At 35.9% G+C, this 72,089-nt stretch overlaps 1 protein-coding gene across 1 annotated transcript; it reads left to right on the top strand.

Annotated features, from left to right (window-relative positions):
• Positions 1-15,150: 15,150 nt before the first annotated feature.
• Positions 15,151-43,228, top strand: LOC149161206 (putative L-gulonolactone oxidase 6). The gene is made up of 3 exons (XM_089435497.1): positions 15,151-15,866; positions 41,911-42,166; positions 42,283-43,228. Exons 1-3 carry the CDS (start codon positions 15,204-15,206, stop codon positions 43,095-43,097), a joined length of 1,734 nt encoding a protein of 577 aa, XP_089291623.1. The 5' UTR covers positions 15,151-15,203; the 3' UTR covers positions 43,098-43,228.
• Positions 43,229-72,089: the final 28,861 nt, after the last annotated feature.

Raw genomic sequence — 72,089 nt, forward strand, 5'->3', positions numbered from 1 at the left:
AACAGATGAAGCATGTGTATTCATGGTAACTCCTGCAAATTAAAAATGAAATCACTATAAGCTCATAACTAACGCGATTCAGATGTAGACATAATAGTATAATATAGCACTCCTTTGGGTAGATACTATCTTATACTTAACATAATTAAATACCAAAACATAAGAAGGTAATAAATATATTCAATCAAATAGAACTGACATCTTTGGATGATCAATATTTATTTAATCAAAATATCTATTAAACCTCATCATGTCAACTAGTTATAGAACAAGACTTTCCTTTCGGTAAGTTCTCAGGTTCTATCATTAGTGACGCCAGCTTTAATTGGTATTTTTATAACTGGCAATTTCTATCAATAATCGTTATGTCAATTATGCACTAAATGATTATTCTGATTTTGACCACTTTGGTGATTAACAAAATCATAAATCTCATGTGCATAAATGATTTATAACACATACTTGATGCGAAACAACATTCTGATTTTGACCACTTTGGTGATCATAAATCTCATGTGCATAAATAATTTATAGCACATACTTTATGCAAAACAATCAGTCATAGAGCAATTACTTTTATGCCCAAATTTCAAATTCAATCGAAACTGTAACTTTCCTACAGGAGTTCTACTCAACTCTGTACAAAAATGATTGCTTTGTTAGTCTTCTTACAGTGCACAAATTTGACTATCTACCAGGATTCAATAACTTATATTCACCGCATATTCATTCCAACATACATAGCGAACACACAATGATGCGGCAATTTTCTAGGTGACCTGGATCCATCATTATATGGCATCTCGAAAATACAAAGAGCATCGAAACCCAAGGATCACCGCGGAGCATAATTCAGAGTTCTAGTCCAAGCAAGAATTTGTGCAATGTATGGAAGCTAAAGGCTCCGACGTTATGGTTATGTGACATGCAATAGGGTTGTGACAACCGAACAATGATACAGTTCCAAGGATGAGTTTTCCTTCGAGGCGATGATTGTCGAATTAAATTGAGCGTGCTCCGGGCTTTCAAACGAATTACAATGGAGAAGCTCAAGGCAATGACCACCTTAGTGACATGATAAGAGACAGTAACACGCGCACTGATCTATTCAACAGAGCACGGTGTATGGCGACCTCTGTAGCGAACAAATGACTGGCGCAATGGCTGTTCTCAAGCTAATCCTTATTGAACTCGGATGGGAGCTCATAAACAAATACTGCAAGGACTATCCTCATCGAATGGTCATACACGCACTCGTATGCAGAAGATAACTATAAAAATTCAAGTCATTTCCTTGATGGGTGAATGTCGAAACATACATTAGCGATACGCTGTTGTTACCAGGCAAGACTCTTTGGAATCGACTTTAGCCGTTACTATGAATGGGAGAATACCGGGTGGACACAAGAAGGCGTGAATTCTCAAAGCCATTTGGAAAACAGAAATGAGGAAGCAACCAATTGATGAGAAATCCTTTCCTCAAACATGAAAATTCATAGTGTTAAAATCAAACGAAGGAAACCCATTGTTGGGAACAATCAAAAAGCCGTTTAGGGTTTGGCGTGCTCTGGTACATACAGAACAACATTGATACCATTCATGAAACCCCACAATTTCCCGAAGGCTCAATCACATGAGTAAAGCACAAAACAGATCAATTGCAATCATAGGAAATATTCAGTTATTGATTGGCTCTGATACCAAATGTAAAAGTCTTAACTTACAGCCCAAAGATCATCAATACCGAATATTTCACAAACAGAACTTTATATGAGATGACATACCTTGATCAACAACGGAAGATGTAATGGCTGCCATCTACTTTGATCTGACTCCTGACTGTTCCTCTTCTTCAGAATTCGGTTTCTCTCCTCTTGCCCTCACTTTCTTTATGTGCTTCTTGATGGAGAAGAATGCAACTCTTGTGTGTGGGAGAGAGAGGACCCAATCCTTTATATATTATTTAACTCTAATTTGGTACGTCCATCATATACCAATTCAACGCTTAAGATCTAATGCTTTAGATTAGAAACTGCTTTAGGATAAAATCTAAATGCTTTAAGATTAGATCGGGTCACATTAAGATTAGAAACTGCTTTAACGTTAAAAGCAATGAGCCTTTTGCTGTTTCTAATAGCAGTTTCTAACATTCGATGCCTGGGGCTGTGCACATTAGTAGTTGTGGAGGGAGTGGGCCAGCCTTGCGAGATGCTCAGAGTCATTGAGTACCGTACCGGATGCCTACCTTGGGGAAGATGAGGTCTAAGTCAGGCGCGAGCCTTGGGGCCAACCTTGGACTAAGATACAGACTGAGGAGGCTTATGCCTGGTTCTGAAAGTGGGAAAAAAGACAGATTCCTTGAGATTTCCCGGGTGTTGTGAAACTTTCGATGCCTGCTGGTTATATTAGTTCAGCAGAGGGTGTAGGGCAAACATAAAGTAATAAATAACTAAATAATAAAATGTTAAATAATTCAACTTAACTTCAGGACGAAGTTCCTTGAAGAGGGGGAGTATGTAATGTCCCCTAATAATAATAAAAATAAAAATAATATAATATAATATTAAAATATAAGAAAATAAATGATAAACAATAAAGAAAATATAATAATATTAGATAAATAATAAGCAATGAAGAAAATATAATAATAATAAATAAAATAGTAAATAACAGTACTGGAGTTCTAAATAAAAATAAACTATAAAAAATAGTAAAAATAAGTAAAGTTAACAAAAAGTAAAATAAAATAAAAAAGAGTTAAATTAAGAGAACTATAAAAATAGTAAAAATAAGTAAAGTTATCGAAAAGTAAAAAGGAATAAAATAAGAAAGAATTATATTAAGAGAATTACTAAACTAAGTTAAACTTAAAATAAATAAATAAAAGTTACATGTTGGCACATGGAAGTGTGCATGCGGTTCCCCTTCCAATGTTTGCTCTATTTAATAATCGGTGAGGAAGATGAGAGATCATTCCATGATTCCATCATCCATTCTCTTGAGAGAAAAGTGTTGTGAGACAAAGGATTCCCTAGCAGTAATAGGTCGATTGAGGGCTTGGGGGTGCCCAGTTGTAGCAAGATTTTTGTGCAACTAAGCCTACGGTTGGGTGGAGAGTCATCCCCAAAACTTTGTTGCGGTTAGCAGGATTCAAATAACATTCAACTCCGAAATCACAAGTAAGGAATATCATCGCCAGAGGTAAGTTGTTTCTGCTCATATTTCCAAAATTCGGGTTAAATCATTGTTAAATTATGTGTCGATTATAAATCTCATAATTAATTTAATTAGTTGCATGTTTTAATTTCGGGGTTGTTACAAAGGTCAGGAAGATGCCTTTCTTAAACTTGTTTCTATTAACAAGAACACTGCCAAGAAGAAATTGTTGGTGCTAGTAAATGTCCACCATTACATGTCCTAGTTGTATCGAGTTATTTAACCCTTCAATCGAACTTGCACTCTTGAGTGAACCCATTCCTCGTAATACAGAACACCTCATCATGCCCAAGCTCATTGACTAGGCACGTTTCTTTCCATCTAAGAGATCAGGTCAAAGATGTTGACCGAAAGCCACCTAAAGTTGCTTGTGACAAGTGTTGTTCTCTCCATGGAATAGACATGTCTAATGTGGGCTAGGGCTTTGGCTGATGAAGAATTGGCAAAGAATTTTTTCAATGACATAGGATCTACCCTTTGGTGGTCCTAGAGCACCTAGACCATAGTCCATACTTGCCACAAGTATGTGGTGTTCATGGAGAGAGAATGGGAGGCAGAAGAGCATGGGAGGAAAATTTGAGATTGACTTCACCACCCCTTCAATAAAATCAAATTACTAACTAATAGTCTTTCCAAGCTCCTATATAACAATCTAGGCTCTAAATCATTTCAAGGCCTCCCAACATTGCTTTCCATTATAGATGTCTTTCCAAGTAGGTCGAAGATCCTATGGAAATATTTCATGTGTAAAGTGTTGTCATTCTCATTGAATCTAACTAGAAAAATTTGCCTAAATGATTGAAATTTAGCGCTTCCACAAGTGTTCTAAGCATATAACAATGCAAACTTTGAAACGGGAACTGATACTGTTACTCGTTTTGTAGAGATAGCAAAAAAGTGACTCGATTTTGAAAAGGGGTGATGCAGAACACACATGCTTTTTTTAAAGCATATTTTTTGGCACTATAATTTTTTTTTATGTACATTGCGTTTTAGAATGGTAGTGATTTTGATGCTGATTTTAAAAAGTGGTAATTCTACACCATGCCCTTTTTCTAAAAGGTGGTTTTTTTTTTAATTTTCTAATGTATGAAATGTAAATAATTATTTTATAAATTTAATAATTTTTTAGGTGGTCTTCTTCTTCATATTTTCTTGTTTTTATTTTATTTTTTGTAGTGAGGTTTTTATTGTTTTGGATATTTAAAGAAGAAAGTCGATATTTTGAATTTTCGATATTCTACATATTTATACATTGTTAAGTAATTTTTCAATCTACATGAAATAATTGTCTCTAAAAAACAATATTTTTTAACAATTAACATAAAAATAACCATTTTTAGCAAAAATATAACTAAAAAACTACACGTTTTGATAATTTTTTGCTAGAAATGACATGTCAAAATCACAATTTTTATAAGAAATTTTTAACTAAAAATGGTTAAATAATAATTTTTTTTTATGAATTTCATGTCAAGAAAATAATAATGATCACATTTTTTTCAAAAAATAATGATTAACCTAAAAATTAATGCGAAAATCACATAATACAAATATTGAACGCATAACAACTTTAAATGAGTGTATATTCTTCTCATAAAATGTCAAAGTCAAAACATTACAAGTATAACTAATTAATAGTTACAAAAAATGAGCTTGATTTCCAAGCATAACTTAAATTTAATCAACAATGTCATGTAATCCAAACTCTTTGTCCTATAGAGTTTCATCATTATCTTCTTCCACAATATTTTTTGCTTCATTTTCCTCTTCTAATAGATTTTTGATGTCTGTGAATTTCTCAATGTATGCTTTCCAATCATTCCTTGTAATGGTGGTTGGGATTCCTTTGCCTTTTTTGCCACAGGTGATTCACTAAAGTCCCCTTTCTTCAACCCAATTTCTTGCTTTGCATTTAGAAGAAATTGAAGAACATTAATTCTTTGCTAAATGAAATTGCACTGTATTGGATCTTTTTCAATTGCAACACAATTTCTTCCTTTTTGAAGGCAACATGATAATGTTGTACTTAATTATCAAGCACAAAAAAAATAATCAAGTAAATTAGTACAATGACATATTAATTAAGAAATAACATATTGAAATTCAATTCCATATAATAAAACTTACCTGAGCCAGAAAATAAATCCAGAACCCAATTTTTTTCATTTGAACATATGTCTATAAGATAGTTAATCAATAACTGTGGTTGTTGATAAATGTTAACTATCTTTCCATTTGCTTCTATGTCTTCATATGTTAGTTTTCTCACAACAGCATCATAAGTCAGTGTTTGGCTATGACTCTTTCCATCTACCTGATTAAAAATCATAGACATATAGCTATCATCTTTTTTCCAACTATCAATATGGCTGAACTCACAATCATTTAAAAATAGTTGATTTTCACGGTTAAGAAGATTTGACTTTTGTCTTTAACATGAAATAGTAAAAATTCAATTAATTTATACATAAATGAATTTTTCAACATTAATCAAATATACATTTTAAACGTCATACCATGTAAGTTGCATCCTTGAATTTGTTTTCCTCTTGAAACTGGACAATAACATTGTCAATTGTGTGTTTGAATGAAATGTCACAAATCTCCATAATGGTGATGACGTGACTTCTAGAAATCCTGCAACCACTTTACTAAGAACTTGATAAGTGTAAGGGTCACTATCATAGTCAATGTTTGGAATATTGAAACCATGGGGAATATCTGTGATAACTAGGGCATAATCCATTTTAGGTATGAGTTTATCAATGTCTTCACAGTGGCCTTGTATTACTTGATATTGAAGTGTCTAGCCCATTCCAAATGAAATGAGTAAGTTGGATCAAGTTCAACATTCTTAATACGTTTCTTCTTTAGTCTTTCAATCTTTATTTTTTCAACAAATGATCTGAAACTATCCGGTTGTCCATTATCATCCTTCTTCATATTTTATAAAATAAACAAATATATGTATAAGTTATAAATTAAAAATAGTGCACAGCTAAATAAAACTGAATGTATAAATCAACATACTTTTTTAAATGCAAGATAAAAAAACTTTTAATGTTGATGTAGAACTTGAATCTGGATAGTTGCATAAAACATCATCTCAACTATCTTCATTCAACAAATTAACCATTTGCTCTTGAATTTTCATGTAAACTTTGTGACTGCATAGATAAAGTAAAAAAAGTTAATATAATGATATGTATAACAAATAATACCAAGAACAATATGTTATATTTAAAAAAAAATTATAGTCTAGAAATAAATAAAAATAATTCAACAAACTTACTTTTGAAATTCTTCAAATATTTCCTCCAATGATAATTCCCCTGACCTCACACAAGATAATATTGCTTTGACCATTTTTTCATCTTTCACTCCTTGCAATGCTCTCCAAGGTGTGATAGTCATATCTTCTAAAAGCTGCTTCATTTCAGGACTTGATTTACTGTTGCTACATATAAATGGTTTAGACTTTTTGACCTTCTGGTTATTAATGCCAATGTTTTCTCAAATGCTAAATATCTCATTTATCAACTCCCATATCTCTCCAGTGCTAAATGCCATTTGGAAAATGTTATCAACACCTATGAATAAATCATTAAATTTTCTGCATTTGCCACCTTTTGAATTGATTTTCTCTTTAATTGGATAGCCTATTTCCATACAACATTCCTTTTAGAAATCTACAATAACATTTATCCTATCCCTAACACATTTTTCTTCAAATTCACTATGAATAAATTTAACCCTTTGGATGAAAGTCATAGATATCCTATATTTATTATCTGAATTATGATCCCATGCCACTAATTTTACTTCTGTATCTGATAAACCAGCATAAATGATACTCATCGCCCCTAATCTACAAGCCCGTTTGGCTGCCGTGAACATTATCGGACCCGTTTGGCTGTTATGAGCTTTACCGGGCCCACTATGCTCACAACAGACGTAATGCATAAATTTCGCTCGCAAAAAGTTTTAATTTAAAAAAAATTCTACTGCATTAAACTTATTTAGTATTAAAATTTGCAAGGAAAAAAAAATTAACTAACCTTTCAATTGCGAGAATTCTCCGTTGAATATGTTGATAGCGATGTAGCTGCTCCACAAATTCACTTCAATTATTTCAACGAACCTTAAAAAATCTTGATGTGATGTGAGTAATAGTGATAATGGAATTTATTATATAGGTGAAATTACAGAAATATTTTACCATATGGTTAATGTGGGATTAATTTGTTTTAAAAAAAATTAACATGTTAATTTTTTTATGGCGATATAGGAAACTATCATAAAGCAAATATTATGGAATTGTTTTATAGCGGGGTGAATGTGAGATTAATTTGTTTTAGAATGTATTAAAAAAAAAAAAAAAAAAAAAAACATTCAATTGTTTAGTAAATATTATATACTTTAACTATTAAAACAATTTAGGTAAAAGTTGTAGTTTACAATTTTAACTTTAAAAATTTATTTCATAAAAAAATTCAGTTTACATTTTTCAATAAATTGTAGAATAAAATAATGAAGGGAAATAAATCTAACAAAATTTTTGGAGGGAAAATTTCATTCTCTATGCTATATAATATCTTTAGGAGACTCTGCATTTGTATCATTCAACCTCTTTTATTTGAAAGGGATGGATTCCCCTGATAGTGAAGTTTTGCTTTATACAATATCAATATCTTCATCATGTAACAACTCTATTCATATTGATGAATATAACGAGAATTCTTCCACTATGAATAGAAAGTCAATTCTTCCACTTAGTCCTAATCCTAAGGACTATGAGAGCATCACTAATGAAAGAGGGGATGGAGAATTTCAAATAAATAAAGAGTCACAGATTCCACTTAGTCCTAATTCTAAGGACTATGAGAGCAACAGTGATGAAGAGCATGATGATGAATTTCAAAAGAATGGAGTGTCATGGTGTCCACTTAGTTTTAATCCTGTGGACTATGAAAGCAGCAATGATGAAGATTATGATGATTAATTTCAAAAGAATGGAGTGTCACGGTGTCCACTGAGTCCTAATTCTAAGGACTATGAGAGCAGCAGTGATAAAGAGCGTGATGACGAATTTCATGTCACAGTGTCCACTTAGTTCTAATTCTAAGGACTATGAGAGCAGTAGTGATGAAGAGCGTGATGACGAATTTCAAAATAATGGAATGTCACGGTGTCCACTTAGTCCTAATTCTAAGAACTATGAGAGCGGTAGTGATGAAGAGCGTGATGACGAATTTCAAAAGAATGGAGTGTCACGGTATTCTCTTAGTCCTAATTCTAAGGACTATGAGAGCAGTGGTGATGAAGAGCGTGATGAAAAATTTCAAAAGAATGGAATGTCACAGTGTTCTCTTAATCTTAGTCCAATGGACTATGAGACCAGTAGTGCTAAAGAGCATGATGAAAAATTTCAAAAGAATGGAGTGTCACGATGTCCACTTAGTCCTAATTCTAAGAACTATGAGAGCAACAGTGATGAAGAGCGTGATGATGAATTTCGAAAGAATGGAGTGTCACGGTGTCCTCTTAGTCCTAATTCTAAAGACTGTGACAGCAGCAGTGATAAAGAGTGTGATGATGAATTTCAAAAGAATGGAGTGTCACGGTGTTCTCTTAGTCCTAATTCTAAGGACTATGAGAGCAGTAGTGATGAAGGACAGGATGATGCACTTAGTCCTATTTCTAATGACTATAAAGGTAGCAGTGACAAAGGACAAGATGCAGAATTTTCAGTAAGTAAACAGTCACATTTTTGACATAGCCCTAATTCTATGGACTATGAGAGCAGCACTGACAATGCACATGAGGAAGAATATCCAATAAAAATCGAGTCAAATTTTCCATTCAGTCCAAATTCTAAGGACTATGACAGTAGCACTAAAGAAGGGGAAGATGAAGAATATCCTCCAAGTCAGTGTTTGAAAAGCACAACTGATCATAATGTGGATAACATTCCTCTTAATGATGATGAAAATCCTTATACAAATGATGATCCAATGATGGAGATGTTGCCAAGAAATATTGTATCGAGGAGTAGGAGCAAAACCTTTTCGTATCAATGCAAGATGTTTTAGTTATACAAGGGGTGGTGCAGAATATCTGACAAGAAGAAGTTCTATCAGCGCTCTCATTTCTAGTGAATGTTGTCAAAAAGATTGCTTGAAACATATGGATTTCAAATTTGCATTAGAGAGCAGGAAGAGATATTTGTCAATGAATAAAAACATGCAAAATTCATATTTAGTTGGGTGCATGCAATCTACATTGTCAGGTTATGATTATCATATTGGGTCTTTATTTATTTGTAAAAAGGCTTTCAAAATGTTTCATTCAACTGGGAATTTTCGTTTCTCGAGAATTCAAGAAAATTTGGAAAAGGATCCCACATTTTATTCAGAAGTACTTCATAAAAGACAGTTTGGGCCATTATCAAATACTGCAATGTCATGGATGAAAGATTTCTTTTCAAAGCATGGAGAGTGTATGCCAAATAAAGAGACAATACATATTCCAGATAATTTCTCAAGACAAGAAATCTACAACTTATACAAAGAATATGCAAAAGGTGCTGAGGGACAGGGCCGGTTTATTACGTATCAATATTTTGCGAAGGTATGGAAGGAAGAATTCAACATTGTATGTATTCCTAAGAAGACAATGATGGGGATTTGCAGTACATGTGCTTTTCTTAAATAAAAAAAGGGACAAATGTGAAGGGTCAAAAAGAGGTAAGCAATCATAGCTTTAACTTTTAAAATTGTATAGTCATCAACTATGAAAACATATTTCTTAATGGTTTTCTTTTATGTTGTGTAGGTTCAATTGTCAAAGAACTTCAGGAGCATCGTGAAAAACAAACAAGTGAAAGGAAAAATTTGTACAAGCATCGAAAAAAGTGTTATGATAATCCAAATAAATATTTGGGTTTGATAATTGATGGTATGGACCAGAAGAAAACACTTTTACTACATTTTGTTCGCACACCCAAAAATTTACAGGAGGAAAATTTTATTTAGTATCACTTGGTCGGTTGTATGGTCTTCAATGGGAAAATGTTGCCAAGGGTGTACTTCATAGTTCCAGATATTCATAATGATGCAAATCTGACCATAACCATAATTCATGATATGCTTTTTCATTGGTCTGGTAATCTTCCTGAAGTTTTGTATCTACAATTGGACAACACTTGCCGTGAAAACAAAAATTAGGTTGTTTTTGGATATATAAACATTCTTGTTGAATTGAGATTTTTTCAGAAGGTAAAGGTTTGTTTCCTTCTTGTTGGGCACACTCATGACCATATTGATCAAATGTTCAGTGGTTTTTCAGTCACATTGAGGAGGAAGGAAGTTGGGAGCTTGCCATCATTAATTGAACCTATTAAGAAATCATACATGCCAAAGCTTACTTTTGATGTGTTGGAAGAAACAGTTGACATGCGAAGGTTTATTCTGGGATCACATGGTGAGGGGAAATGCGTTGAACAACTTAATGACATTAGCTTCCAACATCAATTTCGTATCAAAAAAATTGATGGGAAAACACTAATATGGGGCAAGAAGTATTCAACTACCTCAGAATGGGTATCGTCATCATGTTTAGATTTTTGAAGTTCATTCCAGATTATCCAATATTTGCATCAAAAATATTGTTATTACAATCAGTTCGTAAAGTTCATAATGCACACAAACAGAATATAGATATAAATTATTCTAATTGTCTAGAAGAAATTAAAATATGTATTTGATATACATATGAGTACTTTGACATCGCTGATTCAGTTTGGTGGGTGTCATTTTTCAATAATCAAAGTGATATCATTTCAACAACAACAAATGAAGATATAACTTTGAAAAATCCATTTATTTGGGCACAAAATGTGTCGAATGAACATGAGGAAATAAACATTGTTGAACAACGACAATCTCAAGGTATTATTAATTATTCACAGGCAGAGGAAAGAGAGATGTATATTGGTTCCAGAAGGTCTCGTGCACACGTGAAGCCATGGAAAACCTTTACAGGGGTTTATAATAGGATATTAAGGAGGGTTGCATGATCGCAGTGCTAGCAGATGGAGATCCCAATGGCTATCCATTCTGGGTTTCTAAAGTTATAAAGGTCTTTACAGAAAATGAGAATGTTACAGGTGTTGAGGTACATTGGCATGCCACAAATACACACCCATTCAATGGTGTGTATAAGCCAGAGATGGTAGTTGACAAAAAAATGGTGGGAAGAGAAAAAGAAAGGGTACAAATATAAATCGTCGTCGCACAAGCATATTAAAATTGGAGGATGTTGACATACTTGTTTATGACTTCAATTTAACAAAGAGAGGAACTCTTCGCTTCAAGACGATAAAGATTTAGGTTGTTACTAGAAAGAACAGTGTTGAGATGAGAGTTTGCTCAAACCAGTCGTAGATCTAGAAGAATTTTGAAACCTGAAATGGTGGGCATGCATGTGGACTTAGATGGGGCACTAGTTGATGAAAGAGAAGAATATGGAACATCTTCGTCAGCATCCAGTCACTCATCTGAAGATGTGAATTTTGATGGTGTGCAAGAAAATATGAGTGATTTTGAAATATTGTTTAAGATAGTTTATATAACTGATGTTTGCATTATATCTTGAAATGAATTTTTTGATTTCCATATGGTGTTAAATGAAAAGTTATTAGTCATTTTATGTTGTTGGATTATATGTCTTAATTATGATCATTTTTATTGTTTAGAATCTTTACAATGCAATATTAAATTAGAGATATAATGTATGTTTCATTCAATATACAAATAATGACATGAATTCATTTAGTCATGTAATTTGTTCATAATGTTATGGTTTTTTAATTTTATGGTTGAAAAAATTCCAATTTCTTTTGTATCTAGCATGTTATGGTTAAAAACATGTTGAATTTATACTTAGGAAAAAAAAACATTAGTGTGTTTTTTCCTCATAAACAACTTTTTTTGGCACATAAAAATTGGGTTTTATTAGCATTTTTAAAAAATGTTGAAAATTGACCATAAAAAAAAATCATTGTTCCAGTATCATCACTTTTTCATTTTCAAGGTGTTTTTTGCACGAAAATTTATTTTTCACTGCCATTTTTAAAACATGTTCAAAATTGACACTAAAAAAAAACATCATTCCAGTATACACACTTTTCATTTTTAACACTTTTTTTGATGTTTTTTCGGGTTTTTCACTGCCATTTTTAAAACATGTTCAAAATTGACCCAAAAAAAAAACATCGTTCCAGTATACACACTTTTCATTTTTAGCACTGTTTTTGATGTTTTTTCGGGTTTTTTTTTGCTAGAGTTCCCGTTTCAGAGTTTACATTGTTATATGCATACATTTTAGACAACACCTTTCTCAAGGCCTTCAACAACTTTAAGGTTCCAAAAATCCCTCAAAACATTTCAAGAGAAAGTTTTAGTATTTTAGAGAGCTTTAGGGGAAGTTCCTTCATCTCTTTCCGCATCGCTGGTTATTGTCTTAGGTATCTGGAATTTGCATGAATTTTTCTTCCTTTTATGTTTTTTAGGGAAATCTCTTCTCAAGTGTTTATTCTCTACAATTCCAACACATTAATGGATTTCTGGCCTATACAGCTTTATGAGGTCTCTGATTTTCGCAATTTGATATTCTTCCATATTTCAAGTGTTTGCTACATGTTGTGATAGTCCTTAACATAGGACAAGTTTCATAGCAACACCGCGTTTCGCTTTGCTTGGTCTTATTTTCTTCTATGATCTTTTTGTTTTCTTCCCAAAAGATCTTTAACTTAGCTTTTAAGCTTTTGAAGGTTTCGGTTTTATTAGGGAAGTCTTCTTCTCCTTTTTCAGGATGGGCTTGGTCCATGTTGTGTTGTACCATATGACCGCCCATTTTTTTATTCTCTACTGCAAATTATATCTTCTTCTATGTTATTACACACACCTAGTTGTTAGTTACACCAATCATATCATGTTAATCAATTACCTTGTCATTTAAGCATGTTGATCTTATGTTTTCTAGTTATAAATATAAGAAAATTTCCACCATGTGAATAATTCTAGTGAAAGATTTGATTAAATTTGATATGGCAAGGGATCGTTTTATTTACATCCATAATCACTATTCCTACAAGTTTACAACCGAGTGAATCTAATTCATGAGTGATTTATTGAACCGTAAAATAATTATATTTATATATATATAAAAAGCAATTTAAAAAAAAATATATATATATATTTTAATTAATTATATATAGATAAAACAACTTACATAATCTAAGTACAAAACAAATGAAAATTATTAAATTGAAGTGAACAAATTTTACTATTTCGTTAGAATTTAAGTAATAACACAACTACATACTTTTAACCTCCTCCATTATGTTTTGTGATAAGTCGCGAGGCCTTATTATACTGGAAACTCCTATTTCCACCACTATAGTTTCATTTATGCGCAGTTACATGCGTGGGAGATAGTCAGAAATGACTAGATAATAAAAAAAAAACGGTATGTTATAAACTCCTATCTCCTGCGCATGTAGCCGCGCATTAATGAGGCTATAGTGGTGGAAATAGGAGTTTCCTTGGGAACGGTCTACCCGAAAAAATCACCTTTCCTGGGGAGATTTACATTATCAATTTTGGCTGAGAACCTCTTATTCTCGTTCCGGCGGCGGTGTACTCATTGTTTTCAGTTTTCTAGTTTTATTCCATACATCATTGGTCCAGCGGCCCCTTCAATGGCCATCACCATTACTCTGCGGCTTCAAATTCCATCCCAGTCCAGAAGGATCTCTTGTTCGAAGTCCCGACTCTAGACTCCCAACTTTTGAGCCATCGTCATCGAACTTTCAAACGGCGGAGGGATCGATGTTGTACCTTGCGGGAAAATTTTGCCTGCACATATTCATTAATTACCTAATTCACTGAGCCGTTGCACCACATTCAATCGGATGAGGGATCATAGTTGTACGTTGCTGGAAAATTCCCCCATAGTTGTACGTTGTTGGAAATTTTTGCCTGATTACTTATTCGGCATTAAATGAATGGCAATCAATGTAGGTTTGACTTGACCTAAACTTTCTTTTTCAAATTTTGAAGGTTTGTCGATAGGTTGGGAGGAAAATGTTTATTTTCCACCCGACAGTTAATTTAATATGACTTTTATGCCCACATACATGGGTCAATAAATGCACATATTTGGGAATTTAAAAAAGTTAATTTAATATGTTTTTTTAATGCTCATATACATGTGTTCATAAATGAAAGTTAAAAAAGAAAATTCAATCTTTTAATGGTGTGTTAATAATTTGATTGATTTATTTTGGGTTTTAGATTGTTTGTATTTCACTAAATTTTTTTTAATATAAAATAATAAGTTAATAGTCTAAGATCCAGAAGACCCAGAAGTATTTTATTAGAGTGAAAACTTTTTTCCTACTAAACAGTAATTCAATGTGACTGTGGGTGAAGTTGTCCATTATATTAACATATTTCTAACTCTGTTGCCCCAAGGTACTCCGAGATTGTTTGTATTAAAATACACGACAGCCTAGGGCAAGTGTATTGTCTTTCCGTCCTCGTTTTGAGTGGGTCAAAGGTGTCAGATTCAAAGCCTTCCGCGGGCAACATCATTCATAAACAACCTCACTGACACCACACATGAGAGACGAATGGCCTAATAAAATTGCATATAATTAAAAAATAAATCGAATGTTGCCTTCACCATTTACATCCCATTTTCTTGCGTTCTTCCACTTTTTCAGATTCCACCGCACAATCTGCAACCACATATTTACACGAATTACAACTCTCACCGACCCACCAACTTCTCGCACGCGTTTCGCCGCAGAAGAGTGCAAGCCTTACCACGTATTAAGAGTCAACACTGCATAAACCGTCATTCTACATTCTGAAAATTCCTTTCTTCATTAGTCACTCAACTCTCCTATACCTAATCCGATGAGGTTTCTTGCCCTATCCATTCTCATTATATTTCTGATCCACACAGATAAGATATCATGCAATTCACCTCCTCCGCCTGTGAGATGCAGGCGTAACGATTCTACCGATTGCACTGTGACCAACGCCTATGGAATCTTCCCGGACCGGGCCACCTGCAGAGCCCGGTCGGCGGTTTTCCCTTCGTCGGAAGAAGAGGTGGTGGAGGTGGTAGCTGAGGGCAGTAAGAAGAAACAGAAGATGCGGGTGGTCACCAGATGGTCTCACTCCATACCCAAACTCGTCTGCCCAGGAGGGGACTCTGGCCTTATCATAAGCACTCGGGAGCTGAAGCGCATAGTTGGTGTGGACGAAGCGTCAATGACGATTACCGTAGAAAGTGGAGCGTCTCTGAGGGAGGTTATAGATGCTGCTGCCCAACATAATTTGGCTCTCCCTCACTCGCCCTATTGGGAGGGGATTACCATCGGAGGGCTGCTCAGCACCGGGGCACATGGCAGCTCTCTGTTCAATAATGGAAGTGCAGTTCATGAGTATGTTGTTGGCATGAGATTGGTGGTACCTTCGCCTCCGGGTTATGCGAGTGCTGTGAGCTTCGATGAATCCCATCCAGACCTGAATGCTGCTAAGGTTTCTCTCGGCCTTCTTGGAGTCATTACGCAGGTACTCTCACAGCTTGGAAACTTTTTATTTAAAGTAGTTATATCTTCTATTTAGGTTATGACCACATTTTTGTTCAACCATATGGTTCTCTACGTGCCCTCAATGATGAGAGTCTGTGAATAATGCCGGATATATAGCTGTGGTCCTGTCGTGAATAATCACTCTGCTGTAAATGATTATTTATATATAATAATCAATTAAACTCAAATCTTGCTGTAAATGATTATTTATATATAATAATCAATTAAACTCAAATCTTAACTGCACTAATTAATTTAAACTCAAATCTTAACTACACTAATTAACAAAACAGGATAGTAATGAACATGTATATTACTGGTTTAAACTTTATAATAGGTTTTATAGTATTTTTATATTATATTTCATACTGCTGGACAATCCATTAATATTTAGTTTTTAAATTGTTAGTGGGACAGTCATAGCTAGTTGCATGTAGGTTGATTTATTACTGTTGTTTAAAGATTATCATGGTATTTGTAATTACTTAGTAATCGTCGGTAAAGGTTGATTTATTACTGTTATTTAATGATTATCACGTACTTGTAATTACTTAGAAATAGTTGGTAAGGAGTAGACTGGGTTTAATCTGTCCCTTTATATCAGAAGAAAACAAATTCTTGACCAAATAAAAATAATTTTGAAACAAATTTGAGACTTTGTTGATACATTAATTTATTAATAAAAATATATGAAAGAAAAAAAAACACCTCTGTATTAATATAAAAATAACATTTCCTCCTACTGCCATATGTCTTTTCAAATGACACTTCTGTGCTTGTTATCAATTTTAGTTGGACCAAGCTCCAAAAAGTACGCCGCTGTTTTGATAAAGTCCTCTTTTACAATCAGATTTCTGTTCTAAAAAATGAGTGCATTCCTACTTTGCCACATGGCCCAAATGAGATACAGTGGGAGAAATCTATGTCTAACTTTGAACCAATTCCATAAACATCTTCTTAATAATGAAAAATGCTTAATTGGCTTGATAATATATTTTTAATATTTCTCATTAAGTGCATATCCATTTAATATAAAATAGCAAAAAGATGTGGAATTACTTCTCTATTAAATATGGATGTGACATGTAATTCTATATACATTAAAAATAGAGAAAATACCAGCTTATCGTTCAAAATAAATTTATCATATATATATATATATATAAAAAAATTTTAGTTTAATTATTAATTATTAGTTTGTTTTGAATTTTGTCATTACAACTATAGATTTTATTAATATTATATATCTATTTATCTATCTATCTATATATATATATATATATTAATCAAATAATTAATTATTAATATATATATATATATATATATATATATATATATTAATCAAATAATTAATTATTAATATTAGTATATTTTTTATTTTTAATATATAGAGATATAAATATTTGATTTTTATTATATTCAGATTTTTTTTTAAATATTTGAATAGAGATTATATTTATTGTCATAGTTATGAAACAGTAAATTTAAATAGATTAATCAAGACACTGCTTTCCAACTATAGAAAGCACTTATGTATGTAAAATGCAAAAATAAGAGGATGAAGAATATATATTATAAAATTTAAAACATTAAATTAATGTTTAAAACTTTCAAAGGAAAGAGATGTATTATAATGATATTTTAGTACTTATATTTGTAATATGCAATAATCAAATGAAATATTCAACATATAAGTTTATCAAAAGAGGTATTATATAGATAAACTGAATTTAACATAAATCTTTGTACTTGTAAAGATGCTACAATTGATTTATTGAGAATTGAATTTTGGGTTCGGGCTCTGGCGATGGAGGGAACGGCGCTAGGGTTTCGGTGAGGCCCCTGATGCACTCTGACGGCAGGGCAGGTTAGACCCCTGTCACGGCACAGACGATCGTGGGCAAGGAGGAACAAAGTGGGGGCAGGGGGACTTATACAACGGGTTACTGGCTAACTGTCTTTAATCTGAAAGGAATCCGCGGAGAACCCACGGGAGGGAGTTTTGAGCGGAAATAATGGCAACGGAAAATGGGGGGGGAGAGATCCCCTCCTACAAAGAAGTAATAACAGGAGAAGCTCGTAAGGAACGACAGAACGGGGACGGACGGAAGTACGAAGGAGAATCCTCAGCCGCGGGAGCTCAAAGAAGAACTGGCATACCAAGCAAATGTCTCCCAAGGGCGACGACCAGACCCAGGTTTGTGATTCCATCAAACTCACTAGAAGATTATAGAAGCTATATGAAAGATTATGCTTTGATTTGTAAGTTCATAGGATACTGGCCGAATGAGAGAAACCTCATAAGATGGATACAGCAGAAATGGAAACCAAAAGGACATGTAGATGTCAAGCTGGGGGCAAAAGGTTTCTTCACAGTCATCTTCTCAAATCTAGAGGACAAGAATAAGGTCTTTGAGGAGCAGCCACACTTCATGAATAATGCGGGCCTGTTCATAAGAGAGTGGGTAGAATGCTACAATCCAGATAAGGAAAAATTACTAGCGGCCCCGGTGTGGATCCGTCTTTTCGGCCTCCCGTCAGAGTTCTGGAAACCAGACATCCTTCAAGGGATTGGAAACTCCATAGGATCTTTTGTGAAAGTGGCGGAATCCACTAAGAGAGGAAAATATACCACATTCGCTAGAATCTGTGTGTATATGAATATCACTGAACCCCTGCCAGATTCAATAGAACTGGAGTACCATGATGAAATATGGAACCAAACCCTAGATTATGAACACATTCCCTTCCGGTGCAGACGATGCCATGAATATGGCCACCTGCACAGAGACTGCCCCATCACGATAGCTGAAAAGGAACGAGAAGAGGAAAATGAACGGAAGCGGAAAGGGAGAAACGAAGACAAAGAAGAAGATGCCTTCCAAACAGTCCACAGAAGGAACAGACGAGGAAACAACCAAGGACAAAGAAGAACCCCGAGAGAAGATCAAAATAATGAAACCACAAACAAGTTTAAAGTATTGCAAGAAGAAGGACAGGGAACAGAAGTAAGCGAAGAGGAAGAAGTTGAGGAAATGGAAACAGGAGAGGAACAAGCCGATAAAGAAAAAGAGAAAAAGGGAGGAAAGCAAGGAGATGATCCAGAAGAGGTAACGCAGGAAGAAATAGGGGAAATAGGGGAAATGGAGATGGATCCACCGAAGGAAATAGGGGATGAAGAGGAGCAGGTAATGGCAAAACTATTACAGGCATGGAAAAGAATTGATGAAAGATTCATACCAGAGGAACAAAAACAGAGGTACAAGGAGGCATTTCAAAGGTACAAGGAGAAAAGAAAAAGAAAAGGAGACACAGCAGAGAAAGAGAACCAACAACTCGACAAACAGGGCCTACAGATACTAGGAGTGGGAAGCTCTGGCAAGCCCGGGAAAAAGAGAGGAAGGAAAACATTGGGTGAAATACTCCAAGAAGTGGGAGAAGCACTGGTCAGCTCAGGAAAAGTGATCCCCTTATCGGATGTATTCACTACCCACACAAAATTGTTAAGATGATAATCACAACCTGGAATATAAGAGGCCTCAATAGCAGAGGCAAACAAAGATACCTGAAAGAGAGACTTAAAAACGAAAAGCCGAGTATTATGATTTTACAGGAAACAAAAATTAGTACTGAAAAAATGCAGGAAATTCTGAACCGAAATAAAATTAGATATGAGATAATGGGACAGGATGCCACTGGCTGTGCAGGAGGACTAGTTATTTTATGGAACCCAGATGAAGTTCTGATCAGTAACTGGATAAGCTTCCATCGAATACTAACAGGAAAAGTAAATATTCTAGGAACGAAAGAGGAGGTCTTCATATCAGGGGTATATGGACCTCACATCCCAAATGAAAAAGATAAGTTTCTCCAAAATTTAAAAGCACTTAGAAGCCTAATCTCAGGAAAACAATGGATTATCGGAGGAGATTTCAATCTTATCAAAGAGATAGGGGAAAAAAGAGGAGGAGTAAGAAGAATGGACAAAGAAGGAGAACAATTTAGAGATATGATAAGTGAACAAAAACTGATTGACATATCAACCAATAACGGAGTACACACATGGAACAACAGAAGAGGCGGTGAGAAACAAATCGCATCTCGCCTAGATAGATTCTTAATCTCAGAACAAATAATGATGAAGGATGTCTTCATTGAAGCAACCATTCTCCCAGTAACCGGTTCGGATCACTGGCCGATCAAATTAGAAATAGATCTGAAACAAAGACCAAATAAAAAGCCCTTCAGATTCGAGGCCTTCTGGCTAAGATGTGGAGATCTAAAGGAAAAATTAGAAGGCTGGTGGAAAGACAGCAGGGTGACAGGAAAGAACAAGACCCATAGGTTTCAACTAAAACTGAAGGAAATAAAAGCTCAGATAAAGAAGTGGAATAAAGAAGAATTTGGCAACATCATGGAAGAGAAAATCAAGCTAGAAGGAAAAATGACAGAATTGCAACAATTAGATATAACAGAAGGCATACAAGAGGAAAGATCCAAAGAAGAAGGCAGAATATTATCCCAGTTAGAGGAAAGAAGAAAACAGGAAGAAATACTCTGGAAGCAAAAGTCAAGAGTGCAATGGCTCAGGGAGGGAGAAAGGAATACGAAATTCTTCCACAGAGCAATGGTACAACACAGACAGCGGAACAGAATCTTCTCTCTGAGAAACCAGGAGGGGAACAGAATCATCCAACATGAAGATATTGAAAACGAATTGTTAAAGCATTTTAAAACAATTTTGAAAGAACCACAAGCAGATAGAACAGAAGACATAGCCAAGATACGAAGGGAAATACCGACTATGGTAACTAGAGATCAAAACTTGGCCTTAATGCGAAGGATAACTAAAGCAGAGGTGGAAGACATTGTCAAAAATATGAAAAAGAACAAAGCCCCAGGTCCGGACGGTTTTACTGTGGAGTTTTTTCATGTGGGATGGCATTTCTTAGCTGACGAAGTCGTGGAAGTGGTGGAAGAAGCCAGAATAAACCAAAAAATCTGGCCAGGGATTAATGCAACCCTTCTGACCCTTATCCCTAAAACTCATCAGACAGAGCAGGCAGAGGGCTTCCGTCCCATAGCACTCTGCAATGTCATATATAAAATCATATCCTCAGTTGTGGCTCAAAGGTTAAAATCGATACTGCCAAGCATCATCTCGCCAGAGCAAACGGGCTTTGTGGAAGGAAGGCAGATATTAGATGGGCTAGTGGTGGCCCAGGAAGTGATTCACACCATGAAGACGAAAAAAGAGAGAGGGATGCTCATCAAACTCGACCTCTCTAAAGCTTATGACAGGCTTAACTGGAAATATCTAGAAACGATCCTCAAAGCTTTCGGTTTCAGTGACAGATGGGTTAATTGGGTCATGAGTATGGTTTCATCGCCAAATTTCTCCATACTGTTGAATGGATCGCCAACACCCACTTTTAATGCCTCAAGGGGTCTGAGACAAGGAGATCCCTTATCTCCCTTCCTCTTTATCATAGCGGCTGAAGGATTAGGGCGACTCTTCAAAAAGGAACTTGAAGAGGGGAAAATTCAAGGCCTCAAGCTTTGGGGAAATCAAACGACTGTAACTCATCAGCAATTTGTTGATGATATAATGATCTACTGCAGAGCAATGTGGAAAGAGGTGAAAAGAATCAAAAAAATACTGGAAACATTTATGAAAGGCACAGGGATGGAAATCAACAACGAAAAATCTAGAACCTTCTTCTTCAACACCGCGGAACCAGTGGAAAATCACCTAACCCATGTTTTAGGCTACAGGAAAGGAGACCTCCCAACCAAGTACTTGGGAATAATGTTAGATTCATCCTCGAGGAAACTTGGGAATTGGAAACACATTCTGGAGAAAATATCAAAACGATTGGATAACTGGACCTTTCGTACCCTAAATCTGGCAGCGCGAGTGGTGCTCCTGAAAGCTACCATTCAGGCCATCCCCATATACTCGTTATCAATAATGGCAGCCCCGAAGGGAATTTGTAATAAATTGGTTGAGATATACAGAAAATTCTTATGGGGGGGACCGAAGCAACAGAGAAAATGGGCCCTGTGCTCATGGAACAGCCTTACCCAACCAAAAGAGAAAGGAGGACTGGACCTCAAGGACCCTTGGATCTTAAATCAAGTGCTGGCGGCCAAGCTTCGGTGGAGGTGGATTCAGGGCGGGCCAGATCTCTGGAAAGAAATCTGGTCGTCCAAATACAATATGCCTCGCACTCCGGAAGGAATCCTCAGAAAGCAAGAGATGCCCCGTGGCTCGGATATCTGGAATTTAACCATTCAAAACAGAGACCTAATTGACCAGTATATATTTTGGGAAATCAGAGGGGGACATGTAGCGAAATTTTGGAACGAAGCCTGGCAACAGAGGGAAAAGCTCATACACAAACAAAACCTGGGCGACATACAGAGAGACGGAGAGACAAGTAACCTTACTACAGTGAAGGATTATTGGGCTGAAGAACAAGACGATCAGGAATGGCGAAGTTGGAAATCGACAGAAGTTTGGGCAGAGAACTCCACAGAGGAACAAAGAGCGAACTTCAACAAAGAAATGGATTCGAGACGGATAAAGAGAAGAGAAGGTAGAGATATCCTCCGATGGGGCACAGAAACAAAAGGAACTTTCAATATAAAAGAAGCTTATAAAATAAAAACCTGGGTAGCGCAAGAGGAGGAAAACCTAAACTGGAAAAAGCTATGGAAAACAAAATGGTGGCCTAAAATAAAAATGTTTGCTTGGTTGATAGGGAGACAACGGATATTAACCTGGGACAGAATTCAAAAACGAGGCTTCTACGGACCCTCAAGATGCTGTCTATGTAATGAAGGAGAGGAAGATCAAGAACACCTCCTCATAAGATGCCAGACCGCCCAGCTCCAATGGGAAAACACAAGAGAGCTCTTCTCGTCTCCAGAAAGGAATCATCGGGATATCATCTCAACCCTGATTGAAAGAGGAGAAGGAAACTTCAATAGCAAAATCGTAGGCCGGGCTTGGAGCCTTGTGGCAGGGTTTAATGTATGGAATCTGTGGAAGGAGAGGAACAGCCGTATCTTCATGGACAAAGTATCTAAGCCTGAGGATATATGGGAGACAACAGTAAAACAAGTTAGGGAATCTCTCTTAGCAGAACACTGGAATGAGGAAGATTGGACAACATCAGAAACAGAGATGACAGTGTTGAGGAGACTAAACTTAGAGCAAGGGATGACCTATCAGCAAACAAAGCAACCACAAAATCACATGGCGACTCAGAGCCCTGTTCGGTTCCAAAAACCAGCGGAGGGATTTATGAAACTAAATTTCGACGGAGCTGCGAAAGGAAACCCTGGACTAGCGGGATATGGAGGCATTTTTCGTAACAGTCAGGGATCAGCAGTATGGATATACGCAGACCATGGAGGTACAATGACCAACAACGAGGCTGAGTTCATGGCAGCCTACCAAGGTATTAAAATAGCCAAAAGACTTGGTTACAGCAAGCTGGAAATTGAAGGAGACTCCTCCCTAGTGGTGGAAACGATTAAAAAACTAAATAAAGGGAAGAATTGGGATAAGGTCGCCACAAGCTGGAGAAACGCAAGTATCATCCAGGATATTGCTGAACTTCTAAAGGATATTGACTACAAACTAGTGTCGCATATCAGAAGAAATGGAAATCAACCTGCAGATTGCCTGGCGAACTGGGGATGTAAAGACAACACAGAGAGCATTGACGACAGCTGGCAGACCCAGGCAGCGCTGGCAAGATGGGATGGACTGAAGCAACTGATTGATAATGACAAGAATCATGACGATTAGAGGTAATTATACTCTTGAGTGGAAAAGAAACACGCGAGACAGGCTCGCAATGATGACAAGTCAGAAAGGTCAGGAAACAGGGGAGCGCAGTACTACATCTGGAGGAATTATGGTCTTGAAGGTATGGCAAGGACGGGGCCCAAAGCAAAAATTGATTCAACAATCAATTCATAACAGGGGAAGGCGATGTGACAAGAAAGATGGTCAGGTATCCAGACTTCCAACACCAAGAGATGAAAGAAATAAAAATCGTGGCGGAAGAGGGATAATCAGAGTAACAAAAGAAGAGCAGGGAGCGCCAGTTCGACAAAATAACAGGAGTCAGAGAGACAAAAGTGGAAAAATGAAAGAAGGGCAGGGCAACTCAGGCTTTCAGAGGGTAGATACAGCAGTAGACGGCTTAGGGAATAACGGTAGAGCAGAAATTGTAATTGAGAGCTCGGAGGAAATGACTGGTGACCAGGTAAAAGGAAATAAAAGGAAAGGCAGCGATCAAGGCCAGAGCAGCGTTAATCCCCCACAAGAAAAGGAAAATGTAACTCTGAAGAGCCGAACAAAGAGGGGTAGAGGAAGACCCAGAAAAGCGGCAGGCATGGGGGAAGGAACTAGTCGACAGGCAAGGAGGAGACGAAGACAGAGCACAATAGATACAGCTCTGAATGAAGCAGAGCAAGCATATAATTATGATTCTCACCCGCATTTTCGAAATATAGTAGAGGCTATGGAAGCTCAAATCCTCGAAGAACCGTCGGATCCAGAAATGAATGAATGGTCGGTTCAACTTCATGACCCGGGTAATACAAGAGGAAGGCTCACCTTGTATCGTCGGGCTCTTCACATCTACTGGGTGATGAAACATCTCCTTGCCAAGGCGATGGAGAAGGTGGCGACAGAAATGGTAGAAATGACCCAGGAAAATGCTGCGATGAAACAGGAGTCAGCCAAGCTAGAGGAGATAGTCAAGAAACAGAACACACAGCTAAAGGAAATAAAGGACATGCTGGAAGCAATGCAGTCCAGCAGAGCTGACAACGATGGTAAAAAGCATGCAGAAGTTTAAAGGTCTTGGTTCCTTCTCCCAAGTTGTTTTGAACTTGTTAGTCTTTTGTAAAACTTATCTTGATGACCCCTAGGATACATTACTCTAGGTTGTTATCTTTAGTACAGAGGAGAGGTAGAATATGTGGAACAATTCAGGTAGCTTCAAACTGTATAAGTCGGTTAGTAATATCTCGAACTTCTGTTTATGAGTGTGAACTTTTGGATCATAGAAGTCAACAGACCTGGTTTCCCCGCGGGGCAGGTTGAGACTCCTGAGTTTTGTACTTTTACTTTTTGGATGTAAATAATAAGAACTACCACAGCTTACAAAAAAAAAAAAAGATGCTACAATTGATTTGAGGGAAATTTTGATATTCAACTTTAACATATAACTTTGAATACTTTATAGTTACAAAGATTGTGATTTTATAAGAAATATACTTAGACAAAGCAAAATTATACATTGTAAGTAATTGAAATGACACTGATCTTAAAATATTCTCCATACATAAATATAATACCGTATTGTATTTTCAAAATTCAACCTTTCTTTAGAGTTTCTTTCATACATTTATACAAAATTATTACAATAGTTGTTTGTTGCACATTCAAAAGCTTCATGGATCAAACTTGGAAAACTTGTCCCAATTTGGGCCAATTGGATGATGAAATGTTGACACTTTTCTCTATGCTACATAGAACCTAGTATTTTTCTTGTAAGTGGAATAATTGAAAAAAGATTTTTTACTTTAAAGAGGAGGTAAAAATCATAAATCAAATTGTCCATAATAGTTTTCCTTTTGAGGGTTCCTCCTATATGTACAATAACATTTCTCCTTATTCATCTAAAGATATCAAAATCTAATTCACATCCTAATAAGATGGGAGATAGAGTTCCATCAAAGAATTAAATCTACTATTAAATGCTTCTACATCTTTTTTACTATTTTGCTTTAATCTTGGGCTTCTTAAAGTAAGCAAGTTTCTTTTGGTCAAACCTTTGTTAGTTTCCATTATAATTGAAGTTCTATTTTGAACTCCCAAAGCATGAAGTTGTTCCCAAATCCTAAATTGAGAAAGTTAACAATCTTGTTAGTTCTATGTTGTTTGTTCCCTAATTAATTTTGGGTTTTGGGATACCTTGTTTTGTAGTATAATCCAAATCTAATTCATCTCCCATCACTCTAAAATAATTCCACATGCCTCCCATATAATAAGCCTTGTTTTAGTGAAGGCTCCCGTTCCTACCAATTGATTTTGTAGCTACTTCTTTTACTATTGAAGTTTGACCGTTAAATCTTAATTAGTATTTATGGAAGCATTCTTGTTTGGCCTTTCTCATGTTGAAAGTGACATTCCTACTTGTTGTTCTTGACTGGTGGATGTTGTTGGTAGAAGTTTCCAATTGAAAGAAGGCTCGTTTGATGTTTCCACTTTTGCACATACTAGTAGTTTTGTTTCTCCTTATTCTTTTGTCTCTTTTCTTCTCTCGGATTGTTGATATATTTCTCTATCACATAAATTGTTTAGAGGCTTTTTGTATAAGCTCTTTTTATACTTTTCTCATTTGATTGAGGTGTTTCTACAAAGTGCTTGAGATGATTGGGCTTTGATGTTTCCACTTTTGCACATACTAGTAGTTTTGTTTCTCCTTATTCTTTTGTCTCTTTTCTTCTCTCGGATTGTTGATCTTATTTCTCTATCACATAAATTGTTTAGAGGCTTTTTGTATAAGCTCTTTTTATACTTTTCTCATTTGATTGAGGTGTTTCTACAAAGTGCTTGAGATGATTGCGCTTCTGCAATTTGCTCTATAATCCGAGTTGGTTCCATTACCCAAGTGTCTCTATTGGTTAATATTTCAATATTTTGTTTCGCAAGATGTATATAATTTGAAGAACCTTGTTTAATTCTTTTGTCTAATATAATCTCATAAAGATCACACGACCAAACCTCTTCTTGAGAAAGAAATCATTTTTCAAATCAATTCCTCCATATCTTGGAGAGCAATTATAGTTTTAACCAGGAATGGACCCACCTCTTTCTTTAATTTAATCATTACATGATGCTTTTTGGAAATAAAATGCAAGTGATTTGAATTTAGACTTTATTTGATGTTTTCTATAGAAAAAATATTCATGGTCAGAAAAGTTGAGAGTTGATATGGTGGAAAATCACAACCATATATTCTAATCTCTATAAAATCTTTAAATACCAATCATTAACCCTAATATCTGGGTTGATCTGAAGAATTTCTTTGTCTCAAGAAAAACTCTGGGACAAGATTCTTCAACCATCACATAATAGAGAATTGAGATAAATTTAATGTTGTAATTAGAGAATCATCAATTCTAAGGTTGTTTTAAGGCAATGAGTCGGATAACGACATTTGGGTTTCCTCCATTTCGTAGCTTTAAATGTACACTGGAAATTTTCCCAGCTTGGAAATGGAGGAACCAATAGACTAAAAAGGATTGATACCTAAATATTCTTGCTTGAGGCTTTAATGAGAAAATTGGAGATTAATGGCATTTGCAAGATACTCACTGTAGTGAAACCTAATAAAGAAGTTTTTGACAGAAGAGATAGATGCTAGGGACCCTAGGATAGTCATGATCATATCCTAGTATATAATTTGCGTGGACAATTTAGAAAAAATGTATGGGGGTGCTATGTTAGGTAAAGGAGAATTAATTGGGAAATATGACTCAAACAAAGTTACTTTGTCTTGAAGTTAATTCATTTAGTCTAGTGGTGGAGTTTGATTATGCATAACTATCCCTACCCTAAGCATTTCTTGAATTGAGACTGAGAGCATTTTCATCAACTGGTTGAGTTTGATTATGCATACCTACCCTAATCATTTCTTGAATCGATTGGGGGTTTACATAGGAAAGAATCACACCATTTTTGGAAATAACAACCTGTTTACTTGGGATGTAATTGTTAGTGCACCAAGTTACAAATTCAAGGAAATGGTAAGTTTGGGGAAGTGTAATCAGGCTAAATACGATTTCCAGACCAAAAAAATATCTTGTTATTCTGTGAGTTATTGGTAAGCCCACTCCCTTAATATATAGAAGAAAAATTCAATTCGTCTAAATTCATTGGTCATGATCCGTGTAATGCTTAGGGGTTAGATTTCTTAGTTTTCATTATAGAAAGAAACATGAGAAGATTAAGAATTACCGAGGAAATGGCTAATAAAAGATGTTAAGCCTTCCAATGATCATTGGCATAAGCATATTGATATCTTAAGTTATTTTTTGTCCTTTAATAGTTGAGAAAAACAAGCACTTTTTCCTTTCTTATGGTCTAGCCAACTTTTCTTGGACACATAACAACTTTCAATTAGGCAAAACCATGCGAGATGGGTGTTTTTACTTATTTTTCGAATCTAGATGACATTATACTTACATGGGTTATATGTAAGCATGGCAACTAACTGCCACTTAGATGCTCCGTTAACTAATGTTGAGTCCACGTATGGCATCTGATTCATTGATCTCACATCATCCCGCACTGGTTCAAGATGTTTGCTTGTTTTTTTGTGTGGTGTGGGGATCCTCTCATCAAGTTACACGTACCCCTAACACTTCGTACCGCTAGCACTTTATTGCCTCAACAACATATTCCCCAAGTTAATCTTTGTTCATGTTGGGGTTCAGAAATGATTATGGGGTGTCGATATGTGATTGTTGGTGATGTATATATTTAAGTTATTAGCTTTTTAACCATTTTATGGAAATAACAAAATTTATAGGATTTTACAATTTTATTCCATGAAAACGTTAAATTTTAAACAAGGACAAATCATAAATGTTAAAAATTCCATGCTATAATAGTTAATAAATATTTTAACTATTTACTGATTACTCACATTATTTATATTAATGATTATAAAATCAGGTTATTTATCAAATATATGATGAAAATAAAAAATATATAATAGTTACTTTAAATAAAAAATAAAATAAAATATAATGTATTTAACCACATTTGAATTCAAACGAATTATAAAAAAAATATTAATTTTGGTGAAATAATATATAACATGTCTCTTAACAATTTAAAAACATTTAAATCTAAATAAATTACACCGAATATATTAATTTTGGTTAAATTATGTACGAAGTTTGGTCCAATGATGTATGTACTAATTGTTTGATAAGATTGATAAGATTAAGCATATTAATTTTGGTTAAATTATGTCCGAAGTTTGGTCCAATGATGTATGTACAAATTGTTTGATAAGATTAAGTATATTAAATTTATTAAATATAAAGTGGGTTTTTTTTAATAATTTATTTTTAGTGAAACTATAATAATCTATTTTTAAATATAAAAATAATTTTTTTTTTTGCAAAATTGTTTAACACTTTAAATTATATAAATTTAACAATTTAAAAATAAAATTCTAAATTATATTAAACTAAATAAAATTGCAAACAAAATATTATCTTATTAATGTTATCAAACTTACATTAATATAAATGGTTTTTTTGGGAAAGTAAAAACAAATAATTTTTCTATTAGATAAAGTTTCCATAAGTATGATGTATCTAATAGAAAAAACATAAAATTGCAATCTGAAAAGGTATGCATAGTATTAACATCTCCTAAATATACAAGTATATATATACCATTGACAATGATGACACAAATTAGTGGTCTATTAAAGATGTATTAGATGTTTTTGACATCATTAAAAAAATATTAAAGATCTAACAACATTCATATTAGTAACTAAATCTGTGTTTTTTAAAGAAAGAGAAATGCTTTTTTTTTTATAAATAATATAGTAATGTTACTTTTTATATTAAAATGAAATAGCAATGTCACTTTTTAATATTAAATGAATAATAACTTTTAATCGTTGTGGTTTGTGTTAATTTTTAGAATGAATTATACTTTATTTGCATAAATTTATATCATTTTATCTTTTAAAATATTAATAAAATAGGTTTTTTTCCATTTGCATATTTATAAGAATTTAGGAATAGAACAAAACCTCTCTAATTGGTTGGAAATAGATTTGGAAAATGAGGAGTTTTCAAGATTTGAAAATTTGGGAGTTTTCAAGATTTAAAAAATTGGGAGTTTTCAAGAAAATAAGAATTGAAAACTAGTTTTTAGATATAGAAGACTTTAAATTAAAATTTTATTTTTGATATGAATAAATATTAATTTTCAATTTTATTAAATTAAAATGTAAATATTTTTAATAATAATTGAATTGAGGCTTTTGTGATTCATGTTAAGATTAAGAGAATTCTTCGACTTAAATCACATGATAGCTGAAGAATCAGATCCAGATTGCATGTTAAATAGTCAGAGCACGGCTATAATTTTTTACCAGGCAACGGCTAAATTGACTAACTAACCACTATATTAGACTAGGAAACAGCTATATTAGACTGGTTGTCCTGACGATGAGCCACACTAGTTGGTTCAAACGCCTCGACAAATATACTATCGTAGCCAAAAAATTATCTTAATTTTTAGTAATATTCAGTTATTATAATTATTTATTTTATTATAAAAAATTTATCGTATTTATTCAAAATATTATTATAAAATGAAAATTAATTATTTAATTATAGTTACGTGGATAATTGGAATATAGGAATTGGATCCTTTTCTCAACCGGAAATGTCTTTTGTTCTGTTTGATTTATTACCCAATGGAAAGTTAAAACCTGCATTGCATCTATCACCTTTTCTCAACCGGAAATCTCTCGTTATATTTAGCTTATTACCCACGCGAAAGTTAAACCCTGACATCCAGTTATCGTTGATTCAAACGGCCGAGGGATCGATGTTGTACCTTGCGGGAAAATTTCGCCAGAATTGAATAATTACCTGACTCCCGTGTCGTCGTTGTCTCACATTCAATGGGCTGAGGTATCAATGATGTACGTTTGGGAGAAAATTTTGGTGGACAATAAATGAAAAACATTATAGTCGGTGTACGTCTGACTTGGTGTCCTGAGCGTGGATGGAATTTGGGAGGTGTCATTGGGTTAGTTGTTTATCCAATATTGTTTTAAAAATTATAAAATTATGAATATTCAATATTTTTGTTGAAGTTGCGAAAACAATTATCAATGGGTAGGTTTGTTTTTAAATTCTAACTCTGGTCCTAAGTGTTATCACTTAGGAAACCTAACTTTTTTAGGTTGAAAGATGACCCTTCAATCCGGAGAGAGATCTCTCCGTTAAACTCAACTACTCTATGGCCATTGTAGTAGAAGGTTTCACAATTGAGTTTGGTAAAACTCAACTACTCTATGACCATTGTAGTAGAAGGTTTCACAATTGAGTTTGGTGGCGAGATTTAGATCATAGAATAAAATTGATTAGGTATTTTACAAAACATACCATGGGGCATGGAGTCCAGTTCTAAACCAGTAAGTTTACAAATCTAATAATGAGCAAGCTATGAAAAGCATGATGGCAACAAATCTTTTGACTGTTTGAGAAATTGGAGGAAAAGAATTGAAATGAAAGAGCGTTTATCACCGACTGAAGAAAAAAATACAAATGGCTGATAAATACAAGAATGGAGCATAAATGAAATCCAATCTTAGATAGGAAGCCTTTAGATGTTTTCTGGTGAATGAAGGATATTGAAGGCTACCAAACTAGGTCGGGGGTGAGCGGAACGAGGGTTTTGAACAGGGAGCGATGAGTGCGAGCTGGTAACCATGGAGGGGCAAGGAGGGGGGAGCTCCACTCCCTCCTATAGTCATGTAGTTGCGAACAGAAGCAAGGAGGCTGGTTCGAATCGATTCAAGAAACCAATGGAGGCAGAAACGGAGAAGATAAGCACAAAAAAGCCGGAAAGCATCAAATCTCATGAACAGGAAGAGAATCACGAGGAAGTCAGAAGAGAGAAGAGAACAGGAGACAACAGTCAGAGAACTGAGCACAAGACTGTGACAGGACTCTGTAAACCCAGGTCAACCATTAAACCCTGGGTTGTTTTAAATGATCCAGCGCTACAGGTGCACAGGGATCACATGGTGGCATACACGGTTATATGCAAATTTATGGGAATATGGCCAACGGAGAAGGCTTTGCACACATGGATAAGAAACCACTGGAAACCAAAGGGAGATATAAACCTTCATCTTGGGTCCAAGGGATTCTTCACAGTGGTGTTCACAAACCTAGAGGATAAAGACAGAGTGTTCGAAGGAGGACCATATTTCTATGCTGCTGCAGGCCTCTACATGTGACCATGGGTGATGAATTTTGTCCTGGAACGAGAAACATTCACATCGGTACCGGTATGGATAAGACTCTACTCCCTACCTTTAGATTATTGGCTGCCAGAATCCTTAAAAGCCATAGGCAATAAATTAGGTCATTTTTTAAAAATATCAGATGTGACTCTGCGAGGAAAATATACCTCCTTCGCCCGCATATGTGTAGAAATGGACCTATCGGGAGCACTTCTAGACGAAATCATTCTAGAAGTATATGATGAAGAATGGGTGCAGGCGGTGGACTATGAACATGTCCCATTCAGATGCCGTAAATGTCATGAACACGGGCACCTCTTCAGAGACTGCCCACTAAACAAACTGGAGGACAATATGAAAACCAACACAGGCAAAGATCCTGAAGGCTTTACCAAGGTGGGAGGCAAAGGGAAAGGAGGAAAAAAGTACCAAAAGAAAACTAACGAGGATAAGCAACCAAGTCATAACAGTTTCAAGATTTTAGAAGAAGAAGGTGGGAACAATGGAACGAACCAGGCACCGAAGGATAATCCTGCAGAGAAGGAAAAAGATGCTAGCATGGAGGGTAGACATGAGAACAACAAACTAAAGGAGGATCTGCCAAGCACTACGGAACTTGGCAGGGACCATGAGATGACCCCAAGTGAAGTTGGTACGGAGGACCATAGACTACAGGAGATTCTTGAGAGGGAGAATCTTGATCTAGAAAAGTTCAAGGCGCAGGGAACCACCAAAGGTGTTGATTCTCTACCATAAGAGGAGTTTGACAGAGTGCAACAACTCTTCCTATGGAGATCTTAAGCAAAGGGTTCTAGAGTCAAAAGGAACCATGATAGCCGAGAAAATAGAGGGGTAAAACCGATGGAGGTAACATCAGGACACTCTTCCAAGAACCCAGGCCGGAAAAGAGGAACGAAGAGACAGAATGAGTTGCTGACAGAGTGTGGGAAACTCATGATTAACTCAGGCAAGATGAAAGATCTTTCTAGTTACTGATTTACAAACCTTTCATAATGAAACTCACAACCCGGAACATAAGGGGTCTAGGAAGTAAAAGAAAACAAAGAAATCTCAGCAACAGAATAAAAGAAGAAAAACCAAATATGGTGTTTATACAGGAAACAAAATGTTCAATAGACAAAATCAGAGAGATACATAGCAAATGGCTCATTAAGTACGAGTATCTAGAAGTTAAAGAAAACAACATAGCAGGAGGGATTCTCACTCTTTGGAATCCCCAGAAACTTGGAATCCTGGATGTTGAAGCATCCAGGAACTACCTTTCGATGGTTATCCAACCTTTGGGTGACAAGGAACTCTATATGATCACAAATCTCTATGGTCCCCAAAAACTTGAAGACAAACTCAGACTTCTCACCTCATTAGAGGAGTTGAGAGAGAGACATCCTGTTACGCCCTGGATTATGGGAGGGGACTTTAATATGATTAGATCTCTTATAGAAAAAAAAGGCGGGACCAAAATTCTAGGCAAAGACGCCATTGCCTTCTAGAACTTCTTAAACGACATGAGGTTGGTGGATACGGAGACAATAAATGGCACTTTCACTTGGAACAATAAGAGGGGAGGGGCTTCTCAAGTTGCCTCTAAACTAGACAGATTCATAATCTCAGAGGACCTCCTTCTCACTGGCCTTGACCTGACTTCTTTAATCCTTCCTTTCGGAGGCTCGGATCACTGGCCTATCTAGCTTGAAGCTTCTTTTATAGGCACTTCGAGGAACAGACCTTTCAGGTTTGAAAATTGCGAGCTCACTCACCCTGACTTCATCACTAATATTGGAAAATGGTGGGTGGAAGACATGCTCGTTCAAGCAACGAAGATGTTCCTGTTGCAATAGAGACTGAACACATCAAACTCAGGCTTAAAGAATGGAACAAAAATGAGTTTGGCAATATTTTCAAAGCCAAAAGATAAGTTGAACAAAAGCTACAGGGAATTAACCAGATCCTCATCATAGATGGCTTTACCGAGGAAAGGAAAATGCAAGCCGACTCTTTTCAACAGGAATGGGAAAAAAGATACAAGCAAGAGGAGATCTTCTAGATACAGAAATCGAGAGTGCAATGGATTAAAGAAGGGGAAAGAAATACAAAGTTTTTTCACAAGTCAACCATGGATCACAGGGCACATAACAGGATTTCAAAACTCAGAGATACTCAAGGGAAAGAGCTAAGTACCCATAAAGAAATGGAATCTGCTCTGGTACAACATTTCCAAAGCATAGCAGAGGAGCCTCTCTTAGACAGATCACAATTTATCAACAACTTCACACAGTACATTCCAAAACTTGTAACCAGGGAAGACAATTACAATCTTAACAGGCCAGTGACTGAAGAGGAGGTCAATGAAGTCATCAAAGAGATGCAAAATGGGAAAGATCCAGGCCCGGATGGGTTCAATGTAGACTTCTTCAAAAAATGCTGGGAAATAGTCAAACAAGATATCCTTGATGTTGTGGAGGACTCGAGAAGATCTAAAACAATTTTGAGGGCACTCAACGCATCTTTCATAGCCTTAATTCCAAAGCAGGAAAAAACTATGAAACTAGATAGATTCAGACCCATAGCTTTATGCAATGTGGTGTACAAAATTATTTCTAAAGTAATTGCAAACATACTCAAGCCCCTTCTTCCAACTCTTGTGTCTGAGGAGCAAACTGGATGTGGAAGGAAGGCAAGTTCTAAATAACATCATTCAATATCACGAGGTGGTTCATTCTCTCAAGAGCAATAAGCAAGTGGGTATGATCATATAGCTTGACCTAGCGAAAGCTTGTGATAAGCTAAGCTGGTCGTACATCAGGGAAGTACTAAAAGCGTATGGCTTCGACCACAACTAGATAAGATGGGTAATGGCCCTTGTTACCACAACTAGTTTTTCAATCCTACTTAATGGCTCTCCATCGAGAACATTTAGGCCTTCAAGAGACCTCAGACAAGGAGATCCGCTCTCCCCCTTCCTCTTTATTCTCATGATGGAAGGATTAGGCAAAGCGATCAAATCAACGAATGCGGAAGGAAGAATCCAGGGTCTCAAACTAGCCCTGAATGGGGATACCTTGACTCATCAACAATTTGTGGATGACACTATGTTGTAGGGTACACCCCACGGTCAAGGAAGCTAAAGCTTTCAAACAAATCCTGAACAATTTTACTATGGCTGCTAGTACAGAGGTAAGCCTCACAAAATAAAAAAAATTCTTTTTTAATACTGATATTGCTATTCAGAGAAATATTTCTAGAATTCTCGGCTTTCAAAGAGATCAACTACCCTCCAAATATCTGGGAATACCTCTCATCGACAAACCTCTGAGTAAGGAAGTTTGGGAGCCAGTGACTAATAAACTGCAGGACAAAATCAAGAAATGGACAAGCAGATATTTGAATTTAGCAGGATGACTAGTGCTTACAAAAGCTCTCCTAGAAACCATCCCAATCTTCATGTTTTCAGCTCTCCCTGCTCCAAAAGGAGTTTTACAACACATCAGGAACATCCAAAGAGATTTTCTTTGGGGAAAAGGGGAAGAGAAAAAGAAATGGGCTCTGGTAGCTTGGGAAAAGCTCTACAAACCCAAGACCCATGGAGGTTTGGGACTTCATGACCCGGAAACCCTAAGCAAAGTTTTGGGGGCAAAACTTTGGTGGAGATGGCTAAAGGAAACAAGAACCCCTTGGGCCAAGCTCTGGAAACAGAAGTATGCAAATAACTGGAAAGAAAGGGATCATATTCGAATGACAGGGCTCATCAAGGGCTCCCACATTTGGAACAATGCTTGGGAGAATAGAGCCATTGTTCAGAAGCATAGTTTCTGGGAGATCAGAGATGGAAACCTAGCTTGGTTTTGGGAGGATAATTGGCAGCAGGAGCTTAACCTCTGTAGAGAAGAACTAGCCATTCTCAAGAATGACACTGACAATAAAGGGCTACTCAGGGTAAGTGACTTTTGGGATCAGACAAGGGACAAGGGAAAATGGAGAACATGGAAGGACCTAGTATACAGTGAAGAGACCCCTTTGAAGGCCCAGGCAGAAGCTCTTGCAGTGATCCTAGAACAGAGAAAGATTTTGACTTCAACATCGTCTGACCAACTAAGATGGGGAAGAAATAGCGAAGGCAACTTCAACCTCAAAGAAGCCAAAAGAATTGCCACTTGGCTTGACCTTCCAAACCCTGATAAGATATGGAATGACCTATGGTAGAACCCGCACTGGATGAAAATCAAACTGTTCATGTGGTTGTCGCAACAGAAAAAAATTATGACTTGGGAAAATCTTAAAAAAAGAGGTTTAGTTGGTCCATCTAGATGCCAGTTATGTGGTCTACAAGAAGAAACGATGGATCACCTACCCAACCTCTGCCTATTCACCTCTACCTTATGGAATTGGGTAGCCTCAATCTTCAGGCAAACTGATAGGGGCAAATTCAGCATTACTGGCACTTTGAAGAACTGGAGGAAAGACTTCTCAGAAAATGAAATAATCGACAAAGCCTGGACTCTGGTACCAGGTTTTTTGATCTGGGATGTATGGAAATATGCAACAATAGGATTTTCAAGAATAGAATTGGCTCAACCAAGAGCATCATAGCTCAGATTATAAGACAACTCAAAGAAACTGTGAGCACCTTTCTAAAGCAACCCTCGAGAACACTCCTCTAAACCAGGATGCTCATATACTTTTGCATTTGGATCTCCAGTTGCCTTTCCCCCAAGGCATAAGCAAGATCGTAAGACATACAACAACGGGGAAGGACTTCTGGCAACCGCCTCCTCATGGCTTTTTGAAATTTAATATAGATGGAGCCTCTAAGGGAAACCCTGAGGTTGTTGGTTATGGAGGAGGCCTAAGAGATGAGCAGGGAAACATAAAATTCATATGTCATAGTCATTTGGGGAATGCGATTAATAATATGGCGTAACTGATGGCCCTAGAGCAATGCCTAGAAATCTTGATTTAATCCAATTTGCACAATGCCATCATAGAAGCAGACTCTGAATTGATAATTAATTTGGTCAAAAAGATAGGCAACGACACAGCACCAGAAAAAGTATCAAATCACTGGCGGTTATTGCAGGTCTATCATTGTATACAATCCCACCTGAGAGCCCTAGTAACACTTAGATTTGTTCATGTGCGTAGAACAACCAACAGGTTAGCGGATCGTCTGGCGAATGAAGGAGTGTTCTATATAAGAGATAACAAAAGTTATGCTTGGGAGTCGACACCCTCAGGGAATTTGCACGACTGTCACGGACAGGCGATCACAGACAGGGAGTGTTTTCAATTTATGAAAGATAAGCAGTAAATAGACCAATGGAAAGAGTAGAAAGTGAACCAATAACAGGGAAGAAGCAAGGGGTAAACAACGGGCAGGTTGACAGGCAGCCGACCAAAGATGGCAGTGAACTCCAGCATCCTACAGATTTCGGGCAGATAGCTGCAAGAAGAATATCCCATAAAACGGACTCGAAAAACTATAGAGCGGCGGTTTAGGCCACTCATCGGGTCCGAATGGAAAAATAAAGAGTGGGCATGTTGCCGGCCTGAAATTAACTTTGGACCGTTGGATAGATGAGGGTTGGATCGCACGACAGTCGGGTCATAAAGCTAATCGAGGGCTAATCCACAAAACAGACCCGAAAAATTATAGAAAGATGGTTTTGGTTTCTCATCGGGTCAGAAAGGCAAATTAAGGAGTGGGCAAGTTGTTGACCCGAAATTAGTTAAAGATTGTCAGATCTTTGAGGGCTGGATCGTTCGGTCTTGGGGTTGCCTAGTCAACCACAGGTTAAGGCTTGTTTTATAGTCACTTACTGTTGCTTTGTGGGCCGCAAGATATTGTGGGTTGTAGGATATGTGAGCCCTCATCATCAAGGGCTGTCGGGTATTTGTTGCTCGAGACTTACGACATTTAGCGAACCCGAAAGTACCTTAGAACTTTTCAAATTTATCTTTTGGGTCAGGAAGGAAGTCAGGTTTTCCAGAGCGTAGCTTTGAGGATGAGTAGTTCATTGGTGGTTTAAGCATCAATCCTTTTGTAGTTTTGTTTGAGTAAGGTACGGGGTTGTGTCAACCCAGCTGTCTGCTGAGTGTTCACAGAGCTGGTGTTGCTGTTCTTGGCTCCGTTAAAAAAGTGTACATTATGTATTTTTTCTTGATTAATGGAAGGCTCCACTCTTACTGGATCAAAAAAAATAAAAAATCCAATCTTAGATACTAACATTTTCAGACATGAAAGAAAGTTTGTATAACAAAGAGAAAACTCACAGGGAACTATAAAACACGAGTTTCCTACAAAATGCTCATTAAACACTGTAAATATATTTACGACTGTTCAAATATACCGGAATGCAAATACTTTTTTCAATAAAAGTCCAATCCTTCTTCGTTCGCCATAAATTTTTTATGGAACTTAGATCAACTGTTTGCAAAATAATAGTCTCCATATTAATTATGATAATATGAGATATCTAAAATATCTTCAAGTTCATGCATGTAAACTATAAAACTTAAATACATTTAGTGTTTCCTAAAATAGCTACAAGAAAATATGTTGATATATATGTGAAGTAAAATATCTTGTAAAACTATCTCCCTTGGAGATAGAAACAGGTCCCTAACTGGTAGCTCAACATCCTATCTGGGAAAACAAGTCCAAAATTCCTCCAAAACTGCTTTTATATTCATCTTTCTTTCCTTCAAACCACCTGGTAAAAAACGCTCATATTGTGGCCGTCAGCTTCACTGGTTTGTTGTTCGTAGCTTTCGTTGAAAGACCTACTGTCAACATTTTCTCTTTTCCGCGTGTTTCAAAATCACTGACAATAGGAAGGTTAACATTTTCTCTTTTCTGCATGTTTCAAAATCACTGACAATAGGAAGGTTAACATTTTCGCTTTTCTGAATATCAATTACAACGGAGATGTCAATCCTTCGTGTTTGCTCCAAAATCACTGATAGTCTAACTGTCGAATTTTGTCCCTGTATCGTTTTCTATCCACCGACACACAGTTTTGCCCCAAAATAGCTAACAATGGATCGGTCAGCTATATCGCTGACAATGGGAATGTCAGATCTCTCGAGTATTCCGCTGCATATAAAAGCTATAAGGCCGACTGCGAGCGATAAAAATAAAAACCCTCTTTCATGGAATAGAAAGGAAAAATTCTAGGTTGAATCCCCCAAGCATCTTAGTTGAGGGTACTAGTTGCCTTGAGCAATACATCTGCCTTCTCCAATCTTTGTTTTTTTCTTTGCCTTGTCTCCATAGATCGGATCCCTTTTTCAAAGTTTCTTTGCATTTGCTCTTTTTAGAGCCTTTAGCCTTCTTCCTATTGATGATGAGGTCCTTTAGTGGCATGTTGTCAACATCAATCACCTCCTTGGCCAACTCTGGGTTATTTCTGCGTTTGATTTTGTATTTTAACTTGTTAGTTGGCCTTGTATGAGATATATTTCCACCCTTGAAAACTTTAAACAATGTCTCCTCTTTGTTTTCAATCTTTGCTTCTTTGCCTTTAGGAACCTCTGTTTTAGCTGTGTCTGCATGGGGAGTTTTGAAAGGTGGAGTCACAGCTTGGGAAGCGCTGATATCAACAGGTGGGTTCAAAAGGGATACATGGTCTGGTTTATGAAACCTGACACTTTTCCTCTCGTAAACTTTGGGTATCTTTGGACCATTTGATGTAGATGGAACTTCTAGGTTTTCTTCACTGGGAGGTGGCTCAATAGGGGCTTAATTTTTAGCTTTCTTTTCTTTTTTGGCAGTCTTTGGTCTGCCTCTTCTTCTCTTAAGGGGTTGAGGTTGAAAACCTTCCCAAAAAAAAATGGCTCCATGTCCTTTCTACCTTGGATATCTGGTTGTCTATTAACAATTTTATCAAGGCTTTATGGTATGCAAAATGAGAGGAGGGATTTGTCCGGGCCCTAAACAATGGTGGAAGAATTCACTCCAACCAGATTGCTGAAACAATTGATGAATTTCGAGATATATGTCCAGCATATCTGGCGCTTTTGGCTCGGACCGGTTTGCTTTGCCTCTTTTCCCCATCTCGCTATGTGGTCTTCCCGGGATTCGATCTTGAATCCCTATGAGCAAAATGGTTGCCAAGTGTGAAATATTGCCAACTAACACAAAACAAACTGTTGACGGGCAAGGTAAAACAACTTGACATGCGGATGAGATAATATAGTTGGTGAGTGAATAATCACGGGGTTTCATGGTATGATTACGAATAAAATTCATATCATATGGTAAGATCATATTAAAATACATTCACTCATTGCAACGAAGGAAAATAATTAATCGATACTTTTACCCTTTCAAAACAGATAGAGACATGTTTCAATGAAAATGCTAATGCTGGCGTGGTTAGTATAGTCGTCACTTTTTAAATTTTAAAACTGGTTTTGGCACTGGCAGTTCGCATGTCAGCGAAAATGAAAAATCTTGATACACTCATCATCATCAAATATCTTCGAAAGACCATATTGGAACACTAAAACACTAATAACCTTGTTATCAATAATTTTCCCTATTTATTACAATTAAGATGCTCACATTGAGACTCAACATTTTCTAAAATTAAAAAAATGAAACTTATTCTGATACATTAAAAATAAGAGCAAAATATTTCTTTCCATTCTACAACTAATTTAATATAATTTCTAATACCCATGATAAAAATGTGAATAGTGCACAATGTTGGTTGGAATTTATAAAAAGAAATTTCAAAATTTTCACAATCTGAATATTTCAGTTTTCAAAATACAAAAATTTCTTTATTTTATTTATTTATAATTTTTTTTTATTTTTTATTTATTTATTTTTTTTTAAATTCAAATAATTTTTTCTATTTATTCAATTATTAACTTATTCTAATTTTCTATTATGTAATTCAAATATTAAGCAAAATGTAAAAACCAAATATCAAACTTTTAATAATTATTATTATTAATAATCATTATTTAATAATTATTATTAATTAATATTAAAAAATATGACAAAATATTAAACTTTTCATAATAAAATATTAAGTATAGGTTTAAAAGCACCCAAATTCCAAATACAATTTAAATTTTTTTGAAATATTCCAATTTTAAATATAATTTGACAAATTTGAATCACACCAATCTGAAGCAGTAGACAAATTTAGAGATGCTTATTATGACCTATTTAGAGATGCTTATTATGACCTGGAAATACTTCCAAGTTCTTTTTTTGAAATTCAAGGAATAGTCACTATTGTTTGATCTATAAATTATAAACAATGATTATCTAAAATAACATTCACATTTACTAACCAGTATAAGATTTTAGTACTCAATGCAATAACATCGACATTTACCAACCAGTATAATACATTAATATTGAATGCAGATTACCAGTTAGTGCCTAGTGTCAAATTAAGTTGTTCCGGGTGGGTACGAGGTGTCAGATTTAAAATAAATGAATGCACGATCGAATGTTTCGTCCGCTACTACCATCCCATTCTTGTGTTCTTCACTTTTTCAGATTCCACTGCACAATCTGCAACAACAAACTCCCACGAATTACAACTCAACGATCCACCAACCCACCAAACTGTTAGCACGCGTTTCTCTCTATGCAGAGAATGCGAATATTCCCACGTATTAAGACTGCATTAACCGACATTCTACACACTGGAAATTCTACATACGTTATATTTCTGATCAATAAAGATAAGATATCATGTAATTCAGGTCAGCCGTTGAAATGCAGGCTTAATCATTTTAAGGCCAATAATTCCCCATCTAAAATAATTTTAAGGCCAATAATATTTCAAGGTAGCAATTAAAGGTTTTCTTCCTCCCTTTGCGTGAGGTGAAGCATATATTTATATCTCCAGAGAATCATAGTTTGGTTTTTGAGTGCAGGTAACTCTGAAGGTGCAACCCATGTTTAAGCGCTCCATCACAAACATAAAGAAAGAAGATACTTCTCTTGAGGAGATTATAGTAGACTTTGGAAGGGCACATGAATTCGCAGACTTGACATGGTTTCCCGGGCAGCGGGCATTCATCTACAGGATAGACGACCGCGTTTCGGTTGATGAAGCAGGAAACGGCATCAACGACTTCATCGGCTTCCGCTCCACCTCGACTGCGGGCTTAGCCATAGCTCGCTCAGCAGGTGCCTTTTCAGAAAACCCAACGGTTAAAATACTCGATTTCGTTCACAAATTCAAAATTGCAATAACTGATTGGCCTTTCTGATCATCTGGATTTAGCTGTCTTTTATGCTGGCAGAGGAGCTCCAAGAAGCTACAAAGGATGCAAAGGGGAAATGCAGGACAGCGAAGGTTCAGGTTGGGGCCACTTTAGGCATGGCTTCAGGTCTTAAAAATGACGGTCTATTCTTCACGAAGTATCCTGTGATAGGATTTCAGAACAATATACAGGCTTCTGGATCATGTCTGAAATCTGCAGAAAACGCCCTGGTGACAGCTTGTCCTTGGGATCCTCGCGTCGATGGCGAATTCTTCCATCAGACAACGATTGGCATTGGTCTCTCCAACATCAAAGCATTCATCACAGACATTAAGAAGCTTCGGGACCTCAGCCCCAGCAGTCTCTGTGGAATCGAGCTATACGGTGGCATTCTGATGCGTTTTGTGAAAGCTTCCAGTGCATATTTAGGTTTAGACGAGGATTCCGTGGACCTCGATATCACGTATTACCGTTCTCGAGATCCCATGACACCTAGGCTGAACGAAGATGTGTTGGAAGAGATTGAGCAGATGGGTTTGTTCAAATATGGAGGTACTCCTCACTGGGGCAAGAACCGAAATATTGCATTTCTAGGAGTCATGGGTAAGTATAGTAAAGCCCAGGATTTCTTGAAAGTCAAGGAAAAATACGATCCTGAGGGCTTAATGTCGAATGATTGGACAGATGCCATGATGGGAACAGGGCAGGAAGGGCTGGTTATAATGAAGGATGGATGTGCTTTGGAAGGGCTCTGTGTGTGCTCTGAGGACAGACACTGTGCTCCCGAAAAGGGCTTTTTCTGCAGAGTTGGAAGGGTGTATCCGGGTGCCGGGGTTTGTAGATATGAAAAATAGGAAATCATACCCATGAATCATCTGCATACCGTGACATGCAAATGGCAAATGACTGCAATTGTTTCGTTATAATATGTGTTCTACAATATTTTGAAGCTTTGTCAATTATTGTTGGTTGATAAAAAACAAAAGCACGATTAGAAATATTGTGTCATGTCACTCATGCATTTGTTTTTAAAAATAGAATTAGAAATTTAGAGTTTTCTATTTTGAAGTTTAGTCGATTATTGCTCGCTAGTTGATAAAAAACAAAAACAGAACTAAAAATATTGTTGCATGCATTTGTTTTTAAAAATAGAATTACAAATTTAGAGTTTTCTATATGTAAGAATTTTTTTTTTGAGGTTTTGCTGGATTTTTATTAAAATTTTACTAAAAATGTGGTGAAATTTTGATTTGTATTATTTATTTTTTTTATTAATATAGATTTGACATTTTCAAAAACTCAAAAAATCCTATAACATTTTGAGTAAGTTCATGTGCCAATTTATATTATAATATAACCATATAACTTTCAAAAACTCTCATTTATAAACAATGTTATTTCAAAATTATGTTACATAATTAACCATAATATGATCCAATGAATTATGCTTATGTGTCTAAAGTTAACTATATGCACGTGTTTCGAAGTTATGTGCTTGCCATTTACATAATTAACCATTTTTATGGTCTATCGAGAATGCACGTGTTTCGAAGTTATGTGCTTGCCATTTACATAATTAACCATTTTTATGGTCTATCGAGTTATGTCATATGTTTGATGCGATTTAAGGAGAGTTTGGGTGGTTTATAATTTGATAATAAGGTAACGTAAATTTTGAGAAATTTAATAATAAATTTATTTATATTTTTAATTTTTGTTGTGTATTTAATAATATTATTTTTATAAAAATTTGTAAAGGCTTATTTATTTATATATATGAATTTAACAAATTTTTATATATTAAAAATAATTTATTTTTATTATTATATTTTATTATTTTATAATTTTAATTTATAAGTAGATGTTAATTATTGTTATTGTCATTATTATTATTTTTCAATTAAAATATATATTCATAAATTATTTTATATTTAATTTAAATTAATTGTTTTTTATTTTATTTATATGTTTAATAAGTAATTTAAATAGTTTTTAATAATTTAATAATATTTGTTTTAGCTAATTTTCAGGGTGGTAGTATCATGTTATGTTAGCATAATTATATTATATTATTTATTGTGAATCTTTTAATGAGAAAGATCCAGGGTTTAAATTAATTATGAGAATTACACCATTCAATTTTATAAAAAAAAAAAAATGTAATCTCAATATAAAATGTTTTAAAAACGTGTAATTTGCATGTGTTTATTAATATAATGGAGTTGTTTTAAGTCTTATTTTTAAAGAAATTTCTGACTTTATTTTTAAATTTAATTTGTCTAAATCCCATGGACAATTTTTTAATATAATTTAAATAATAAAGTATAAGTTATATTTTAGGAAGATATTTGCAAAATATCTAAATTTAACAACAAACTTCTTATTATCTCGTTATAGTTTAACTTATCATTACAATTGACATTGTTCATATATATATATATGGAATTTATGGAATTTATCAAATGAAATTTGCTATTTTATATAGTTTCATAGAAACATGTATTATGAAAACATATAATTATACACAATTTTATGTTATAATATATTTGGAATTTACAAAAAAGAGATTTAATATTTCTTATAGATTCATCTATGGATATTATTTGAAACCTTAAATACTAATAACAAATAGTCATATTAACCAATATATAAAAATTGTATGAACCCAAAATATTAACATGATATTAAAATCATCTCACTGGAATTATGGAAATATTAAAATTAAATATATCTAAATTAAAAATCCAAGAGTGTTTTATATATCTCGTGAATTTTGCATCTCTGTAATGATATATATGATAATTTTTCTATCTTTTAGACCATTAAATCCATATTAACATTGTTTGTGAAATAAACATTTTATTTGTTCTTTGATTCAATGGGAACTTTTTCCTCAACAAATGAATTTAAGTCATCGACTTTGTTAGATGTTAAAAACTCATTATTATGTCCCTCTATAGTGGTAAGTATTGCCTTGTCTTTATCTAATGAGTGACACATGTATTTGTTAATAAATATGTCTATTGTGTATGGTACGAAACCATAGCACACAACATATTTGACTAATGCTCAAAGCTTAGGTTGATATACCTTGTGTTGTGTTAATAATGGACATATGGTCTTATGAACAATTTCTTGGGCTATCAACCACTTCCTTACTATTACCAATGACTTCCTTACTATTACCAATGATTGTACGTTTTAGTACAATCATGTAACAACCATTATATTTACAAGGTTTTATGGTTGCTTGTGGATTTACACATGGTTGATGATCTTGGGAAAATATTTTTTAGCTTGTTTCTTGAAAACAAACTCACGCAAGAAAAAAAATTTGATAGTTCACATGCACAGGATAATGTCTCCATATGTAGGGCATGCATGTTTTATTGGAATGGTTCACATGGACCACGAGAATAACAAGAAAATGTTATGGCTTATATTTTCGAGTTTGGATATAAACAAGACCATGAGAAACAATGCTTGTGTTACAAATATGTAAATGGCCATGGTATGTGTGATTTCTTGTTGCCTTGAAGATGACCCATGAATAGTATAATACTATGGATGTTGGGCTTGGACCATGGAATAGACACGTTGATGACCATATTTACTGTGTAATACTCAATATGATGGCCACATCTCACACATAAGTTAAATTTTCCTTGCATAATGGATATCTAATGATCCATAAAATTATACATGGTTCATGAGATCTAGAGGAAAAATGACAGTCTTTCGAGAATGCACATTATGTTGTTGCCCATTGTAATTTTAATATGGAAGATATATTTAGTACCTCTTTTTCTTCATGACATGATAGTTGGATTTTAGACACAGGTGCCACTTATCATACAACCTTTAGAAGAGATTTAATTGAAAAATTTAGTGATAATATTGATGGAGTAGTGTATTTTGATGATAAGTCTCAAATCAAACCATCAGGGATTGGTTCTATTTAGTTAAAAATTCCTGGACTTGCATTTTATACTTTAAATTATGTTCTTTACATTCCACAGTTCCAAAGGAATTTATTATCTCTTGTACAAATAAGACAACATGGACATTCCATTCACATATTTGATGGTAAAGTGGAAATTCGAAGAGAAACTGACAATAAAACTGTAATGACTGGTGTGGAAGAAGATAAATTATTAAAGTTGAAAGGTATGTCATCTGTTGCATTAAATTCTAATCATTTGGTTCAGCAAAATGATACTTTGTCATCAAGTTTATTGTGGCATGCTCGCTTCGGTCATATTAATTATGAAAGTATTAGAATTATGAGACAATAGGGGATTAAGGGACTTCCAATAGTTCCAAGAAAATTGACTCCATGTAATGCTTGTATATTGGGGAAGCATCACAAATAATCTTTTCAGAATTCTACTTCTAGAGCTACAAGGAAATTAAGTCTCATACACTCAGATTTATGTGGACCTATGCCTGTACCAATTGCTAATGGAAATAAATACATACTGATTTTTATTGATGATTATTCGAGGATGTGTTGGGTCTATTTGCTTAAAGAAAAATCACAAGTTTTTGATGTGTTTAAAAAATTTCATCTCTTCATTACAAATGAAGCTCAACTTAATATTGGTACTATAAGAATTGATAATGGGGGAGAATATACTTCACATGGTTTTGAAATATATTTGCAAGAGAATGGCATCAAACACCAAACCACAATATCTTATAATCCACAACAAAATGGTGTTGCAGAATGAATGAACAGAACACTGCTCAATATGGTTAGATCAATGATGTTTTTTAAGAATGTAAAATTGATGTTTTGGGGAGAAGCAGTGCTCTATGCAACTTATATTAGAAATTGATGTCCTTCCTCTGTCATCAACAATAAAACTCCATATGAAATGTGGTATAATCATCTTCTTGCTGTTCAACATTTCAGAATTTTTGGTTCTCAATGTTATGCTTTGATTCCTAAACAACAAAGAAATAAGTTGAGTGAAAGAAGTAAAAAATGTATAATCTTAGAATATTCTATGAATTCTAAGGCATATAGATTGTATGATGAAGAGAATAAGAATTTTATTTTGTCAAGAGATGTATTTTTTCTTGAATTTGATAAAGATACACTCACTGTTGATAGGAAACTTAATTAGTTAGAGAAGTTTGTGCCTAAGAGTTTTATTATGAATCAGATAATATTCTTCCACATCCTGAAGGGGGGATTCCCATCTTAGATCAGTCTGTGGATTTTCCTTCTCTCAATGATGATAATAATTCTGTTTCTAAAGAGAAATTGGTTGATGCAAGTGTTTCTATAGGGACAACAAGGACATAGACAACAAAATATGAGAATATGATAGAAAGTAATGAAGAGTCTATTTCACAATATGAGAAAATTCCTTCACAACATCTACAAATATCAACTCGTATTAGAAAATTTCCAAGGAAAGATGATGACTTTGAGACAAGAAGAACTTCATGTAACTATTCTCATTTTGAATTTATTTTTTCTATTGATTGTGAACCTACTTGTTTTGAAGAAGATGCTAGTTATGATCAATGGAAAGATGCAATGAAAAAGGAATATTATGCTCTCATAAAAAATGACACATGGAGGCTGGTGGATGCTCCTGTTGGCATCAAACCTATTGGTTAAAAATGGGTTTATAAAACTTAGTATAAAGTTGATCATTCACTTGATAAGCACAAGGAAAGACTTGTAGCAAAGGGATATGCATAGAAAGAGGGTGTTGACTATACATATATATTTTCTCCTACAAGTAAATGGGGCACTATTAGATCTTTTTTTTCTATTCTAGCTCAGAACGAATGGAAAATTCATCATATGGATGTTAAAGCTTTCTTTCTAAACGAGGATTTGAAAGAAGATGTTTACATGTTTCAACCAAAAGTTTTTTTTGTTAAAGGGAAATAACAAAATGTATAAAAATTAATGAAATCTTTGTATGGCTTGAAACAAGAACCACGCGCATGGTATGCGATGCTAACTGAATGTCTTCTTAAGTTAAATTATAAGCATTTTGACCTAGATGATGCAACTTGTTTTGTTAAGAAAATTGGAAGATAAGTTGTATATCTAGTTGTCTATGTTGATGATTTGATGATCTCAGGGAACAATGATGAATATATATCATCTATTAAGAAGGAATTGAAAAAGGTTTTTGATATGAAAAATTTAGGTTTACTTCATTATTATCTTGGAATTCAAGTTAAAAAAGAACCTCAACATATTTTTATCTCCCAAAAGAAATATGTTGGAAAGTTATTGAACAAATATAGTATGATGGATTGTAATTATGTTGCTACACCAATGGAGTAGAATTTCAAACTCACTTCAAAAGCAGACAAACCATTTGAAGATCCAACAAAGTACATGCAACTTGTTGGAATTTTGATTTATTTATCTATTACTCATCCTGATATAAATTTTGTTGTTGGAATAGTTTCCAAATTTATGCATCAACCTTGTGAGGGGCTTTGGGTAGCAGAAAAAAGAGTTCTAAAATTTTTAAGAGGAACCCAAATTATGAAATCAAATATTCCAAAGTTTTAGACTTCCATCTTGTTGGTTATTCAGATTCAAATTTTGATAGAGATATGGAGAATGGAGTCTCTACTTGTGGTTATTTGATGAATCTTGGATCAACAACCATCAGTTGGAGATCACAAAAGCAATTTGTTCCTAATGATTGGACCACTAAAGCCGAATATGTTGCAACAGCTAAATCTACAAAAGAAATCATTTGGATTAAAAAAATACTTGAATATTTGCAGGAGAAACAAAATCTTGAACTCCTCTATTTGTTGACAACTTGTCTGCAATTCATTTGGCCAAGAATCCAAAGTTTCATGATCGAACCAAACATATCAACACCAAGTATCATTTGATTCGACATCATGTATAGGCCAAAACAACTCATCTGACACATTGTACAACTTCAAAACAAATTGCAGATAATTTTACAAAATCATTGGGGCGTGAAAAGCTTGAAAAGTTTAGATCTTTACTTGGTATGTCAGATGTCCCATCAGATTAAGGGGGGACATGTTGTAATTCTTCGATATTATTGTATATAGTTATTATTAGGAAATACATTAGGTATTTCCAGTATTTTTAGGTATGGATATATAACAATCTCCCTTCAAATCTGATTGTATAAATATGTGCTTCAATGTTTAATAAAATTATCACAGAGTACTATGTTTTTTATCATGGAATTCTCTAGAAACTTGTAACAATTTATTTTTTCTTCCTTTCAAATTCTCATAACTTTGAATAATATCACCATTGCACTTGTCTGATGACATAGAATTTTGCCCAATTTGGGCTCCTGGATCTTAAATTAGGTTTTGTTAAAGTTTTTGCTTATTTAAAATTGTTATTTACTCTTCCTACATGTGGCATAGCATCATACTACTATTGTAATAGAACTCTCAAGAGCCTACATGGTTTATCCAAACCCCCCCCCCCCCCCACACACACACACACATATATATATATAACTTAATGTGTATCTACAGTCTCGACGCTCCTATGGTTAACACACCCACGATATACGTATGTATTTATGTTAAATTTTGTGGACACATACAAACGTCAGGGATTTCCTTATCATGAGGCGACCAACCATCTTATAACATGGCTTACTCCATAATCCATCCCTTTATGCACATTATATATCATATAATGCATACATGCATTATCTATGATTAACTTCGCTACACATTACGTAACAAATGTTATATCTATATATATATATGTGTGTGTGTGTGTGTGTGTGTGGGGTAAACGGTTTGACCTTAATCACGATGCATACATAACTAATAGGTGTTGTAATACTCATATACAAGAGTTTACGTGTATAGACCACACCATATATTATATTATGATTCGCATAAGTTTGATGGGATCACATATGCAACTCATTCCCCATTCAAAGGCATTTAACGAGGAGGCTTAATATCATGGTTTTCGGGATTCATCCCTTCCCTACTTACGTTAGAAGGGAGGGTACCGCCAATATCCACATGTGCTTCACTAAGGGAAGGCAAACAGTTTGACCTTAGTCACGATGCATACATAACTAATATGTTTTGTAATACTCATATACAAGATTTTATGTGTATAGATCATACCATATATTATATTATGGTGCGCGTAAGTTCCATGGGACCACATATGCAACACATTCCCCATTCGATGAAATTTAATGAGGAGGCTTAATATGGTGGTTTGCGGGATTTATCCCTTCCCCACTAACATTAGAGGGGAGGGTCCCGCCAACATCCACATGTGTTTCACTGAAGGAAAAGTATTATACCACTTGCATTCATATTGGGGGATATATATTGAGGAAAAATGGCATAATATATTGATCATATAGTAGAGGTAAAGGGTTTTTATATTGGTAGGTCTAAAAAATGGAGTTCAATGTTAATGAAAAATATAAAGGGGTATAAAAAGTATTAATGAAAAAATTGATCCCTACAATATCTAGTGAAAGTATGGTTTTTTAAATTAGGAAGGTTTATTGGGTTCTCATTGGCTCGTGGTTAAATAATGTGATTTTTAGAGGTATTTTCCAATATGTAGTCAAATTAGGGGTATTGTTTAGTATGCCAATGTGATATGTCAAAGGTTCATTGAGTGAAGTCCTCATGCCAACATCAAAACCATTGATTAACCTAACTTCATTGGATGGTGAATATTGGAGTGGGGGCTCCCCTCCCCCTACTAACGCTGAAGGGAGAAAGCCTTGTGCTCATCCCACTCGTTGATTCCATACGTTCATCTCCAAAATCCAACTTTTAACCTCAGTCATGACGCGCAGACACATGGGCTTTAAGGCCCTTAGGCTTATGTTAACGACTCTCCAATTTAGTTGGCCGGCTCGACTCCTAGCACTACCACTCCCACTCTATTGACCTGACCCTGATCACTGACCCTAACTCAGGGGTTGGTCCATCCTATCTCTGTGAGTGTTAGCTTGACATCGCGGGTTGACCCTGACCCTGACTCCGCCTGATGACTAATACTTGTTTAAATTTAAGGACATGTATGGTGCATGATGGGTTAATTAACATGTTACTCGTATCCGTTGACACACAATGGTTACACCCGAACCATGCCAATGGACTACAATAATTGGAACCACCTCGAATGTGTTCCATTCAACACTCAATTCTCATCTTATAAGGCGATGGAGCAATTTTATTATGACATGATTTAGAGTGCATTACACTTCTGTATTCGGTAGATATTATATCATCTAAGTGTTTATGCTATGTCCAATGTAGCAATACCACACTATCACAATTTCATTCAGGAAAAAACCCTCGATGTAATATTATTAGTCCCTGCCTTCAATTGGACTATAGTACTTGATTGATTGTTTACCAACCATTAATCTATGTTTTGACTTAATATTTTTCCTCAATTTTTCGTCTTTAACCAAAGTTTCAATTGACAACTTTTGCTCACCTAAATTTTAACCAAATTTTAGCATTCGAACTCTTATTTCAAACATCACTTAACCCGATGCTCTTTTAGGCATAGCCAAGGTTTAAAGGATGGGAAAAGTTGTTTACCAATTTTTTTTTAAGCCAAAGTTTTCTTAAACCAAAGTCTGAAATACACTGCAATAAGTTTAGGTGTTTGTGGTTTCAGACACATCTTGACACCTTGTTGACAATGTCTACCAACACTTTATTGTCTTTACCCACCTGCTAATATAGAAACCTTCAAATACCACCTTCACCCCTTAAAAGCTCACCACCTGAGCTACCTAAGTCATTGTTTTCTACCTCTTGGCGAAGGATGTGAAGGGATTTCACCATGAGGCCTGCAAAAAAATAGAGTTAATAGTAAATTTTCTCAATCTGGATAAAGGAGATTTGTTTTTTCTCAATTCCTTATTGTTAGGGTCCCACCCTAACCCCCTTATTTATGTCATGGGATCACGTCATAGTCAAGAGTCAATAAAGCCCATATTAATATTTGTAAGTGGTTAACCCGAAATTAATGACGGGACCACAATTAGTTGCAAATGGGCGGTAGTATTAGATAGATGGTATTAATAAAACCCACGGTATTGGCCCGTGGTATTGCATGTATGAGTCATATATAAAGGATAGAGACTCCCTGCGAGGAGCGTCGTGTCTTGTTTTTGTAATCGAGCTCTGCTCTATTGGAGGTTGCCCCCTCGAAGAGGCCTGTGAACATTTCTCTCTGAATAATAAAATCATTGCTATTCTGTGCTCTAGGTATTTTTTCTTCGCATATTCTGTGTTCTGGGTATCTTTTCTTCGCATATTCTGTGTTTGGGTATTACTTTGCAGGTTAAGAGCATAACAAGTGGTATCAGAGCACTTTCCAGGGCTCGGTGGGATCTCCAATTTTTAGTAATTTTTTTTTTTGGCTAGAGACGTGTTCCGACGTCTTTAAACCACGGGATCTGTCGTTAAGCGCATAAACCTGCGGATTTGGGGAGGCATGCACGTAGGAAATACAAGAGGTGGTCACGTCTGTTGGACTCCCTTGTAACCCCTGTGGGTACCCCTTCGAGTAGTAGCACATTAGACAGAACCACGCACGGAATGTCTTCCACGTACCCTCTGGGTATATAGGAAGCCCCCTAGCTCCCTTGAAACCTCGCCATAGATAAACCTTCGGCCGTCTTGTGGCTACAGTACACCGAGAACAACACTCAGAAAGATTACTCGCCCGTACGATAGGGTAGTCGGGTTGTACAGCTAAGGGTACGGTCGATCCTCCTTAGTTAGAGCCCTGAAACATTGGGCCGAGTACTACTGTCAGACCCTTATGTATATTGCGATCTGTAGCACCTGACACTCCTCAAGACCATAGTTCCCTTTCTATCGGGGGATCACACATCATCTATTCCAGATCAGCAAGTGCAGCAGCAACAGACATCAGTCTCGCAGCTCCATCAGATCAGCAGTTGTTCCACCATTCAGATCTCTCAGATCCACCAGTTCGGAGTAGTTGTGAAGGGTTCCTATACCTGGATATACTTTTCGCAGGAATTTTGGCGGCATTGACATTTTGAGGATTTGGCGACTGCAGTATTGATCAAGAAGGAGTAAAACTCCGTTAGGAGTTTTCCAAAAAAAAAAAAAAAAAAAAGTCTGAGATCTTCCGAAGCGCTTATTTGTGATCTAGCCCATCAGCATCAGGACGACGAGTTGAGCATGGTGGTACCATTCAATTTATTAGAAAAATTTTTTTGGCGGTCCCAATTTTTCATCAAGTTGGTGTATGGTAGAAACTAGAGCTCAAGCGATGGCCAATGAAAGGCTAGACAAAATGGAAGCAGATATGAACGAACTCAAAAATATGATTAGCAGACTAACTAGCCAGGTACGGCAAGCACTCGATAAGGGCAAGGAGCCAGCTCTCGAGGAACCGTATAATGGACATGAACACCATGAGGGTGAGTCTAGCCACTCTCCTCACGTCTGGCACACCCATTCACCACCCAGTCCGCGACCTCCCAAGTTGGATATGAAGAAATTTGACGGTTCTCACACGTTCGCATGGCTAGCACAAATGGACCAGTATTTCAAATTGAATCGTCTCCAAGATGATTGGACTAAGCTTATGGTGGGGACCATGTACTTGGACAATGAACGATGGCAATGGGCGGAATGGCATCAATGTCGCAATGGACCTTTTCCGAGTTGGGCCCAATTTTCCAAAGCTCTTCGAGATCGCTTTGAACAGGGAGACTCCTTTTTGGGACGTCTCACTAAGCTCCGACAGACGGGTACAGTGGATGAATATATCACCGCTTTTGAAGCCTTAGCCTTCTGCACTCAGAGTCTCTCAGATGAGTTCTACACGGAATGTTTTATCAGTGGTTTTAAAGAAGCCATCAAAGCTCAAGTTCTACTCCACCACCCTCCCACATGGACGGAGGCTTGCCAGGTAGCTCGTAAGGTGGAACGTGCCATAACAGCCCAATACAGCCGCCCCAATTTCTCCACTAAAGTTCGTCCCCCACAAGCTCACAACACGACTCAGACACTTAAGGTCTAAAAGGTGTCACCTCAGGAAATGGCCGAAAGAAGGAAGCAAGGACTATATTACTACTGTGATGAAAAATATTCCCTGGTCATAAATGCAAGGAGCCCAAGTTTTTTCAAATAGATGCCACTGACTATAGCTCCACTGAGGAAGATCCACCACTTGAGGAACCGGAGGCGATCGAAGAAGACAACCAAAAGGAGATTGTATCTGACGAACCAGTTATTTCGCTCAATGCGTTGGCAGGAATTTCTTCCCCTCAAACTCTCAAAATCAGGGGTTTTCTTAAACATCGCCCAGTAGTAGTCTTGATTGATAGTGGAAGTACCCATAATTTCATCCATAAAAAAATCGCCGAAGCAGCGCATTATTTTGTACGGGCAGTTTCTAACTTCCAAGTCCAAATTGCAGATGGGGGCACAATGAAATGTGAAGGCCGCTGTGAAAATGTCAAACTTCAAATGGGGGATTATCAGTTGAAAACCCACATGTTTGCCATACACATGGGGGGATGCGACATTGTCCTAGGCACTAAATGGCTCCACACTCTTGGGCCAATCACAATGGATTTCCAGGAGTTATATATGAGTTTTAAGCAGAACAACTCCACACATACCCTCTGTGGCCTCCAGGCGGGAGCCCCCTCTGTCATCAGCTCGCATCGGATGGAAAAATTGTTAAAAAAGGGCCATCATGGTGTGGTAGCTCAATTTAATGCCATCCAGGTAGTCGAAACCAGGTCTCTGCCAATTCATCCTGAGATGCAGCAGATTTTAAATAACCATCGGACGGTCTTTGACAAGCCTCATGAGCTTCCACCCTCGCAAGGGGAACATGATCATAGCATCACCTTGGTTCCAGGGGCCCAACCCCCAAATGTGCGGCCATACAGATATCCGTTCACTCAAAAGAATGAAGTAGAAAAAATCATCAAGGAATTGTTGGAAGCAGGTGTCATTCGTCCCAGCATTAGTACTTATTCATCCCCAGTGGTCAAGGTCCTCAAGAAAGATGGGGAGTGGCAGATGTGTCCCGACTTCAGGGCCGTCAACAAGTTGACAGTCAAAGATAAATTTTCCATTCCGGTGGTTGACGATTTGCTGGACGAACTCAATGGGGCTCAATTCTTCACTAAGTTGGATCTTCGCTCCGGCTACCACCAAATTCGCATGAAGGAAGTCGACATTCCCAAGACGACTTTCAGAACTCATGAAGGCCATTATGAGTTCCTGGTCATGCCATTTGGTCTATGTAATGCCCCTTCTACTTTTCAGAGTCTTATGAATCACATCCTCAAACCATATCTCAGAAAATTTGTCCTTGTCTTCTTCGATGACATTCTCATCTATAGTAGCACTTGGGCAGCACATCTTCAGCATGTAGGTCTACTCTTGCAACTGCTCCGCAAGCATAAATTATTTGTCAAGATGTCTAAGTGTTCGTTTGGCATGGAAGAAGTTGAGTATTTGGGCCACATTGTGGGGCGTGAAGATGTCAAGGTGGACCCCAAAAAGAACCAAGCAATGCAAGAATGGCCTCAACCTAAGACTTTGAAGAGCTTGAGAGGATTTTTGGGTCTCACAGGCTATTATCGTAAATTTGTCCGCAACTATGGCCGCACCCTCACTCAACTCCTAAAGAAAAATTCCTTCTTCTGGAACGAGGAAGCACAACAGGCATTTACCGCTCTCAAAAACGCCATGTGTGCCACTCCAGTCTTAGCACTACCTGACTTCACCAAATCCTTTGTCATTGAATGTGATGCTTCGGGTACAGGTATTGGGGCGGTCTTAATGCAAGCAGGGCGACCATTGGCCTTCACAAGCCAACAACTCAGTGGGAGGAATCTGGGCCAATCTACCTACGAGAAGGAAATGATGGCCATCTTACATGCAGTCGAGACCTGGTGACCTTACTTATTGGGGCGACATTTCCAAATCCGCACAGATCATCACAGTCTTAAATATTTTTTGGAGCAACGCCTATCCTCCCCACAACAAAATAAATGGTTAGCCAAAATGCTGGGATATGATTATGAGATCATTTACAAGAAAGAGAAAGACAACAGTGTAGCAGATGCATTATCGTGCCAATTTGAGGAGGAAAGTACTCTGCTCGCAATTTCCCTTCCCATTCTAGACTGGATTGAAGAGGCTCGCAGGGAATGGTTTTCACACCCAGGGCTCTCCCAACTCATTTCTCAATTGCAGGTAGATCCTAATTCCAGCAAGGGCTACTCGTGGCAGAATGATATTCTTCGCTACAAGGACAGAGTCGTAATATCACCAACATCTACCCTCAAAAGTCGCATTTTGGCAGAATTGCACTCATCTCCCATTGCAGGACATTCGGGCTTTCAGAAGACGTATGCTCGCACCAGAAGATCATTCTTTTGGACAGGCATGAAAAAGGATGTCCTTACTTTCGTAGCCGAATGTGATGTCTGTCAACGCCACAAAGGAGAAACCGTCAACACACCAGGCACATTACAACCATTGCCCATTCCGGCATCAATTTGGATGGAGGTTTCTATGGATTTCATTACAAGTCTTCCAAAGTTAAGGAACAAGTCAGTCATCATGGTGGTTGTGGACCGACTGTCGAAGTATGCTCATTTCTACGCCCTACCCCACCCGTTTACACCAACCTTGGTTGCTCAATCTTTCATGGATCAGATCTTCAAATTACATGGCATGCCCACTTCTATAGTGTCCGACCGCAACCCGATCTTCACCAACAATTTTTGGCAGGAACTCTTCAGAATACAAGGCACTCAACTCAAACTCAGTACTTCATATCATTCGCAAACAGATGGTCAAACCGAAGCCGTCAACAAATGTCTAGAAACCTACCTTATGTGTTTCACTTCAGAAAAGCAACACCTTTGGGCACAATGGTTACCTCTGGCTGAATGGTGGTATAACACCAACTATCATGCCACCACCAAAATGACTCCCTATGAAGCAGTCTATGGTCAACTTCCGCCTTCCCCTACTTCTTATCTCAAGGGATGCTCCAAAGTACAAGCAGTGGATCAACTCCTACAACACCGCGCAACCATGCTCGCCCATATTCGCGAGAATCTTCATCAAGCTCAGAACCGCATGAAGCAACAGGCCGACCAACATCGCTCAGAGCGCCAATTTCAAGAAGGGGATCAGGTCTTTTTGACGCTGCAACCATATAAGCAAACATCACTCAAAGACAAGGGTTGTCAAAAGCTCTCTCCAAAATTCTACGGACCATACCAAGTACTTCAGCGCATTGGAGAAGTGGCTTACAAGTTGGCTTTGCCACCTACGGCAAAAATCCATCCAGTTTTCCACGTATCGTGCCTCAAGAAAGTGATTGGGAACAATTGCCGAGTTCAAACAAGTATACCTGAATTAGACGAAGAAGGGTCAATCTGGCTTCAACCCGAACAGGTTCTAGACACACGAGACGAGCACCTGCGCGGCCGCATGATTAAGGAAGTCCTCGTCAAATGGAAAGACACCTCTCCGGAAGATGCAACTTGGGAACCAGTCACTATTCTTCAGCAGTTTCCGCAGCTTCAGCCTTGAGGACAAGGCTAGTCTTAAGGGGGAGGGCATGTTAGGGTCCCACCCTAACCCCCTTATTTATGTCATGGGATCACGTCATAGTCAAGAGTCAATAAAGCCCATATTAATATTTGTAAGTGGTTAACCCGCAATTAATGACGGGACCACAGTTAGTTGCAAATGGGCGGTAGTATTAGATAGATGGTATTAATAAAACCCACGGTATTGGCCCGTGGTATTGCATGTATGAGTCATATATAAAGGATAGAGACTCCCTGCGAGGAGCGTGGTGTCTTGTTTTTGTAATCGAGCTCTGCTCTATTGGAGGTTGCCCCCTCGAAGAGGCCTGTGAACATTTCTCTCTGAATAATAAAATCATTGCTATTCTGTGTTCTGGGTATTTTTTCTTCGCATATTCTGTGTTCTGGGTATTTTTTCTTCGCATATTCTGTGTTTGGGTATTACTTTGCAGGTTAAGAGCATAACACTTATTGCTAGTAACACATATTTTATTAAAATTGGAATTATATAAATGATCTAGAATTATTAAGTTATTCAAGAAATTAGAAAATTGCTTAATTCACTATTTTGAATGGATATATTTACTATTTTTATGATAAAATGATCATAATAACCTATATAACACAAATTTATATAAATCCACATAATAAATTATTTCACGTCTTCATATCTTAATAAATAATAAGAAGTTATTGTTAATTATTATTATTATTTTTTAGTAATATTTGTAATTTACTAATAATTATTATAATTAATAATAATAATTATTAACAATTAACAATAATTTACTAATTATTATTAAATAATTTTTAAAATTTTAAATTATTATTAAAATGTTAAATTATGGTTACTAATTAATTAATTTAATTTACTTACGTAATAATTTAATAAATGGGGTAAGCGAAGTTGAGAAATTAAATAATTTTAAATCAAGCAGAGGCTAAATTATGACATTTTGCAAGGCTAGTATCATTGGAAGCAACGAGAATAATTAATACCTAATCATTCTTGTCAAATTTTGATAGAAAATTATCACATTTTTTGTGATAAGATTATCATGATAAATTATATAAAAAACTATATAAACTATTTGCAGATGAAAAATCTTTGATGTATTAATCTTCAACTTAGTTAGAATATTTCTTTGAAAGTTGTTATTTAGGATTCATATTAAAATATTAATTAATATTATTACTGAGGAGAATAATTTCTATATGTTAGCATTAATAACTAATTTAATTATAATTTAATATAGTAAATACCACACCATGTTGAGTTACTATTATAGTATCTAGGGTTGCCACAAATTTAAAGTGTGCATAAAATTTATTTAATGATAGAATTATAGCAATAATATATTTGTTACCCTAACAATTTTAATTTTAGGTACCACTATCATAGTAATTTTGTTTGCATTCATTACCATATTTTATCATATTACCAGGTTGATAACATTTTATAATGGACAAGAGAAAATTTTATATAAGACTCATATTATGTTTAATTTTATTTTTTTAACAATCAAAACCCAATTATAAATAGAAAATATAGCAATATGATTTATGCCTAACATTAGTATTATTATATTGATTTGAAGTTAAGTTGATCAATGATTACATAAAGAGTACTAAAGTCTGCGGAATAAAGATTCAGATATAAAATTATATAATGAAATTAATAATAATCAAAGGTTGATGCCATTATTAAACCTAAATTTTGGTTATATTTTTATATTATTGCCACTTTTTTTTTCTAGATTGACTCATTATAGTAATTCTAGGAGATTGCACCATTTTAGAGTTTCTGATCTATAAAAATTCTATCATTGAAAGCATGACATCAATATCGTATGTATAAGAAGAGATTAAATAACATGAAAGAAAATAGGGTTCCTAAATTTTCTTGTAGTTCTAGCCAAAACTACCATCAGCTTAAGTGGGGATGGCATAAGGAAGAGCATCCTTGTCTAGAGCATTGGGAGATAAAGGAGGAGATCATTTTGCAGAATGCAGATATTAATATTAAAGATATTACTACATCAAAAATCTAATTATTATTAAATAGTGGAGTGATAAAGAGTTAGACACTAAAATAAAACTAAGATATTATATTAAAGAGGTGATCAACTAAAATCTAGAAAACTAGAAGCATCCAGATATTTTTCGAGTAGCCTAAAGAAGGAATTTTTATTTATTTTTAAATAAGAACAAACTCTTATGATCTCATAGTGAAACTAGACATAATTGGTAAATTCCAAATATACCATGGGAGGAAAGTGTTTCTCACCTTTGTAACAGTAAGAGGGTTTAATATGAAAAATGTTAAGTTCTCTTAGATTGTCTAAATTATACTCATATTGGATCTAAATTTCAAAATATTTGTAACACTGCCATCCTTCTTGACCTTTTAACTCAACATAACTATGTCGATCATAAAATTCTTCTCTTAATGCTTTTTGATCATATAATAAAATTCTAAAGAATTATGAGTAATCACTTATGCCCGACAAATGCCTTAGAAACTTTATTCACTTTTAGTGAATGTTAATCATCATCATTATATATTATTATATGAAATTTACACCACAATATAAAAACAAACTACGAATTGGAATATTAACATAATTTATTTTTATTATTTATATTTTTGTGTTAAAAGCTAAGTTGATTGAAGCTCGCTTCACGAATATAAGATTAACATGCAAGAAATATCTTACTTATAAAATTATTTAATGAGAGTAACAATAGAGTAATATAGATTTTTCTTTTTCAAATACAAGAGGAAAGAGGGCAAGGTGACTAAAATATTTATTGAAATTGTTCAATATTTATTCTTGAATTGTTTGAATATGCTATATTGAAAATAACATATAATTTCTAATGTTTCCTCCTTAATGGATCCTCCCTAAGGTCTTTCATGGAACCATTTAATTTTAAAAGATTGGTCTCTTTCTCTTTACATATGTTTTTGCTTCATCTCCCTGATCGGGGGTAAAGTGTTCACCCGAAACATTATATGTTTCAACCATTTCTAACATAGTTTCTTTGGAAATGTTTTCTTCCCATCAAGAATTACAGCTGTGGAAATATGCATTCTAAAAGAACATATAATTGATATTCCTCTAAAAATTAGATTGCCTACATTATTTCTATTATAAGTAATATTTATATTTTTGTATTAAAACCAAGTTGATCAAGATTTAACTCATGATTAATAGATTGCATAAGAAATTTCTTATCTATTATGTTAGTGTCGGTATCTTCATCCCTCCATCAGTGATCAAAATTCTCTTGTTGCATTGCATGTTAGGTGTCTCATCCGATCAACTGCATTCCATTAGGGTCATGGATCATCTAATGGTAGTGGCATATTATACAGCTTCCCTCATTCTCTTTACCTACTGGCCCATTTTCATACATCTAGATCATCTGCAGTCATTTTTTGTCTTTAAATCCGCAAAAGTCATTTTTAGTGTTTTAGGTCTCATTAGGTCTAGGGTTTTGTCAATAAGGTCTTGAAAATGCTCAATAATGGTCAACGGTGCATGAGGAGGCCAAATAAAGTCTCAGCAACAATAATTTCAAAAATCACATGCTTAGTGATTGATTTTTTCCTCAAAACCCTGTTTTGAGGAAAAACAGAGTTTTTTATGTTTCATGTAATAAATTTCATGTAATTTCATTTTTTCATATGTAATAATTTCAGAAGCAGCCCTGGTCACTTTGCCAAGCCTCTGCTACTTCAGTTCCTACAAAAGAAACAAAATGCCAAAGTATTTAGTCCATCAAAGGCAAAAATAAAGCAAACTGCCCAAAACAGAGCTTCAAAAAGCAAATGAAAATCAAACATTAGCAAAGTGGGTTTTCATAAGTCAAAAATTAAAGTCATTGCTATATAAAGTATATTCATATCAAAGAAGGCTCATTTGTGTCCAAAGGAGAAGAGAGCAAGTGAAATTTGCATTTTCCAAGCCAAAGGAGCGATTTTGCAGTCAAAGGGCGAAAACTTGTAGGCGCGACGCACCTGGGTTAAAGCGCAGCGCACCGAGGTAGTAGCTGATAGTGTATTTTTATAACAGGCGCGACGCACCAAGGCAGTGCAGCACACCTATGAGGTGGCATGACGCACATGTTTCCAAAGCCCGAAATCGTACATATCTTCCTCCAAAGGCTCTCAAAGTGTAAAGATGACCACCTTGGTTCAAAGGAAGCCTCCTCATCAGCAGTATAACAACATCTATCACTTTTCACCAATCAAAATTGTGGTTTTACATCAGCTTAATCTACTTAATGTTTCATGGGATAATTTCATTGCACATGAGGTCTTTATAGGTCCACATGTTCCCTCATCAGTTTTTCATAAGGTAGGAGAGCCTTCACATCAGCAAGAGGTGCATGAGACACAAACCACCAGTGTGCTAGTGTTTGTTACATATCAAAAGGGCACTAGGAGATTGTTCACAGCAGCAAAACAAGTACTATCTCCACCCAGGGTGGAAGGGGTCTTGTTTCCTCAATAACAAAGCAGGTACACGATAAGAATAAACAACCATTACATGATGAAGGGCCTTCAGAAGGTCAAGAGAGAGATTTCATTCTCATTCAGGATGATGACACCAATTTGGGCTCCCAAAGCTCAAAGCTCAAGAAGATCATTCAAGAACAACAAGCTGACATTCATGACTTGTCTCTCAAACTGGAAAGAGCCAAGTGGATATTCAACTATCTTGAGTAGAGGAACAAAAAGCTAGAGGATCAGCAAACCATCATAGAGCTCTAGAACATAAGAGAAAACCGGCAAGCTACCAAGAGGAGGAAAGTCAAGTTGACACCACTTGAATAAGAAATTGATGCTGATCGTGAATCTTGGCTTGAGAGGGAAAATATGCACCTGGAAAAGATGTTAGAGAAGGCCAAAAATGACAAAAAGATGTTGAGGCACATGGCCTACCACTACTTGGCGAGAAACAAGGTGTGCAAAGCAAGAATCAGGATTTTGAAGGCCAAGTTGAAGAAAGCATCGAGGAAGAGAAAAGAGCAAGATAGACTCTAGATCTTGAATAAAGCTTCCTTAGCCCAACATAGCACTTGATGAAGGATACTCAGTCCAAATTTCAAGAAATTTGGGAAACTTTTTGCAATTTTGAATTTTTGGCCTAAAAAACAGGTTTTTCTGCCTAGTGCGCTGCGCCACTTGGCACGCGCTTTTGCTAGAGACCTCCTTTTGAGGCAAACTTAGAATTTTTGGATTCCTCATGGAAATATATGAATGCCCTCCCATGGCCAAGAAATTTTGACAGTTTTGAGCTTCCAAAAGGGTCAAAAACACCCTAAAAATGACCTTTCTGCCCCTTTTTGGCCACACAGGAAGCAATGTTGGGAGAACTCATGTTTGGAGGGGCAAATGGATACCAGATGCTAAAATTCCACCTTTTCTAGATAGTAGACAAGTAGACCTTTCCAAAAAGCCCACTTAGAGAAAATTTGGTGCAAGGGAAGGCCTCCAAAATCAGCTCCAAAGTAGCACGACACACAGGGATAAGAGCGCGACGCACAAGATGAAATTTTGTCATTTTGGCCAAAAAACTCTGTTTTTTCGCCTAGTTTCTTCTCAGTTTGACTTTTCGCTTTCTAATAGTCAAACTCATGATGTAATTTGACGTGACTTGATGGATTTTGATGTAAATATGTTAAATTTTCACTCATAGAGGTAGATTCATCTGTGAAAAGGTAGTTTGCAACTGAATGAATCAATTTCCTAGTTTTTAGAGGCAAGTTGTTCGACTGCCTACTTTTTAGTTCTCAGTTTAGATCTTGTTGAAATAGCTCCTAAAATTATGAGCTCGAACCCTAAAGGCTAGGATGAGTTGTTTGTTGCCTATATCTAGTAGTTTTTTAGTCATTGGCAAAGGTTGGACTCTTGTGAATGCTTTGAGCATTATTGTACACTCATTTCAGCAGTTTGGCAGAGGAATAGACCAAGGTTTGCAGCGCTTTATGGGATTCTTATGGCAACTTGATTTGGTATTGTGTTTCTTTATGTAATTGCAAGTTTACATATGTTTTATGTATGCCATTATATCTCTTTGTTCTTCTTAACTAAATGAAACAAGGATAAAGGTAGAATTCATTGAATTATAGTGCTCTACCTAGGGTTTTGTTTAGTCATTTATGTTTTCAGCTGTTTGAAGAGGATCCCTGAGACTTTCATGCCCTCTTCAACTCCTCACCAGTCTAAAAGCTCTCCATCTCACTTAATTTGAAGTACCAAGCCATTTTCCTACCTCGCCCCATAGAGATTTCTGCAAAACTGAGTCCATTCCCCAGACCCAAATCTGCCTTTCACATTTGAGCCAGCAAAACATCATCAAATTCGATCAAACTCTTCTAAACACAAACCTAGCCTAAAATTAGTTTTTACATCAGTCATATCAAGCCTCATTGATCATATTTACTGAGATTGACAAGGACAGAGCCCTCTCCTGACCTGGTAGGGCTAGCTACTAGGTTGAGAGTGGTTTGATGTTACCCTAGATTCTGCCTTTCTCAGCCCGAGGTAGATTTAGGCCCTAACATAGTGGAAAGCATACTGGGGAGAAAAGATTATTTGTTTGTTAGTGTTCTTGCTTTATAAACTATAGACGGAGCCTAAAGTTATGCCAGGAAACCTTCGAACTGCACGTTGCTTTAGATAAAAGCTACTTCAGTCAATCTCTGGTCTAGTCTTATAAGATGAACATCTGACTTGCAAATTGCCCCAGTACATGTATCAAGTTAGATCTGATTGTTGATGGTGAACAATGATCAGACACAGGAAGGCTGAAATCATTCACCTAGCGACTCTAATGTCGAAGAATCCCAAGGTTCAGAATTTTTATGGTGCCTCTACTCTTCAAGAATCAGTGGCCTAAAGAATTTCTTGGTCAATTCATTGTTATCAAAATGGATTTCTTGCTTGACGGTATGCTCCCATTATGAACCGAGATCACATTCGAGGCTTCCCAAATAAAATTCCTAAGGTAGATTGGCAAAGTAATTTGCTTATGTTTAAAGATGATAATAGGAATGATGCTGCTTTACATCTGGTTAGATTTCACATACATATTCGTAAGTTGAAGGTTGATTTTCCTGAAGACTGCTTGATGAAGATATTCATGGCCACTCTGGAAGGTGAAGCTTGATCTTGGTATGAAAGTTTGCCGCCTGCTAGTATTTACTGTTTAAAGGATTTTTCACCATGTTCTTTGAAAGGTATAAAGAATCTTATCCATCCTTAACTTTAGTTCAGAATTGTTGCAAACATGTTTATAGTTTTATTGAAAATCTTGAGAAATTTTATGAAGATGATGACTTCAGGGATGATGAGATCATGGAGGCTCTTTACGAAAATCCATTTCAACAGCATAAAGAGAACTTAGAGGATACTTATCAAAATGATCAGGAAAATTTGCAGTAGGATCAAGATCTTAGCACAATTGAAAATGATGAAAGAGAAGGTTTTATTTCAGATCTGTCCATAGAAGAAGACATTATGCGGGGAAGTCAAGTTTCAATCTCAGAATGTGATAAAGCCAAGTCGGCTATTTCAGATCTAAATTCAGATCGTGATGATAAAGAGTACCTTGTTATGAATCCCATGAAGGAGAGCCCTGCTATTGAGATCATCTGAAATGAAGAAGACAAAGTTATTGACCCAAGTGTTCTCATTTCATTTGAAAAAAGCCTTCATGAGGAGGTAATCCAGTCATTTTATGAAAAACAATATGAGATCTTTGTTCAAGTAAGTGAAAGATATTCTTTCAATAACTCAGTGGTGAATGATAATTTGATTGCCATGTCATATAAATATGATCAACAATATTTTCAAATTTTAGAAGATCAGGGAATTAAGGACCATCATTCAGGTTTTTCATGTTTTGAAATGTTATTTCAAGAAGACAATAATCACTTGAGCAAAAAAAATCAGAAAGTATTATCTCCTCTGTTTGAAGATGAGATAGATCGACTCCTGAAAGGTCATGTTACAACCCAAGTTAATGCAGGTCTACAGTGTGCACATGGTTAAGAAGGTGTTGGTGGAACTTCTTCCTCTTTCGAAAATGATGACAGCCTTGAAATTAGATTTATAGATCAACGAACAGATAATATTTTCTTTCATGAAGATGATAAGGCTGTCATGTTTGATAATCTTGAAGACTGTTTTCTGTTTAAGAATGACCTAGACCATGAAATTTAGGAATGTGAATCTAAGAGACACAGTACGCCAGAATTCAAGTCAGTTACTATCACTCGGCAACCAGTTGTTCTTTCATATCAGAATGAAGGGAGTACTTGTATTTTCGCAACTGGATCTCAAGACAAGCTAGTGCTACAAGATTATCAAGATCCCTTTGGCATTCTTTTGCAAGCATTAGATAAGATAGAGGTTGCCTGGTTGATTAGCATAATCCTTGGTTTCAGTTGTTATTGTGAGTTGTCTACATGTACATCATTCTACTTGCTCGAGGAAAGTGAGAGCAGAATTTCAGTATATAGCCATCTGCTAGATTGGTTACATTGGAAGGCCCACTTCACATGATTGTACATATTTCATCAGTAGGCAGGTGGTTGTCATCATGATTTTAAGCCCTCAAATCTTGATGGTCTTCTGCCATTCAAAAAGCTTTGTAAGTACTTGTTTCAGTTAAGTAAGTCATGAGTCATTTTTTGTTTTAGTCAGTTGGTGTTTTTGAGTCATTAGTATTCAGTCATGTAATTTCAGCTTGAGTTATTAACTCCATAGCCCAATGGACGAAGGCACTACCTGCTTTCCCAGAGATCTATAGTTCTTAGCAGCTCCAAGGAGCTACCATCTCCATTGGAGCCAATGTTAGTGTCGGTATCTTCATCCCTCCATCAGTGATCAAAATTATCTTGTTGAATTGCATGTTAGGTGTCTCATCTGATCAGCTGCATTCCATTAGGGTCATGGATCATCTGATGGTAGTGGCATATTATACAGTTTCCCTCATGTTTTTTACATGCTGGCCCATTTTCATACATCTAGATCATCTGCAGTCATTTTTTGTCTTTAAATCCGAAAAAGTCATTTTAGGGTTTTAGGTCTCATTAGGTATAGGGTTTCGTCAATAAGGTCTTGAAAATGCTCAATAATGGTCAGCAGGCGCATGAGGAGGCCAAACAAAGTCTCATCAATAATAATTTCAAAAATCACATGCTCAGTGATTGATTTTTTCCTCAAAACCCTGTTTTCAGGAAAAACAGAGTTTTTTATGTTTCATGTAATAAATTTCATGTAATTTCAGTTTTTCATATGTAATAATTTTAGAAGCAGCCCTGGTCACTTTTACAAGCCTCTGCTACTTTAGTTCCTGCAAAAGAAACAAAATTCCAAAGTATTTAGTCCATCAAAGGAAAAAATAAAGAAAACTGCCCAAAACATAGTTTCAAAAAGCAAATGAAAATCAAACATTAGCAAAGTGGGCTTTCATAAGTCAAAAATTAAAGTCATTAATATATAAAGTATATTCATATCAAAGAAGGCTCATATGTGTCCAAAGGAGAAGAGAGCAAGTGAAATCTGCGTTTTCCAAGCCGAAGGAGCGATTTTGCAGTCAAAGGGTGAAAACTTGTAGGCGCGGTGCATCGGGCAGTAGTTGACAGTGTATTTTTATAACGGGCGCGACGCACCAAGACACCATGGCACACCTATGAGGGGGCATAGTGCACAAGTTTTCAAAGCCAAAAATTGCTCATATCTTCCTCCAAAGGCTCTCAAATTGTAAATTCCTCATCTTACAAGTAAGTGGATACCCCCTCATGGCCAATGAATGAGTTTGTCTTAGTGTTTATGGTGATTCAATAGGGAAATATTGAAACCCTAGCTCCTTACATTGCTTGTTAAAAAACACTGCCTCGGGTTTACAAATTGCATTTTTGCTGCTAAATTTCACCCTTACCATTTTCACTCCCTCACCCCCTCACTTCATTCTCTCCCTCCCATTTTATTTATATTTACCTATTCCCTATTCCCCATATCCCTAAAACTACTAACCCTAATACCTACTTTCACTTATCCCAAACCCTAATTGCTATCCATAAACCATAATTATCATTCCCTAAACCCCTTCATTCCCAAAAAACCCTACCAGCAGCATTCCCAACCCCTCATACACAGTCCCTCATCGAAGTCATATCTTTGGTAGCAAATTCCTATTGTCACTCTAAAATCTCTTCATACTCATCTAGTAAACTCAAGCATTGGCAAACATGGAGTCAAATTCTTCTTATGACAGAAATGAGGAAATAGTCAGTGACTCTTCCAGAGAAATTCATGCACCAAGGAGACCTCACAAGAGTGGGAAACATAACCAAGAGGAGCCTACTTCACTTGCTGAACTGTTGGCCTGTCCTCTTGCTGTCACATGCTTCCAACATCAATCTTGTTTCCAATTTTGTGAGATGGTGGCAAGAGTTAAATACCATCATGAGCTTTCCCGACTACTTGTACTCCATCTTGACAATGGCCAAGTCAATTTGGCAGGTATGACATTCACCTTGACACCTGAGACTATATCTCAAGTAACCGGTATTCCAAATTTAGGTGAGCATTGGAATAAGAGGCAGCTGGTAGACAGGGAACATTATGAGCATTATAATCGAGGCTGGTTTTCAGAGGAAAATTAGTAGAGTTTTCCCTTTCAGGTACCGTCAGGACACATATGCAACCTTGATGAAACTCATAATTAAATATTTCAGCTGTGAGGGCAGATTTTCTCGCCTGTATTCCTACCACATTAGATTGTTGATGCACTTCACTAGGGTGAGAATGATGAACCTCCCCTATTTTATTTGCCAGAATATTGAAAAGATGACCACCTTGGTTCAAAGGAAGCCTCCGCATTAGCAATATAACATCATCTATCACTTTGCACTAATCAAAATTGGGGTTTTGCATCAGATTAGACTACTGAATGTTTCATGGGAGAATTTCATTGCACATGAGGTCTTTACAGGTCCACAAGTCCCCTCATCAGTTTTTCATGAGGTAGGAGAGCCTTCACATCAGCAAGAGGTGCATGAGACACAAGCCACCAGTGTGCGAGTGTTTGTTACATATTGAAAGGGCACTAGGAGATTGTTTGTAGCAGCAAAATGAGTACTATCTCCACCCGGGGTGGAAGGGGTCTCGTTTCCTTCAACAAAAAAGCAGGTACAGGACAAGGGTAAACAACCACTACATGATGAAGGGCCTTCAGAAGTTCAAGAGAGAGATTTCATTCTCATTCAGGATGATGACACTGATTTGGGCTCCCAAAGCTCAAAGCTCAAGGAGATCATTCATGAACAACAAGTTGAAATTCATGACTTGTATCTCAACTTGGAAAGAGCCAAGTGGATGATCAACTATCTTGAGTAGAGGAACAAATAGTTAGAGGATCAACAAACCATCATGGAGCTCCAGAACATAAGAGAAAACCGGCAAGCTGCCAAGAGGAGGAAAGTCAAGTTGACACCACTTGAATAAGAAATTGATGTTGATCATGAATCTTGGCTTGAGAGGGAAAATATGCACTTGGAAAAGATTCTAGAGAAGGCCAATAGGGAGAAAAAGATGTTGAGGCACATGACTTACCACTACTTGGCGAGAAACAACGTGTGCAAAGCAAGAATCAGGATTTTGAAGGCCAAGTTGAAGAAAGCATCGAGGAGGAGAAAAGAGCAAGATAGACTCCAGATCTTGGCTGAGGCTTCATTAGCCCAACATAACACTTTATGAAGGACACTCAGCCCAAATTTCAAGAAATTTGGGAAACTTTGCAAATTTTGAATTTTTGGCCTAAAAAATAGGTTTTTTTGCCTGGTGCGTCGCGCCACTTGGCGCGCGCATTTGCTAGAGACCTATTTTTGAGGAAAACTCAACATTTTTGGATTCCCCATGGAAAAATATGAATGCCCTCACATGGCCAAGAAATTTTGACAGTTTTTGAGCTTCCAAAAGTGTCAAAAACACCCTGAAAATGACCTTTCTACCCCTTTTTGGCCACATAGGCAGAAGTGTTGGGAGAATTCATTTTTGGAGGGGAAAATGGAGACCAAATTTAGAAATTATACTTGTTCAGGATAGTAGACAGGTAGTCCTTTCCAACAAGCCCACTTGGAACAAATTTGGTGCACGAGAAGGCCTCCAAAGTTAGCTCCAAAGTAGCGCGGCGCATAGCGATAGGAGCGCGGTGCATGGGATGAAATTTTGTCATTTTTGCCAAAAAGCTCTGTTTTTTCACCTAGTTTCTTCTCAGTTTGACTTTTCTCTTTCTAATAGTAAAACTCATGATGTAATTTGATGTGACTTGATGAATTTTGATGTAAATATGTTAAATTTTCATTCATAGAGGTATATTCATCCATGAAAAGGTAGTTTGCAACTAAATGAATCAGTTCCTAGTTTTTAGAGGCAAGCTATTCCACTACCTAATTTTTAGTTCTCAGTTTAGATCTTATTGAAATAGCTCCTAAACTTATGAACTCGACCCCTAAAGGCTAGGATGAGTTGTTTCTTGCCTATAACTAGTAGTTTTTTAGTCATTGGCAAAGGTTGGACTCTTGTGAATGCTTTGAGCATTATTGTACACTCATTTCAGCAGTTTGGCAAAGGAATAGACTAGGGTTTGCATCACTTTATGGGATTCTTGTGGAAACTTGATTTGGTATTGTGTTTCTTTCTGTAATTGCAAGTGTACATGTGTTTTATGTATGCCATTATCTCTCTCTGTTCTTCTTAACTAAATGAAACAAGGATAAAGGTAGAATTCATTGCATTGCAATCCTCTACCTAGGGTTTTGTTTAGTTATTTATGTTTTCAGCTGTTTGAAGAGGATCCCTGAGACTTTCATGCCCTCTTCAACTCCTCACCAGTCTAAAATCTCTCCATCTCACTCAATTTGAAGTACCAAGCCATTTGCCTACCTCGCCCCATAGAGATTTCTGCAAAACTGAGTCCATTCCTCAAACCCAAATCTACCTTTCACATTTGAGCTAGCAAAACATCATCAAATTTGATCAAACTCTTCTGAACACATACTTAGCCTAAAATAAGTCTTTACATCAGTCATATCAAGCCTCATTGATCATATTTATTGATATTGACAAGGAGAGAGCCCTCTCCCGACCTGGTAGGGCTAGCTACTAGGTTAAGCGTGGTTTGATGTTACCCTAGATTCTGCCTTTCTCAGCCTGAGGTAGATTTAGGCCCTAACATATTATATATTATTATATGAAATTTGCACCACTTTATAGTCGACAAGAGAAAATTAAATTATGAGTTAGAATAACAACATAATTTATTTTTATTATTTTTATTTTTGTGTTAAAAGTAAGTTGATTGAGGTTAACTTCATTGTTAATAAATTAATGTGTAAGAAATATCTTACTTGTAAATTTATTTAATGAAAATGAAATTAGTAATATCTAATATTTGTTATTGATTAGTTTAACAATCAAAATGAACTGTGAATAAGAATAGAAATAGAGTAGTATACATTTTTTTTCAAATATTAGTGGAAAGTGTGTAAATTAACTAAACTAGTTATTGCAAGTGTTCAATATTTATGCTTGAATGTATGAATATATTATATTAAGAACAACATATAATTGATATTCCTCTAAAACATAGATTTCTTACATTATTTCTATTATAATTAATATATATGGCTTTGTATTAAAACCAAGTTCATGAATATTTAACACATAAAACTATTTCAGTACATATAAATATCATGTTTGTTACTATTATTAACTATTTTAAAGTTGATATTACGTAATCAATTTCTGTGAGTTCTATATAAGCTATTATACTAGTATAATTTTGGCATGCCTCCAAAGTCTAGAAGTCAAAATATTTTGTAGGTCTACATGTGTCATTTGTTTAACATAATTATTTCTTTTGAATTAGAAAGCAACAAAGTAGTATTATTTGATTTACATCACATATAATAAGAAATATTAAGGAAAGATCACTTCAAAATTTATTTCAATTGTCTAGAATTTATTCATGAAGTGTTTAAATGGTTTATATTAAAATTATCTACTTTAATATTATTTTAATATACCAAATCTAAAAGATATTGTTTTTAAGTGAAACATTTAATTTGACTATGTGCATTTGATATAGTGAGAATTTATAGTGGTTTAAAAATCCTTTGAACTTAAAAGTTTAATGAAAGTGTAATGTAATTCACATA

Source organism: Pinus tabuliformis, chromosome 5_2 (assembly GCF_031772625.1).
Source record: "Pinus tabuliformis cultivar Carrire ecotype Pingquan chromosome 5_2, CPIR1, whole genome shotgun sequence".
Classification (NCBI taxonomy): Eukaryota; Viridiplantae; Streptophyta; class Pinopsida; order Pinales; family Pinaceae; genus Pinus; species Pinus tabuliformis.

Coding starts and splice junctions, on each gene's coding strand:
- LOC149161206 (XM_089435497.1), top strand. CDS start 15,204: ATGAGGTTTCTTGCCCTATCCATTCTCATTATATTTCTGATCCACACA. Junction 15,867..41,910: donor TTCTTGGAGTCATTACGCAG/GTACTCTCACAG, acceptor TTTTGAGTGCAG/GTAACTCTGAAGGTGCAACC. Junction 42,167..42,282: donor AGCCATAGCTCGCTCAGCAG/GTGCCTTTTCAG, acceptor TTATGCTGGCAG/AGGAGCTCCAAGAAGCTACA.